Consider the following 51,272-nt stretch of genomic DNA (forward strand, 5'->3'; position numbering starts at 1 on the left):
GACGGCGAGACGCAGCTGGCAGGTGATTAGATTTCGCAGGTGGTACGTGTTAATCTAATCAGCTGTTGTCTTTAACAGTGAGCGGCCATCAGAGGAGAGGGGTGGGGGAAACCGGAGAGACAGACATCTGAAAAGATTGTACTGGAACTAATATACATTGAATCACATGGTGATTAAAGGCTTGGTTAAGATTGTACCGGAACTAATATACATTGAATCACATGGTGATTAAAGGCTTGGTTAAATGGCACAACTGACTCCTGACGTGATATCCGGGGAACGGGTAGGGAACCACCTCTACAACATCTTTCACTAGTTTGTAGTATTTGTTAGTATGTATTTGTATACATGTTTCACTAGTTTGTAGTAATTGTTAGTATGTATTTGTATACATGTTTCACTAGTTTGTAGTATTTGTTAGTATGTATTTGTATACATGTTTCACTAGTTTGTAGTATTTGTTAGTATGTATTTGTATACATGTTTCACTAGTTTGTAGTATTTGTTAGTATATACTTGTATACATGTTTCACTAGTTTGTAGTATTTGTTAGTATATACTTGTATACATGTTTCACTAGTTTGTAGTAATTGTTAGTATGTATTTGTATACATGTTTCACTAGTTTGTAGTAATTGTTAGTATGTATTTGTATACATGTTTCACTAGTTTGTAGTAATTGTTAGTATGTATTTGTATACATGTTTCACTAGTTTGTAGTATTTGTTAGTATGTATTTGTATACATGTTTCACTAGTTTGTAGTATTTGTTAGTATGTATTTGTATACATGTTTCACTAGTTTGTAGTATTTGTTAGTATATACTTGTATACATGTTTCACTAGTTTGTAGTATTTGTTAGTATATACTTGTATACATGTTTCACTAGTTTGTAGTAATTGTTAGTATGTATTTGTATACATGTTTCACTAGTTTGTAGTATTTGTTAGTATATACTTGTATACATGTTTCACTAGTTTGTAGTAATTGTTAGTATGTACTTGTATACACGCCTGACGTACTTTTTGCGTGTACAATGTTTGCGTGAGAGTGTCAAGAAGAAGATGACAACTTCCTGTCCTCAAACGCTCGCTGCTGATGTGACCCCCGCACCATGGCGGGGGTCGGGCGGGGTGGGAAGGGGGGGGATGCCCACATTGTCTGGGAGTTTCCTTTGTTATTGAAAACTCTGCAGGCTGGATAAGAGGCAGCGCTCCTTTGGGAACATCTCAGCTGCACAGCCACCGCACACAGGGGGGCGGGGGGGGGGGGGGGAGAGGAGAGACAGAGACAGAGAGAGAGACAGAGAGAGGAGAGAGAGAAGAGGAGAGAGAGAGAGGAGAAAGAGAGAGAGGAGAGGAGAGAGAGAGAGGAGAGAGAGAGAGGAGAGAGAGGAGAGGAGAGAGAGAGGAGAGGAGAGGAGAGAGAGGAGAGGAGAGAGAGAGAGGAGAGGAGAGAGAGAGAGGAGAGAGAGAGTTTGGCAGCCAAGGAGACGGCGGAAAAAAGTTTTTAAAGAGGAAGAAAAGCATTCTTGCCTTTCACTTTGAGGCAGTAAGACACAAAAGGAGCCTCGTGGTTCTCTTGCAGCTGCGTGAAGGACACTTTCATTGCACTGCATCAACCATATCAACGATATCAACCATAGCAGCGATATCAGCAGTATCGCATCCGGCAGAAGACACGGAACGTCTTTGGAGCTACGATGAAGTTTGCCTGCTTGATGCTCGCAGTCGGTGAGTCAAATACTGCTCAGTACCAGTACTCACTAGTAGTACTCTCAATGAATACTAGTAGTACTCTCAATGAATACTAGTAGTACTCTCAATGAATACTAGTAGTAATCCATGAATACTAGTAGTACTCTCAATGAATACTAGTAGTAATCCATGAATACTAGTAGTACTCATATTGAATAGCAGTAGTACTCATTGAATACTAGTAGTACTCTCAATGAATACTAGTAGTACTCTCATTGAATACTAGTAATACTCTAATTGAATACTAGTAGTACTCTCAATGAATACTAGTAGTACTCTCAATGAATACTAGTAGTACTCTCATTGAATACTAGTAGTACTCTCATTGAATACTAGTAGTACTCTCATTGAATACTATTAGTACTCTCAATGAATAGCAGTAGTACTCTCATTGAATACTAGTAATACTCTCATTGAATACTAGTAGTACTCTCAATGAATAGCAGTAGTACTCTCATTGAATACTATTAGTACTCTCAATGAATAGCAGTAGTACTCTCATTGAATACTAGTAATACTCTCATTGAATACTAGTAGTACTCATATTGAATAGCAGTAGTACTCTCAATGAACAGCAGTAGTACTCTCAATGAACAGCAGTAGTACTCTCAATGAACAGCAGTAGTACTCTCAATGAATAGCAGTAGTACTCTCAATGAATAGCAGTAGTACTCTCAATGAATAGCAGTAGTACTCACAATGAATAGCAGTAGTACTCACAATGAATAGCAGTAGTACTCTCAATGAATAGCAGTAGTACTCTCAATGAATAGCAGTAGTACTCACAATGAATAGCAGTAGTACTCACAATGAATAGCAGTAGTACTCTCAATGAATAGCAGTAGTACTCTCAATGAATAGCAGTAGTACTCTCAATGAATAGCAGTAGTACTCACAATGAATAGTAGTAGTACTCACAAACACTAGCACGGAGTAGTGAGAGGCAGTGACAGGTGCAGAGGAATGAGAAACACAAAGTGCTGAAAGATAGATGACAATTTATGTGTTTGCATGAGAAGAAAGTGACAAAAGAGATGATGTTGATGTCAAAGTTGGAATGAGATGACGTTGATGTCAAAGTTGGAATGAGATGATGTTAATGTCAAAGTTGGAATGAGATGATGTTCATGTCAAAGTTGGAATGAGATGATGTTGATGTCAAAGTTGGAATGAGATGATGTTCATGTCAAAGTTGGAATGAGATGATGTTCATGTCAAAGTTGGAATGAGATGATGTTGATGTCAAAGTTGGAATGAGATGATGTTGATGTCAAAGTTGGAATGAGATGATGTTCATGTCAAAGTTGGAATGAGATGATGTTGATGTCAAAGTTGGAATGAGATGATGTTGATGTCAAAGTTGGAATGAGATGATGTTGATGTCAAAGTTGGAATGAGATGATGTTCATGTCAAAGTTGGAATGAGATGATGTTGATGTCAAAGTTGGAATGAGATGATGTTCATGTCAAAGTTGGAATGAGATGATGTTCATGTCAAAGTTGGAATGAGATGATGTTGATGTCAAAGTTGGAATGAGATGATGTTGATGTCAAAGTTGGAATGAGATGATGTTCATGTCAAAGTTGGAATGAGATGATGTTGATGTCAAAGTTGGAATGAGATGATGTTGGAATGAGATGATGTTCATGTCAAAGTTGGAATGAGATGATGTTCATGTCAAAGTTGGAATGAGATGATGTTGATGTCAAAGTTGGAATGAGATGATGTTGGAATGAGATGATGTTCATGTCAAAGTTGGAATGAGATGATGTTCATGTCAAAGTTGGAATGAGATGATGTTGATGTCAAAGTTGGAATGAGATGATGTTCATGTCAAAGTTGGAATGAGATGATGTTCATGTCAAAGTTGGAATGAGATTATGTTGATGTCAAAGTTGGAATGAGATGATGTTGATGTCAAAGTTGGAATGAGATGATGTTCATGTCAAAGTTGGAATGAGATGATGTTCATGTCAAAGTTGGAATGAGATGATGTTGATGTCAAAGTTGGAATGAGATGATGTTCATGTCAAAGTTGGAATGAGATGATGTTCATGTCAAAGTTGGAATGAGATGATGTTGATGTCAAAGTTGGAATGAGATGATGATGTCAAAGTTGGAATGAGATGATGTTGATGTCAAAGTTGGAATGAGATGATGTTCATGTCAAAGTTGGAATGAGATGATGTTGATGTCAAAGTTGGAATGAGATGATGTTGATGTCAAAGTTGGAATGAGATGATGTTCATGTCAAAGTTGGAATGAGATGATGTTCATGTCAAAGTTGGAATGAGATGATGTTCATGTCAAAGTTGGAATGAGATGATGTTGATGTCAAAGTTGGAATGAGATGATGTTGATGTCAAAGTTGGAATGAGATGATGTTCATGTCAAAGTTGGAATGAGATGATGTTGATGTCAAAGTTGGAATGAGATGATGTTCATGTCAAAGTTGGAATGAGATGATGTTCATGTCAAAGTTGGAATGAGATGATGTTGATGTCAAAGTTGGAATGAGATGATGTTGATGTCAAAGTTGGAATGAGATGATGTTCATGTCAAAGTTGGAATGAGATGATGTTGATGTCAAAGTTGGAATGAGATGATGTTGATGTCAAAGTTGGAATATGATGATGTTCACATGGAAAAGAACCATCCGGATTGTTCTAGGGTGAAAGTGTAAAAGGCAGCATGTGTGATGGTATGGGGGTGTATTAGTGTGTGATGGTATGGGGGTGTATTAGTGGCCAAGACATGGGTAACTTACACATCTGTGAAGGCACCATTAATGCTGAAAGGTACATACAGGACGGCGTGGCGCAGTTGGGAGAGTGGCCGTGCCAGCAACCTGAGGGTTCCTGGTTCAATCCCCACCTTCTACCAACCTCGTCACGTCCGTTGTGTCCTTGAGCAAGACGCTTCACCCTTGCTCCTGATGGGTCGTGGTTAGGGCCTTGCATGGCAGCTCCCGCCATCAGTGTGTGAATGTGTGTGTGAATGGGTGAATGTGGAAATAGTGTCAAAGCGCTTTGAGTACCTTGAAGGTAGAAAAGCGCTATATAAGTATAACCCATTTACCATTTACAGCTTTTGGAGCAACATATGTTGCCATCCAAGCAACGTTACCATGGACGCCCCTGCTTATTTCAGCAAGACAATGCCAAGCCAGGTGTTACATCAACGTGGCTTCATAGTAAAAGAGTGTGGGTACTAGACTGGCCTGCCTGTAGTCCAGACATTGAAAATGTGTGCAGGCTAAAATATGAGAAGGGAGACTGTTGAACAACTTAAGCTGTACATCAAGCAAGAATGGGAAAGAATTCCACTTCAAAAATGTGTCTCCTCACTTCCCAAACCTTTGCTGAGTGTTGTTAAAAGGAAAGGCCATGTAACACAGTGGTGAACATGCCTTTTTTGCCATGTGTTGCTGCCATTACATTCTAACTTCATGATTATTTGCCAAAAAGAAGAAAGTTTCTCAGTGTGAACATGAAATATCTTGCAAGACTGATCCAGTTACTGATGGAGATGTCATGTAGACATGTATCTACGTCTGTGAGCATGAAGTGATGAAGTCTGACTTCTGTGAGCACGAAGTGATGAAGTCTGACTTCTGTGAGCATGAAGTGATGAAGTCTGACTTCTGTGAGCATGAAGTGATGAAGTCTGACTTCTGTGAGCATGAAGTGATGAAGTCTGACTTCTGTGAGCACGAAGTGATGAAGTCTGACTTCTGTGAGCATGAAGTGATGAAGTCTGACTTCTGTGAGCATGAAGTGATGAAGTCTGACTTCTGTGAGCACGAAGTGATGAAGTCTGACTTCTGTGAGCATGAAGTGATGAAGTCTGACTTCTCTGAGCATGAAGTGATGAAGTCTGACTTCTGTGAGCATGAAGTGATGAAGTCTGACTTCTGTGAGCACGAAGTGATGAAGTCTGACTTCTGTGAGCATGAAGTGATGAAGTCTGACTTCTGTGAGCATGAAGTGATGAAGTCTGACTTCTGTGAGCATGAAGTGATGAAGTCTGACTTCTGTGAGCACGAAGTGATGAAGTCTGACTTCTGTGAGCACGAAGTGATGAAGTCTGACTTCTGTGAGCATGAAGTGATGAAGTCTGACTTCTGTGAGCATGAAGTGATGAAGTCTGACTTCTGTGAGCATGAAGTGATGAAGTCTGACTTCTGTGAGCACGAAGTGATGAAGTCTGACGTCTGTGAGCATGAAGTGATGAAGTCTGACTTCTGTGAGCATGAAGTGATGAAGTCTGACGTCTGTGAGCATGAAGTGATGAAGTCTGACATCTGTGAGCATGAAGTGATGAAGTCTGACTTCTGTGAGCATGAAGTGATGAAGTCTGACTTCTGTGAGCATGAAGTGATGAAGTCTGACTTCTGTGAGAATGAAGTGATGAAGTCTGGGGTCTGTGAGCATGAAGTGATGAAGTCTGACTTCTGTGAGCATGAAGTGATGAAGTCTGGGGTCTGTGAGCATGAAGTGATGAAGTCTGACTTCTGTGAGCATGAAGTGATGAAGTCTGACTTCTGTGAGCATGGAGTGATGACGTCTGACTTCTGTGAGCATGAAGTGATGAAGTCTGACTTCTGTGAGCATGAAGTGATGAAGTCTGACTTCTGTGAGCATGAAGTGATGAAGTCTGACGTCTGTGAGCATGAAGTGATGAAGTCTGACTTCTGTGAGCACGAAGTGATGAAGTCTGACGTCTGTGAGCATGAAGTGATGACGTCTGACTTCTGTTAGCATGAAGTGATGAAGTCTGACTTCTGTGAGCATGAAGTGATGAAGTCTGACGTCTGTGAGCATGATGTGATGAAGTCTGACATCTGTGAGCATGAAGTGATGAAGTCTGACTTCTGTGAGCATGAAGTGATGAAGTCTGACTTCTGTGAGCATGAAGTGATGAAGTCTGACTTCTCTGAGCATGAAGTGATGAAGTCTGACTTCTGTGAGCATGAAGTGATGAAGTCTGACTTCTGTGAGCATGAAGTGATGAAGTCTGACTTCTGTGAGCATGAAGTGATGAAGTCTGACTTCTGTGAGCACGAAGTGATGAAGTCTGACGTCTGTGAGCATGAAGTGATGAAGTCTGACTTCTGTTAGCATGAAGTGATGAAGTCTGACTTCTGTGAGCATGAAGTGATGAAGTCTGACGTCTGTGAGCATGATGTGATGAAGTCTGACATCTGTGAGCATGAAGTGATGAAGTCTGACTTCTGTGAGCATGAAGTGATGAAGTCTGACTTCTGTGAGCATGAAGTGATGAAGTCTGACTTCTGTGAGAATGAAGTGATGAAGTCTGGGGTCTGTGAGCATGAAGTGATGAAGTCTGACTTCTGTGAGCATGAAGTGATGAAGTCTGGGGTCTGTGAGCATGAAGTGATGAAGTCTGACTTCTGTGAGCATGAAGTGATGAAGTCTGACTTCTGTGAGCATGAAGTGATGAAGTCTGGGGTCTGTGAGCATGAAGTGATGAAGTCTGACTTCTGTGAGCATGAAGTGATGAAGTCTGACTTCTGTGAGCATGAAGTGATGACGTCTGACTTCTGTGAGCATGAAGTGATGAAGTCTGACTTCTCTGAGCATGAAGTGATGAAGTCTGACTTCTGTGAGCATGAAGTGATGAAGTCTGGGGTCTGTGAGCATGAAGTGATGAAGTCTGACTTCTGTGAGCATGAAGTGATGAAGTCTGACTTCTGTGAGCATGAAGTGATGAAGTCTGACTTCTGTGAGCATGAAGTGATGAAGTCTGACTTCTCTGAGCATGAAGTGATGAAGTCTGACTTCTGTGAGCATGAAGTGATGACGTCTGACTTCTGTGAGCATGAAGTGATGAAGTCTGACTTCTCTGAGCATGAAGTGATGAAGTCTGACGTCTGTGAGCATGAAGTGATGAAGTCTGACTTCTGTGAGCATGAAGTGATGAAGTCTGACTTCTGTGAGCATGAAGTGATGACGTCTGACTTCTGTGAGCATGAAGTGATGAAGTCTGACGTCTGTGAGCATGATGTGATGAAGTCTGACATCTGTGAGCATGAAGTGATGAAGTCTGACTTCTGTGAGCATGAAGTGATGAAGTCTGACTTCTGTGAGCATGAAGTGATGAAGTCTGACTTCTGTGAGCACGAAGTGATGAAGTCTGACGTCTGTGAGCACGAAGTGATGAAGTCTGACTTCTGTTAGCATGAAGTGATGAAGTCTGACTTCTGTGAGCATGAAGTGATGAAGTCTGACGTCTGTGAGCATGATGTGATGAAGTCTGACATCTGTGAGCATGAAGTGATGAAGTCTGACTTCTGTGAGCATGAAGTGATGAAGTCTGACTTCTGTGAGCATGAAGTGATGAAGTCTGACTTCTGTGAGAATGAAGTGATGAAGTCTGGGGTCTGTGAGCATGAAGTGATGAAGTCTGACTTCTGTGAGCATGAAGTGATGAAGTCTGGGGTCTGTGAGCATGAAGTGATGAAGTCTGACTTCTGTGAGCATGAAGTGATGAAGTCTGACTTCTGTGAGCATGAAGTGATGAAGTCTGACTTCTGTGAGCATGAAGTGATGACGTCTGACTTCTGTGAGCATGAAGTGATGAAGTCTGACTTCTCTGAGCATGAAGTGATGAAGTCTGACTTCTGTGAGCATGAAGTGATGAAGTCTGGGGTCTGTGAGCATGAAGTGATGAAGTCTGACTTCTGTGAGCATGAAGTGATGAAGTCTGACTTCTGTGAGCATGAAGGGATGACGTCTGACTTCTGTGAGCATGAAGTGATGAAGTCTGACTTCTCTGAGCATGAAGTGATGAAGTCTGACGTCTGTGAGCATGAAGTGATGAAGTCTGACTTCTGTGAGCATGAAGTGATGAAGTCTGACTTCTGTGAGCATGAAGTGATGACGTCTGACTTCTGTGAGCATGAAGTGATGAAGTCTGACTTCTGTGAGCATGAAGTGATGACGTCTGACTTCTGTGAGCATGAAGTGATGAAGTCTGACTTCTCTGAGCATGAAGTGATGAAGTCTGACGTCTGTGAGCATGAAGTGATGAAGTCTGACTTCTGTGAGCATGAAGTGATGAAGTCTGACTTCTGTGAGCATGAAGTGATGACGTCTGACTTCTGTGAGCATGAAGTGATGAAGTCTGACTTCTGTGAGCATGAAGTGATGAAGTCTGACTTCTGTGAGCATGAAGTGATGAAGTCTGACTTCTGTGAGCATGAAGTGATGACGTCTGACTTCTGTGAGCATGAAGTGATGACTTCTGTGAGCATGAAGTGATGACGTCTGACGTCTGTGAGCATGAAGTGATGAAGTCTGACTTCTCTGAGCATGAAGTGATGAAGTCTGACGTCTGTGAGCATGAAGTGATGAAGTCTGACTTCTGTGAGCATGAAGTGATGACGTCTGACTTCTGTGAGCATGAAGTGATGACGTCTGACTTCTGTGAGCATGAAGTGATGAAGTCTGACTTCTGTGAGCATGAAGTGATGACGTCTGACGTCTGTGAGCATGAAGTGATGACTTCTGTGGGCATGAAGTGATGACTTCTGTGAGCATGAAGTGATGACGTCTGACGTCTGTGAGCATGAAGTGATGACTTCTGTGAGCATGAAGTGATGACGTCTGACGTCTGTGAGCATGAAGTGATGACTTCTGTGAGCATGAAGTGATGACTTCTGTGAGCATGAAGTGATGAAGTCTGACTTCTGTGAGCATGAAGTGATGACGTCTGACGTCTGTGAGCATGAAGTGATGACGTCTGTGAGCATGAAGTGATGACGTCTGTGAGCATGAAGTGATGACGTCTGTGAGCATGAAGTGATGACGTCTGTGAGCATGAAGTGATGACTTCTGTGAGACATATATATATAACTATTAGCCACAACACAACCAGGCTTAAATTTAATATGTCACAAATTAATCCCACACAAGTAAACACGCTGCAGGACTGCTTGTATCGCACATGATATCACACACAAGTAAACACTCTGCAGGACTGCTTGTATCGCACATGATATCACACACAAGTAAACACTCTGCAGGACTGCTTGTATCGCACATTATATCACACACAAGTAAACACGCTGCAGGACTGCTTGTATCGCACATGATATCACACACAAGTAAACACGCTGCAGGACTGCTTGTATCGCACATGATATCACACACAAGTAAACACGCTGCAGGACTGCTTGGATGAATATTGGATGGCACCTCTGAGTAGTTTTTTGAGAACCAATAGTTTATGGAAGAGTCCATAGTGCTGGAACGCACGCGCACGCACACGCACACGCACACGCACACGCACACGCACACGCGCACGCGCACACACACGCACACACACACACACACACACACACACACACACACACACACACACACACACACACACACACACACACACACACACGCAGACTTGCATGCAGTGTGTGTGGTGAGGAATGTGTGGAGCAGACAAGAAGGTGGAGGTCATCAGGAGATAAAGCAGGAGGTGTCATCTTGCTGATCCAACATGGAATGCTGGAGTGAGGAGGAGGCAGAAGAAGAGCTGATAAAGTTGGTACTGCTCTGCACCAGCCTCCACCTCATCTACACCAGCCTCCACCTCATCTACACCAGCCTCCACCTCATCTACACCAGCCTCCACCTCATCTACACCAGCCACCACCTCATCTACACCAGCCTCCACCTCATCTACACCAGCCTCCACCTCATCTACACCAGCCTCCACCTCATCTACACCAGCCTCCACCTCATCTGCACCAGCCTCCACCTCATCTGCACCAACCTCCACCTCATCTGCACCAGCCTCCACCTCATCTGCACCAACCTCCACCTCATCTACACCAGCCTCCACCTCATCTACACCAGCCTCCACCTCATCTACACCAGCCTCCACCTCATCTACACCAGCCTCCACCTCATCTACACCAGCCTCCACCTCATCTACACCAGCCTCCACCTCATCTACACCAGTCTCCACCTCATCTGCACCAGTCTCCACCTCATCTACACCAGTCTCCACCTCATCTGCACCAGCCTCCACCTCATCTGCACCAGTCTCCACCTCATCTGCACCAGCCTCCACCTCATCTACACCAGTCTCCACCTCATCTGCACCAGTCTCCACCTCATCTACACCAGCCTCCACCTCATCTGCACCAGCCTCCACCTCATCTGCACCAGCCTCCACCTCATCTGCACCAACCTCCACCTCATCTGCACCAACCTCCACCTCATCTGTACCAGCCTCCACCTCATCTGCCCCAACCTCCACCTCATCTGCACCAACCTCCACCTCATCTGTACCAGCCTCCACCTCATCTGCACCAACCTCCACCTCATCTGCACCAACCTCCACCTCATCTGTACCAGCCTCCACCTCATCTGCACCAACCTCCACCTCATCTGCACCAGCCTCCACCTCATCTGCACCAACCTCCACCTCATCTGCACCAACCTCCACCTCATCTGCACCAGCCTCCACCTCAGCAGCCTGTCAGGACTCACCTAGTTTGATTGATTGATTGATTGAGACTTGTATTAGTAGGTTGCACAGTACAGTACATATTCCGTACAATTGATCACTAAATGGTAACACCCCAATAAGTTGTTCCACTTGTTTAAGTCGGGGTCCACGTTCATCAATTCATGGTACAAATATATACTATCAGATATATACTATCAGATATATACTATCAGATATATACTATCAGATATATACTATCAGATATATACTATCAGATATATACTATCAGATATATACTATCATCATAATACAGTCATCACACAAGTTCATCATCAGAGTATATACATTGAATTATTTACATTGTTTACAATCCGGGGGGTGGGATGTGTGTGTGTGGGGGGGGGGGGGGTTAGGTTTGGTTGATATCAGCACTTCAGTCATCAACAATTGCATCATCAGAGAAATGGACATTGAAACAGTGTAGGTGTGACTTGGTAGGATATGTACAGTGTTTACTTGGTAGGATATGTACAGTGTTTACTTGGTAGGATATGTACAGGGTTTACTTGGTAGGATATGTACAGTGTTTACTTGGTAGGATATGTACAGTGTTTACTTGGTAGTATATGTAGTATATGTATATGTATGTCGCTCCCACTCTCACCTCATCGGAAGACACAAAAGACTAGTTCTATGGGCAGCTTGATGAACTGATAAAGGGCCTCCCAAAAGATGAGCCCTTATTCCTCCTTGGCGACTTCAATGCCAGAGTAGGTGCAGATCACAAGTCATGGCCCTCCTGCCTTGGACGTCATGGCACAGGGAAGGTAAATGAGAATGGTCAAAGGCTGCTGGAACTGTGCTCCTACCATGACCTCTGCATTACAAACACCTTCTTCGAGTGTAAACCATCACACAGAGTGTCGTGGAGGCATCCGCGGTCCCAACGCTGGCACCAACTCGACCTTGCCATCACCAGGCGCTCTGCCTTAAACAATGTCCTCATCACCAGAAGCTACCATAGTGCAGACTGTGACACTGACCATGCCCTTGTGTGCAGCAAAGTGCGTCTCCAGCCACGCAAGCTACATCACTCCAAACCAAAAGGCCGCCCCCGGATCAACACAGTACACATGTCAGATCCCCTTAAGGTGGACGCATATGTAACCAACCTGGATGAAGCCCTACAGGACCTGCCAGATCATGACGCCACAGGAAAGTGGAATGCCATGAGGGACAAAATTTACAACACGGCCATGTCCTCGTTTGGCAAGAAAGAACATCCCTGCCAGGATTGGTTCAAAGCCCACCTTCCAAGGATGAAACCAGAAATAGAGGCTAAACGTGCAGCCTTCTTAGCACACAAGGAATGCCCAAATGAACAGACACTCACAGCACTCAGAAGGGCTCGGAACACCACCCAGCGTGTTGCTAGACAGTGTGCCAATGAATATTGGCAACAACTGTGTAAGGAAATACAGAGCTGTGCCGAGTCCGGAAACACACGCGGCATGTACAACGGCATCAAAAAGGCCCTTGGCCCTGCAGTAAAAGGAATTGCCCCCTGAAATCTCTGTCAGGGGAGAAGATCACTAACCGGGAGGAACAGATGACCAGATGGGTGGAACACTACTCAGAACTGTACTCCCGTGAAACATCAGTTTCCAATGCTGCCCTTAGTGGTACGAAGGATCTGCCCATCATGGAGGAGCTAGATGAAGTGCCCACTATGGAAGAGCTCAGCAAAGCCATTGATGCCCTCCCAAACGACAAAGCACCAGGTAGCGATAACATCCCACCTGAAGCCATCAAGCACGGGAAACCTGCCCTGCTTCAGCCTCTGTATGAGTTGCTCTGCATGTGCTGGGAGGAAGGTGCAGTCCCACAAGACATGCGTGACGCCACCATTGTGACACTGTATAAAAACAAAGGTGACCGCAGTGACTGCAACAACTACAGAGGGATCTCCCTTCTCAGCATTGTCGGCAAAGTGTATGCACGCATCCTCCTCAACAGGCTGCAGAGACTCGCGGATCGTGTCTATCCAGAATCCCAATGTGGCTTCAGAGCAGGCAGGTCGACAACTGACATGATCTTTTCCCTTCGACAGCTCCAGGAAAAGAGTAGAGAGCAAGGCCAGCCACTCTACATGATGTTCATAGACCTCACCAAGGCCTTCGATCTGGTCAGCAGGGAAGGCCTATTCCAGCTCCTTGAGAAGATTGGCTGCCCCCCAAAGCTCGGCAGCATGGTGACCTCCTTCCATGTCAACATGAAGGGCACAGTCCTGTATGACGGATCATCCTCAGAACCATTCTGTATCAACAGTGGTGTCAAGCAGGGCTGTGTACTTGCACCAACCCTTTTCGGGATTTTCTTTTCCCTGCTCCTGTCTTACGCCTTCGACTACTCCACTGATGGTGTATACCTGCACACCCGGTCTGATGGGAGATTGTTTAACCTGGCGCGACTGCGTTCTAAGACCAAGGTCAGGACAGTTCTCATCAGGGAGATGTTGTTTGCTGATGATGCAGCCCTCATGACTCACACAGAGGATGCCCTTCAGAGTTTGGCTGACCGCTTTGCCGATGCTTGTAAGCAGTTTGGGCTCACAATAAGCCTGAAGAAGACCAACATCAGTGCACAAGACATCAGTACTGCCCCCTCCATCACAGTTGATAACATCAGACTGGACACTGTGGACAAGTTCACCTACTTGGGATCAACAATCAGCAACAACCTCTCACTGGACATCGAACTGGACAGGCGTCTCGGAAAGGCAAATACCATCATGGCTAGACTGACCAAGAGAGTGTGGGAGAACGGAGCGCTGTCAGAACACACCAAGATCCGTGTATATCAGGCCTGCGTTCTCAGCACCCTTCTCTATGGAAGTGAATCCTGGACCACCTATATGAAGCAAGAACGTCGGCTCAACACCTTCCACATGCGGTGCCTCAGGCGCATCCTCAACATCAGCTGGCAGGACCACATCCCATACACCAACATCCTGCAGCGCGCCAAGATCCCCAGCATGTACTCCCTGCTGAGTCAACGCCGTCTCCGCTGGCTCGGCCATGTCCGACGGATGGAGGATGGAAGACTACCTAAGGACATCATGTATGGACAACTGACCATTGGCACCAGACGAGCTGGTCGCCCCCTACTACGCTTCAAGGACGTCTGCAAAAGAGACATGAAAGCATGCAACATCTCTCCTGACAGCTGGGAGGTACAGGCCATGGACAGAAATGCTTGGCGTCAGACTGTCCACAAGGGCAGTGCAGAAGCTGAGGTGGCAAGAGATCGGCTTGCAGCAGAGAAGAGGAGACGCAGGAAGTGCACTGCAGCAACCCCTCAAACCCAGGCCACCTTATTCATTTGCACAAACTGCAATAAAGACTGTCACTCACAGATCGGACTGCGCAGCCATAGCAGACGATGCCAAACAACATGACAAGACTCCAGACGCGCATCAGTATGGTCTCTCGAGACTGAGCTGCCGATGATGATGATGATGATATGTACAGTGTTTACTTGCTAGGATATGTACAGTGTTTACTTGCTAGGATATGTACAGTGTTTACTTGGTAGGATATGTACAGGGTTTACTTGGTAGGATATGTACAGTGTTTACTTGGTAGGATATGTACAGTGTTTACTTGGTAGGATATGTACAGTGTTTACTTGGTAGGATATGTACAGTGTTTACTTGGTAGGATATGTACAGTGTTTACTTGGTAGGATATGTACAGTGTTTACTTGGTAGGATATGTACGGTGTTTACTTGGTAGGATATGTACAGTGTTTACTTGGTAGGATATGTACGGTGTTTACTTGGTAGGATATGTACAGTGTTTACTTGGTAGGATATGTACAGTGTTTACTTGGTAGGATATGTACAGTGTTTACTTGGTAGGATATGTACGGTGTTTACTTGGTAGGATATGTACGGTGTTTACTTGGTAGGATATGTACAGTGTTTACTTGGTAGGATATGTACAGTGTTTACTTGGTAGGATATGTACGGTGTTTACTTGGTAGGATATGTACGGTGTTTACTTGGTAGGATATGTACAGTGTTTACTTGGTAGGATATGTACGGTGTTTACTTGGTAGGATATGTACGGTGTTTACTTGGTAGGATATGTACAGTGTTTACTTGGTAGGATATGTACAGTGTTTACTTGGTAGGATATGTACAGTGTTTACTTGGTAGGATATGTACGGTGTTTACTTGGTAGGATATGTACAGTGTTTACTTGGTAGGATATGTACAGTGTTTACTTGCTAGGATATGTACGGTGTTTACTTGGTAGGATATGTACAGTCTTTACTTGGTAGGATATGTACAGTGTTTACTTGGTAGGATATGTACAGTGTTTACTTGGTAGGATATGTACAGTGTTTACTTGGTAGGATATGTACGGTGTTTACTTGGTAGGATATGTACAGTCTTTACTTGGTAGGATATGTACAGTGTTTACTTGGTAGGATATGTACAGTGTTTACTTGGTAGGATATGTACGGTGTTTACTTGGTAGGATATGTACAGTGTTTACTTGGTAGGATATGTACAGTGTTTACTTGCTAAGATATGTACAGTGTTTACTTGGTAGGATATGTACAGTGTTTACTTGGTAGGATATGTACAGTGTTTACTTGCTAAGATATGTACAGTGTTTACTTGGTAGGATATGTACAGCCAGCAGAGAACATAGTGAGTTCAGAAAGCATAAGAACAAGTATATACATTTGATTATTTACATTTGATTATTTACAATCCGGGGAGGTGGGATGTGGAGGGGGGAGGGGGTTAGTTTAGGGTTGTAGCTGCCTGGAGGTGAACTTTTATTGCGGTTTTGAAGGAGGATAGAGATGCCCTTTCTTTTATACCTGTTGGGAGTGCATTCCACATTGATGTGGCATAGAAGGAGAATGAGTTAAGACCTTTGTTAGTTGGGAATCTGGGTTTAACGTGGTTAGTGGAGCTCCCCCTGGTGTTGTGGTTATGGCGGTCATTTACGTTAAGGAAGTAGTTTGACATGTACTTCGGTATCAGGGAGGTGTAGTGGATTTTATAGACTAGGCTCAGTGCAAGTTGTTTAACTCTGTCCTCCACCTTGAGCCAGCCCACTTTGGTGAAGTGGGTAGGAGTGAGGTGTGATCTGGGGTGGAGGTCTAGAAGTAACCTGACTAGCTTGTTCTGAGATGTTTGGAGTTTAGATTTGAGGGTTTTGGAGGTGCTAGGGTACCAGGAGGTGCATGCATAATAGAAAAAGGGTTGAACGAGAGTTCCCGCCAGAATCCTCAAGGTGCTTTTGTTGACCAGAGAGGAGATTTGAAATCATCGTTGAATACTCCTAGCTTTCTGTAGAAGGCTTTAATGTGTTCTACACCAAAGCGACCCGAGTGGTGGGACAGCTTGTTGACAAGAGTTGTGGCTATGCTGGTGAAAAAGGTGTTAAGTGTGCTAGCTACCCCCATTTTGTCTGTAATGAGGGAGTCACCCTCCTTGATGCTGATGTTGGTGAGTCTGGTTTTAAGTTTCTGGCTGCAGCCAGGAAGCTGCTTGTTGAGGATTTTCCAGAGCTCACGTGGCTTATTTGTGTTTTCCTCTATTTTGTCATTATTGTAATTTTTTTTAAGGATTTAGTCAGGTTGGTTGACTTATTTCTTAATTTATTGCTTTGCTTTTTGAGAGTTGAAAGGAGTGATTTGAGGTTGATATTATTGGGTTGTTTATCTACTTCAGTTTTGCACTTTTGGTATTCAGAGTATTTTCTGTCTCTGTCTTTTATGGCAGCTAATAGGTCCGGATTCATCCATGGTTCCGAGCGGGCTTTGATCCTGACTGTTTTCACGGGAGCCATATCATTTAGTATCTTTAGGAACGCTGTTTTGAAGCGATCCCAAGCATCATGGACCAGGTTGCTCGTGAACACAGGGGACCAGTCCCACTCACCTAGTTTTAGGTTGAAATTATCACCTGAGTATGTTTTAAGGGATCTGTATTCAGCTGTTATGTGGCCGTTGGCTTTGGGTTTAGCTATTTTGCGGGTGCAGAAGGTTAGATAGTGGTCGCTAAGACCACAGATCATGACCCCACTATTTTTTATGTTAGGCCGGTCTGATGTGAGAATGAGATCTATGGTTGATTGGGTGGAATCACACCCTTGTGGGTAGTGTTATTAGTTGGGTGAGACTGTGCAGATTACAAAGCTTGCTGTAAGATTTGAAGACAGGCGCATCTCTGCGTTGAATATCTGTGTTCAGATCTCCAGTTATGATTTTCTCCACGTTGTTTACCTCAGCTAAGCACTCCTCTTGAGCACCATAGAAATCACTCTGATTAGGGGGTCTGTATACAGTCCCTATCAGTACCGGCTGAGCGTTTTTGAATTTGATGAAGGCCTCCTTCCTTCTTGCCTTCACTCGGTGTCAAAAACGATCCATTTTAGAAGGAGTCGCCATTCTTATTTGTAACCATTCTTAATCCACTCACAACAATCTAATATATGTACACTATATTTTTGTAATACATCTGTCCTGTCAAATCATATTGTTGATGTAGATCAGTGGTTCTCAAATGGGGGTACGCGTACCCCTGGGGGTACTTGAAGGTATGCCAAGGGGTACGTGAGATTTTTTTAAATATTCTAAAAATAGCAACAATTCAAAAATCCTTTATAAATATATTTATTGAATAATACTTCAACAAAATATGAATGTAAGTTCATAAACTGAACATCAAATCAAGTAGACTATTCCATTCATTACCATAAACCCAGAGTTTCCCCCATGCCATGATGGTGTGACCCTACCTGGCGGTGCCACACGGCACCAACTGTCAAATAACCACAAGACATGTATAACTATTAGCCACAAGACGACCAGGCTTATATTTAATATGCCACTAATTAATCCCACATAACAAACAACTCCCCCCTCCCGCACAAACAACTCCCCCCTCCCGTCCATATAACCCGCCAATATAAATCAAAAATAAAATCCCATCTGAATTCTAAACAAAATAAACACATTTATTCTGTGTAATTTTGCAATGCAACTCTGAGTAACAGTGACAACAAGCGGCCCTAACGGGTTAGGGTTAGGGCCGCTTATATATATATATATATATATATATATATATATATATATATATCGTTAGCTTTCTCTGTGGTTTAAAGTTAGCAGGTCTTACCCTTCTGCGTGGTGATGGTGGGTTATTCAGGCAATCAGAGGGGGATCCATTGTCCATCAACAGTGGGGCAAAGCTGTTCTTTAGTTGGACACTTGCTTGCTGGGGAGGTTTATTGGTAGTTGTCCTCTTCTCAGCTGTCCGCTGCTTGGTAGTTGTCCTCTTCTCAGCTGTCCGCTGCTGTGTCCTACGTGGCAGTGGAGTTGATGACGCAGTATGCCTGGCTGAAGATGGTAGCGCAGGCCAGAGATATTGGGGCGCTGGGTCCTGCCAGATATCCATTCTCCCTTGTCGCAGGGAGGTGGTCTTTTCCAACATCAGTATTCAAAGATGACTTTAAATCAAATGTGCATATCAGTGGTGAGGGTTCAACTATGGAATTCTCCTTACAATGAGATAAAAGATTGTAAAAATATATTCCAATTGAAAAAATATATAAAGACAGAACAATAAAATCATATGGACAGCCATAAGTGTTTACATTTTGCTTTATATTTATTATTTTACTTATTTTTTGCCTGGTTTTGTATTTGTTTTGTATCATCCCGTGAGGTGTATATTACTTCTTGTGTTTTTTTGTGTGTTTTTTTGTTTGTTTTCGTTATATTTGGATGTAATTGTTGGTTTATATGATATCATTAAGTATGACTACGTATTATGTTGAAGGGGGCAGACAAATATAAGATTTTTCTTCATCCTGCTCCTTCTCAGGCATTGGTGTATAAATGTATAATTGTATAATTGTATAATTGAGGTATAATTGTCTATCGATCAAAGATGCACATCAATGAAGGAGATAAATAAAAATGAAATGAAATAAGACACGTCGGGGTGCCCCTGTGCTCAACAAAGAAATATTGCATCAAAAATCGTCTATGTCTGGAGCCAACGGGAGGGGGGGCGGATGGGGGGGGGGCGTAACACGTTAGTGGTGATGTTAGCCCGTTTGGGGCTAATTGTGCTACCGTGACTGTAAACTCCACGGCGAGCCGCCCCCTCTCCCCGTGGAGTTTACAGTCACGGTAGCACAATTAGCCTCGAACGGGCTAACATCACCACTAACGTGTTACACGTCTGATTCGCCCAGCGACTCTCTGTCGGAGTATCAGCGCTGGGGTCTAGTGCACCACACTTTTGTATTGTCGCTCGCTCCTTCGGTGGAGTGCTTTGGTAGCTACCGGACCGCTCGTCTTCCCCGCCCGGACTGTTTACAACGGGGGCTGGAGCGAGCAGGCGGGCGAGCGAGGGAGGCAGGGAGGGAGGGAGGCAGAGCGTGTGCGGGTGTTGTGGAAAAGCGGCAAAATGTTTCTCTGCTTGCATCACGCAAGTGACGTCAATGCATACTTGCCAACCTTGAGACCTCCGAATTCGGGAGATGGGGGGGGCGGGGGTTGAGGGGTGTGTGTATTTACCCATTATCAGAAGTGCAGGTTGAATTGAGTTGTCCGTGCAGACAGACCACATGTACTCCGGAGCAAACAACACACACACAAGCCAAAATCTCTCTTTAGTCCCGGTCTTCTGCCATTTTTTATATGTCTCTTGTGCGTCACTGTTTTTATCTCGTGCGTCATGATTGTTTTTGCAACATCCTTGGACTCCCCAATCATACCCAAACAACCAAAACATTCTGTAGACAGACTTAATATTCACTTTTGTCCCACACCCGGGGACACAGAATAGAAGAGAAATCAAATGAGCGTACATTCTTGACAGACATGAAATATACAGTAGGTCAAAGGTCAGAAATTCTACTACAATGTTGTTGTGCTTTGTCAAGCCATTTGTGATGAAGATGATTGATCACACCTTGATACAGTGGTGATGCATTCATGATATCATGCCACACAAATATCTTCCTCTTGTGTTCATGATATAGTTGTTCTCATAAATAAATCATAATAATACATTGAATGAGTCAAATGTCATCAGTGGTTGTGCGACTTCACTACTCCCGTGGAGGAGATGGGCGGAGGTCACAATCCACAAAGGTGCTGGAGTCAGAGGCCATTGTTCTCTTCTCTTCTCTTCTCTTCTCTTCTCTTCTCTTCTCTTCTCTTCTCTTCTCTTCTCTTCTCTTCTCTTCTCTTCTCTTCTCTTCTCTTCTGACTCGCTTCCACTTAGCTCAGCCATGGATTGTCCACACACACGCACACACACATGCGCACGCACACACAAGCACACACACACACACACACACACACACACACACACACACACACACACACACACACACACATGCGCACGCACACACAAGCACACACACACACACACACACACACACACACACACACATGCGCACGCACACACAAGCACACGCACACACACACACACACGCACACACACACACACACGCAGGCACAAACACACACACACAAACATACACACACACACCGACACACACACACACCGACACACCCACACACAGAAGGTGTGGTGCTTCCAGGTCGATTGTGTGCGACATCCTGCTACTGTCACTAAATATAGAGATGGATGAAGAAGACGGATGAAGAAGACGGATGAAGAAGACGGATGAAGAAAACGGATGAAGAAGACGGATGAAGAAGATGGATGAAGAAGATGGATGAAGAAGACGGATGAAGAAGACAGATGAAGAAGACGGATGAAGAAGACGGATGAAGAAGACGGATGAAGAAGACAGATGAAGAAGACGGATGAAGAAGATCCCAGTCGCTTCACACTCGGCTGCGAACCGATCCAGTGAGAGCTGAAGATCCTGGCCAGATGAAGCCATCAGGACCACATCATCTGCAAAAAGCAGAGACCTAATCCTGCAGCCACCAAACCAGATCCCCTCAACGCCTTGACTGCACCCAGAAATTCTGTCCATAAAAGTTCAGAACAGAATGGGTGACAAAGGGCAGCCTTGGCGGAGTCCAACCCTCACTGGAAACGTGTCCGACTTACTGCCGGCAATGCGGACCAAGCTCTGGCACTGATCATCCAGGGAGCGGACCGCCACAATCAGACAGTCCGATACCCCATTCTCTCTGAGCACTCCCCACAGGACTTCCCGAGGGACACGGTCCAATGCCTTCTCCATGTCCACAAAGCACATGTAGACTGGTTGGGCAAACTCCCATGCACCCTCAAGGACCCTGCCGAGAGTATAGAGCTGGTCCACAGTTCCACGACCAGGACGAAAACCACACTGTTCCTCCTGAATCCGAGGTTCCACTATCCGGCGTAGCCTCCTCTCCAGTACACCTGAATAAACATTACCGGGAAGGCTGAGGAATGTGATCCAACAATAGTTGGAACACACCCTCCGGTTCCCCTTCTTAAAGAGAGGAACCACCACCCTGGTCTGCCAATCCAGAGGTACCACCCCCGATGTCCGATGGCCGTAAGGAACTCTGGGCGGATCTCATCCACCCCCAGGGCCTTGCCACCGAGGAGCTTTTTAACTACCTCAGCAACCTCAGCCCCAGAAATAGGAGAGCCCACCACAGATTCCCCAGGCACTGCTTCCTCATAGGAAGACGTGTTGGTAGGATTGAGGAGGTCTTCGAAGTATCCCCCCCACCGATCCACAACATCCGCAGTCGAGGTCAGCAGAACACCATCCGCACCATACACGGTGTTGACAGTGCACTGCTTCACCTTCCTGAGGCGGCGGATGGTGATCCAGAATCGCTTCGAAGCCATCCGGAAGTCGTTTTCCATGGCTTCCCCGAACTCCTCCCATGTCCGAGTTTTTGCCTCTGTGACCGCTGAAGCCGCACACCGCTTGGCCTGTCGGTACCTGTCCGCTGCCTCCGGAGTCCTATGAGCCAAAAGGACCCGATAGGACTCCTTCTTCAGCTTGACGGCATCCCTCACCACTGGTGTCCACCAGCGGGTTCTAGGATTACCGCCACGACAGGCACCAACTACCTTGCGGCCACAGCTCCAATCAGCCGCCTCGACAATAGAGGTGCGGAACATGGTCCACTCGGACTCAATGTCCAGCGCCTCCCTTGTGATATGTTCAAAGTTCTTCCTGTGGTGGGAATTGAAACTCTCTCTGACAGGAGACTCTGCCAGACGTTCCCAGCAGACCCTCACAATGCGTTTGGGCCTGCCAGGTCTGTCCGGCATCCTCCCCCACCATCACAGCAAACTCACCACCAGGTGGTGATCGGTAGAAAGCTCTGCCCCTCTTTTCACCCGAGTGTTCAAAACATGAGGCTGCAAATCCGATGACACAACTACAAAGTCGATCATGGAACTGCGGCCTAGGGTGTCCTGGTGCCAAGTGCACATATGGACACCCTTATGTTTGAACATGGTGTTTGTTATGGACAATCTGTGACGAGCACAAAAGTCCAATAACAAAACACCACTCGGGTTCAGATCCGGGCGGCCATTCTTCCCAATCACGCCTCTCCAGGTTTCACTGTCGTTGCCAACATGAGCGTTGAAGTCACCCAGTAGGACAAGGGAATCACCCGGGGGAGCACTTTCCAGTACTCCCTCGAGTGTATCCAAAAAGGGTGGGTACTCTGAACTGCTGTTTTGTGCGTAAGCACAAACAACAGTCAGAACCCGTCACCCCACCCGAAGGCGGAGGGAAGCTACCCTCTCGTCCACTGGGTTGAACTCCAACGTGCAGGCTTTGAGCCGGGGGGCAACAAGAATTGCTAACCCAGCTTGTTGCCTCTCACTGCTTGCAACGCCAGTGTGGAAGAGAGTCCAGCCCCTCTCCAGAGAACTGGTTCCAGAGCCCTTGCTGTGCGTCGAAATGAGTCCGACTATATCCAGCGGGAACTTCTCTACCTCGCGCACAAGCTCAGGTTCCTTCACCCCCAGCGAGGTGACGTTCCACGTCCCAAGAGCTAGCTTATGTAGCCGAGGATCAGACCGCCAAGTGCCCTGCCTTCGGCTGCCGCCCAGCTCACAATGCACCCGACCTCTATGGCCCCTCCCATGAGTGGTGAGCCCATTGGAGGGGTGACCCACGTTGCCTCTTCGGGCTGTGCCCGGCCGGGCCCCATGGGGACAGGCCCGGCCACCAGGCGCTTGCCATCGTGCCCCAACTCCAGGCCTGGCTCCAGAGGGGGGCCCCGGTGACCCGCGTCCGGGCGAGGGAAATCTGAGTCTTTGTTGTTGCATTCCCATAGAAGTCTTCGAGCTGCTCTTTGTCTGATCCCTCACCTAGGACCTGTTTGTCTTGGGAGACCCTACCAGGGCCATGAAAGCCCCCGGACAACATAGCTCCTAGGATCATTGGTACACACAAACTCCTCTACCACGGTAAGGTGGCAGCTCAGAGAGGAGTAGTTGATGCACCTCTGACAGCAATTACACACTTAGCACACCTATCTTTGGACACTTTCAACCATTCCTCTTTGCAGCACCTCTCAAGCTACACCAGGTTGGATGGGAAGCCTTGGTTTTCATTCAGGATGTCTCTGTACATTCATCTTTCCCTCTATCCTGGCTAGTCTCCCAGTTCCTTCCACTGAAAAGCATCCCCACAGCATGATGCTGCCACCACCATGTTGACTATAGGGATGGTATTGACCTAGTGATGATTCCTGGAGACGTCTGGCAAAGACTTGTTGTTGACTTAGTTTCTTGTGGTCTGAGAGTCTTTCAGGTGTATTTTGGCAAACTTTTGACTAAGAAATGGCTTCCGTCTGGCCACTCTACCTTACTGGCCTGATTGGTGGATTGCTGCAGAGATGGTTGTCCTTGAGTGACCATCCGGTTCTTGGTCACCTCCCTGACTAGACTAAGATGAATACAACACTGTACAGAGACATCCTGGATGACAACCAACTCCATCCAACCTGATGTAGCTTGAGAGGTGCTGCAAAGAGGAATGGTTGAAGGTGTGCCAAGTTTGTGGCATGGTGTTCAAAAAGACTTGAGGTGTAGTTGCTGCCAAAGGTGCATCAACTAAGTATTGATCAAAGGCTCTACTTTATTTTTATTACATTTGCAGAATTTGAAAAAAAACAAACTTTTCACATCATAATTATGGGTTATTGTGTGCAGAATTTTGAGGACAAAATGAATTGATTCCATTTTGGAATAAAGCTGGAACAAAACAAAATGTGAAAAATTGAAGAAATACTCTCTCAGGATGCACTTCATAGTAAAGTGCCATATAAATAAAAAACACTTCATAGTAAAGTGCCATATAAATACACTTCATAGTAAAGTGCCATATAAATACACTTCATAGTAAAGTGCCATATAAATACACTTCATAGTAAAGTGCCATATAAATACACTTCATAGTAAAGTGCCATATAAATACACTTCATAGTAAAGTGCCATATAAATACACTTCATAGTAAAGTGCCATATAAATAAAAAAACACTTCATAGTAAAGTGCCATATAAATACACTTCATAGTAAAGTGCCATATAAATACACTTCATAGTAAAGTGCCATATAAATACACTTCATAGTAAAGTGCCATATAAATACACTTCATAGTAAAGTGCCATATAAATACACTTCATAGTAAAGTGCCATATAAACACACTTCATAGTAAAGTGCCATATAAATACACTTCATAGTAAAGTGCCATATAAATACACTTCATAGTAAAGTGCCATATAAATACACTTCATAGTAAAGTGCCATATAAACACACTTCATAGTAAAGTGCCATATAAATACACTTCATAGTAAAGTGCCATATAAATACACTTCATAGTAAAGTGCCATATAAATACAGAGCAATTAAATCAGCTATGAAGCAAACATAAAATAATCTAGTAGTAGTTGATGTTATTATTTAGTCTTCAAATAGCATTAATTAATATCTACAAGATGTATTTGTCAAAATGAGCAATCTCAATATTACATTACATTACAATATTACATTACATTACAATATTACATTACATTACAATATTACATTACATTACAATATTACATTACAATATTACATTACATTACAATATTACATACAGGATTCCAGGAACGTTGTATTGTTACACCACACAATATATATTTACAACATAGTCATATCTAGTCAGACAATATATATTTACAACATAGTCATATCTAGTCAGACAATATTTATTTACAACATAGTCATATCTAGTCAGACAATATTTATTTACAACATAGTCATATCTAGTCAGACAATATATATTTACAACATAGTCATATCTAGTCAGACAATATACATTTACAACATTGTCATATCTAGTCAGACAATATATATTTACAACATAGTCATATCTAGTCAGACAATATTTATTTACAACATAGTCATATCTAGTCAGACAATATTTATTTACTACATAGTCATATCTAGTCAGACAATATTTATTTACTACATAGTCATATCTAGTCAGACAATATTTATTTACTACATAGTCATATCTAGTCAGACAATATTTATTTACAACATAGTCATATCTAGTCAGAAAATATATATTTACAACATAGTCATATCTAGTCAGACAATATTTATTTACTACATAGTCATATCTAGTCAGACAATATTTATTTACAACATAGTCATATCTAGTCAGAAAATATATATTTACAACATAGTCATATCTAGTCAGACAATATTTATTTACAACATACTCATATCTAGTCAGACAATATATATTTACAACATAGTCATATCTAGTCAGACAATATTTATTTACAACATAGTCATATCTAGTCAGACAATATTTATTTACAACATAGTCATATCTAGTCAGACAATATTTATTTACAACATAGTCATATCTAGTCAGAAAATATATATTTACAACATAGTCATATCTAGTCAGACAATATTTATTTACAACATACTCATATCTAGTCAGACAATATATATTTACAACATAGTCATATCTAGTCAGACAATATTTATTTACAACATAGTCATATCTAGTCAGACAATATTTATTTACAACATAGTCATATCTAGTCAGACAATATTTATTTACAACATAGTCATATCTAGTCAGAAAATATATATTTACAACATAGTCATATCTAGTCAGACAATATTTATTTACAACATAGTCATATCTAGTCAGACAATATATATTTACAACATAGTCATATCTAGTCAGACAATATTTATTTACAACATAGTCATATCTAGTCAGACAATATTTATTTACAACATAGTCATATCTAGTCAGACAATATTTATTTACAACATAGTCATATCTAGTCAGACAATATTTATTTACAACATAGTCATATCTAGTCACACAATATTTATTTACAACATAGTCATATCTAGTCACACAATATATATTTACAACATAGTCATATCTAGTCAGACAACATTTATTTACAACATAGTCATATCTAGTCAGACAATATATATTTACAACATAGTCATATCTAGTCACACAATATATATTTACAACATAGTCATATCTAGTCAGATAATATTTATTTACAACATAGTCATATCTAGTCAGACAATATTTATTTACAACATAGTCATATCTAGTCAGACAATATTTATTTACAACATAGTCATATCTAGTCACACAATATTTATTTACAACATAGTCATATCTAGTCACACAATATATATTTACAACATAGTCATATCTAGTCAGACAACATTTATTTACAACATAGTCATATCTAGTCAGACAATATTTATTTACAACATAGTCATATCTAGTCAGACAATATTTATTTACTACATAGTCATATCTAGTCAGACAATATTTATTTACAACATAGTCATATCTAGTCAGAAAATATATATTTACAACATAGTCATATCTAGTCAGACAATATTTATTTACTACATAGTCATATCTAGTCAGACAATATTTATTTACAACATAGTCATATCTAGTCAGAAAATATATATTTACAACATAGTCATATCTAGTCAGACAATATTTATTTACAACATACTCATATCTAGTCAGACAATATATATTTACAACATAGTCATATCTAGTCAGACAATATTTATTTACAACATAGTCATATCTAGTCAGACAATATTTATTTACAACATAGTCATATCTAGTCAGACAATATTTATTTACAACATAGTCATATCTAGTCAGAAAATATATATTTACAACATAGTCATATCTAGTCAGACAATATTTATTTACAACATACTCATATCTAGTCAGACAATATATATTTACAACATAGTCATATCTAGTCAGACAATATTTATTTACAACATAGTCATATCTAGTCAGACAATATTTATTTACAACATAGTCATATCTAGTCAGACAATATTTATTTACAACATAGTCATATCTAGTCAGAAAATATATATTTACAACATAGTCATATCTAGTCAGACAATATTTATTTACAACATAGTCATATCTAGTCAGACAATATATATTTACAACATAGTCATATCTAGTCAGACAATATTTATTTACAACATAGTCATATCTAGTCAGACAATATTTATTTACAACATAGTCATATCTAGTCAGACAATATTTATTTACAACATAGTCATATCTAGTCAGACAATATTTATTTACAACATAGTCATATCTAGTCACACAATATTTATTTACAACATAGTCATATCTAGTCACACAATATATATTTACAACATAGTCATATCTAGTCAGACAACATTTATTTACAACATAGTCATATCTAGTCAGACAATATATATTTACAACATAGTCATATCTAGTCACACAATATATATTTACAACATAGTCATATCTAGTCAGATAATATTTATTTACAACATAGTCATATCTAGTCAGACAATATTTATTTACAACATAGTCATATCTAGTCAGACAATATTTATTTACAACATAGTCATATCTAGTCACACAATATTTATTTACAACATAGTCATATCTAGTCACACAATATATATTTACAACATAGTCATATCTAGTCAGACAACATTTATTTACAACATAGTCATATCTAGTCAGACAATATTTATTTACAACATAGTCATATCTAGTCAGACAATATTTATTTACAACATAGTCATATCTAGTCAGACAATATTTATTTACAACATAGTCATATCTAGTCACACAATATTTATTTACAACATAGTCATATCTAGTCAGACAATATTTATTTACAACATAGTCATATCTAGTCAGACAATATTTATTTACAACATAGTCATATCTAGTCACACAATATTTATTTACAACATAGTCATATCTAGTCAGACAATATATATTTACAACATAGTCATATCTAGTCAGACAATATTTATTTACAACATAGTCATATCTAGTCACACAATATTTATTTACAACATAGTCATATCTAGTCAGACAATATTTATTTACAACATAGTCATATCTAGTCAGACAATATTTATTTACAACATAGTCATATCTAGTCAGACAATATTTATTTACAACATAGTCTTATCTAGTCAGACAATATTTATTTACAACACAGTCATATCTAGTCAGACAATATTTATTTACAACACAGTCATATCTAGTCAGACAATATTTATTTACAACATAGTCATATCTAGTCAGACAATATTTATTTACAACATAGTCTTATCTAGTCAGACAATATTTATTTACAACATAGTCATATCTAGTCAGACAATATTTATTTACAACATAGTCATATCTAGTCAGACAATATTTATTTACAACATAGTCATATCTAGTCACACAATATTTATTTACAACATAGTCATATCTAGTCACACAATATATATTTACAACATAGTCATATCTAGTCAGACAACATTTATTTACAACATAGTCATATCTAGTCAGACAATATATATTTACAACATAGTCATATCTAGTCACACAATATATATTTACAACATAGTCATATCTAGTCAGATAATATTTATTTACAACATAGTCATATCTAGTCAGACAATATTTATTTACAACATAGTCATATCTAGTCAGACAATATTTATTTACAACATAGTCATATCTAGTCAGACAATATATATTTACAACATAGTCATATCTAGTCAGACAATATTTATTTACAACATAGTCATATCTAGTCACACAATATTTATTTACAACATAGTCATATCTAGTCAGACAATATATATTTACAACATAGTCATATCTAGTCAGACAATATTTATTTACAACATAGTCATATCTAGTCAGACAATATTTATTTACAACATAGTCATATCTAGTCAGACAATATTTATTTACAACATAGTCATATCTAGTCAGACAATATTTATTTACAACATAGTCATATCTAGTCGGACAATATTTATTTACAACATAGTCATATCTAGTCAGACAATATTTATTTACAACATAGTCATATCTAGTCAGACAATATTTATTTACAACATAGTCATATCTAGTCAGACAATATTTATTTACAACATAGTCATATCTAGTCAGACAATATTTATTTACAACATACTCATATCTAGTCAGACAATATATATTTACAACATAGTCATATCTAGTCAGACAATATATATTTACAACATAGTCATATCTAGTCAGACAATATTTATTTACAACATAGTCATATCTAGTCAGACAATATTTATTTACAACATAGTCATATCTAGTCAGACAATATTTATTTACAACATAGTCATATCTAGTCAGACAATATTTATTTACAACATAGTCATATCTAGTCAGACAATATTTATTTACAACATAGTCATATCTAGTCGGACAATATTAATTTACAACACAGTCATATCTAGTCAGACAATATATAATATAATAATAATAATGTACATACACGTGTGTTTTGCAGGTCTGACATGTCACAAAGTGTGTTCCGATGGTGAAGGAGATGTTTCCGTGGCCACTCAAGTGCCGGATGCTGCCACGGTCCTGCAAAGAGGATCTCTTCTGACCACCAAAGTGCCAGCTGGTGCTCACATACATGTGAACGCAACAAATCAAGTGGTAGCAGACCCTGCCACCTCAGTGGTAGCAGACCCTGCCACCTCAGTGGTAGCAGACCCTGCCACCTCAGTGGTAGCAGACCCTGCCGCCTCAGGGATAGCAGACCCTGCCGCCTCAGTGGTAGCAGACCCTGCCGCCTCAGTGGTAGCAGACCCTGCCGCCTCAGTGGTAGCAGACCCTGCCGCCTCAGGGGTAGCAGACCCTGCCGCCTCAGTGGTAGCAGACCCTGGCGTCGCAGGACCGGCGGACCCTGGCGTCCCAGGACCGGCGGACCCTGGCGTTGCAGGACCGGCGGACCCTGGCGTCCCAGGACCGGCGGACCCTGGCGTCGCAGGACCGGCGGACCCTGGCGTCCCAGGACCGGCGGACCCTGGCGTCGCAGGACCGGCGGACCCTGGCGTCCCAGGACCGGCGGACCCTGGCGTCGCAGGACCGGCGGACCCTGGCGTCCCAGGACCGGCGGACCCTGGCGCCGCAGGACCGGCGGACCCTTCCGCCTCAGGGGTAGCAGACCCTGCTGCCTCAGGGGTAGCAGACCCTGCTGCCTCAGTGGTAGCAGACCCTTCCGCCTCAGTGGTAGCAGACCCTGCCGCCTCAGTGGTAGAAGACCCTGCCGCCTCAGTGGTAGCAGACCCTGCTGCCTCAGTGGTAGCTGACTCTGGCGTCGCAGGACCGGCGGACCCTGGCGCCACAGGACCGGCGGACCCTGGTGCCGCAGGACCGGCGGACCCTGGCGCCGCAGGACCGGCGGACCCGGCCGCCACAGGACCAGGAGACCCTGCCGCCCCAGGGGTAACAGACCCTGCTGCCTCAGTGGTAGCTGACCCTGGCGTTGCAGGACCGGCGGACCCTGCCGCCTCAGTGGTAGCTGACCCTGGTGTTGCAGGACCGGCGGACCCTGGCGCCGCAGGACCGGCGGACCCTGGCATCGCAGGACCGGCGGACCCTGGCGTCGCAGGACCGGCGGACCCTGGCGCCGCAGGACCGGCGGACCCTGGCGCCGCAGGACCGGCGGACCCTGGCATCGCAGGACCGGCGGACCCTGGCGCCGCAGGACCGGCGGACCCGGCCGCCACAGGACCAGGACACCCTGCCGCCACAGGACTGACAGATGCGCCTACCACTCAAGCATATCCGCCAAGCAACACAAAGGATCCTCAAAGCGCTCTTGTGCCACCTACTGGTGCCCCAACCACCAGCCCAGCAAAATTAAACTCTCCAATGGCAGGATCTTCCAACATGGCCACAACACCAGAAGTTTCTCCCGTGACCACTAGAACCTTAGCTAGCCACACTACGGCCGTGTTGCAAGACAACGTGAGAACACCTGACTTCACGCCAAGTCATCAACTCACAACACCCGGAACCTTCATCTTCAAGACTGACGCCCACACAGGTAAGATGATCCTTCCTGTTTGACATCCGTTCAAAGCAATCCAAGGCATGATTCCAGCATCAATGTGATATAAAAGATGTCAACTATAAAGTCCAGTATCAATAGGATGGTATGAAATATGTCAACTATAGAGTCCAGTATCAATGTGATGGTATGAAAGATGTCAACTATAGATTCCAGTATCAATGTGATGGTATGAAAGCTGTCAACTACATAGTCCAGTGTCAATGTGATGGTATGAAAGATGTCAACTATAGATTCCAGTATCAATGTGATGGTATGAAAGATGTCAACTATAGATTCCAGTATCAATGTGATGGTATGAAAGATGTCAACTATAGATTCCAGTATCAATGTGATGGTATGAAAGATGTCAACTATAGATTCCAGTATCAATGTGATGGTATGAAAGATGTCAACTATATAGTCCAGTATCAATGTGATGGTATGAAAGATGTCAACTATAGAGTCCAGTATCAATGTGATGGTATGAAAGATATCAACTATAGAGTCCAGTATCAATGTGATGGTATGAAAGATGTCAACTATAGAGTCCAGTATCAATGTGATGGTATGGAAGATGTCAACTATAGAGTCCAGTATCAATGTGATGGTATGAAAGATGTCAACTATAGAGTCCAGTATCAATGTGATGGTATGAAAGGGTGTGAGGCTTTTATTCATTTATTATTTTATTTTATTTATTTATTATTTTTATTATTTACTTATTTTATTTTATTATTAGTTTTTTAATTATTTTTAAAATCTTATCATTTATTTGTGTGTGGCGTCGCGCGGAATCTCGCTTCCTGTTGGGCGGTGTCCGTGCTCTGGTGGCCCGACCTTGCGCTGTGGGGTCTCTGTTGGTGACCTGATGCGGTGGCGGTGCGGCCCCCATGTCTGGTCTAGATGCTGTGTCTCGGTTGTTTGGGCGGTGGTGTGTGTGTGTGTGTGGGTTTGGGTTGGGGTGGTGGGGTCTTCTGGTGGGGGAGGTGTTAGTGTCTCTTGTTTGCATGTTGGCTGGTCTCCGTGATCCTGTTGGCGTGTGGTTGCCGGTCACAGTTTTTTCCATCGCTTTGATGTGATTGGGTGGTGCTGGCTGTCTGGGGGTATTGCAGCTGCTGTTTCTGCTGCCGTTTGTTGTGGTGTGGGCGCCCGTGGCTGCTGGGTCTGGTGCAGAGGGGTGGCTGAGGTTGTGACTGGTGGCAGCGCGCACCCGTGGTGGTTGTCGGGGCTGACGAACTTGCCGGCTTCATACTCGTTCATCGTTGTGTTGGATCGGCTGGTTCTCAGTGGTCAGTGGGTGCCGGGACTTGATGTGTATATATATATATATATACACAGAGATATATATATATGTGTGTATGTGTATGTATATATGTGTATATATATGTATGTATATATACATGCATATATGTATATATATATATGTGTATATATATATATATATGTATATGTGTATATGTATGTATGTATATATGTATGTGTATGTATGTATATGTATATATGTATATGTGTGTGTATGTGTATATATATGTGTGTGTATATATGTATGTATGTATATTTCTGGGGGTACGCTCTGGGCCTGCTTGTCAGGCGGGGGTCTGCCCCTCAGGCTACTGCATCCGGACTGCGTGTCTGGAGCTCCTGGGTCCCACCGTCCATCTCCTCCGGGTGCCCGTCTTGGTTGGGGCCTGCTGGGTCTAGTCCCCGCGTCTATTGTGGTAGCTTGGTGCTGCAAAGTATTCCGAGGTGCTGCGAGTCGGCCAGCTGCTGGGGTAGTGACCTTGTGTGTCAGCATGTCTGTGATCTTGTTTTAATACCTTTTTTTTAAATGTTTTTAATTTTTTTTTTAGATATATTATTATCATTATTACTATTTATTAATTTATTTATTTATTTTTTAATATTTTTGATTAATATTATTTTTTATTTTTCCCCTCCCTCAGGGGGGGAACTCGACAGGGCGGTTGCTGGTTGTTCCATCTCCATCGTTGGGGTCCCTGCGGGTGGGGTGGGTGGTTCCCGTGGCCCTGTGCTGGACAGTCCTGCGGCGGCCAGCTTGGGTGGGGTTGCCGGGGGCGGGCCACGCCGCGCTCTCCGGGGTTGGGGGGTGGGCTCGTGGGGGCCCGGTTGCTGGTGGGGCGGGGCGGTCTTCCCGTCCGGTTGCAGGGAGTCTCTGGGCCCCCCGGGCGAGGCGCCCCGCCTTTCTACCCGTGTGGGGTGTGGTCTCTCGCTGGCTTGAGGTCTGGCTGTCCCGTTTCTCTCGTGCCTTGTCCTCTGCCGGGTGCGTCTGTCTGCGGCCTGCTGCTGGCTCTTACGGGCGGCACGGTGGGCCTGGCTCTAGGGTTCCCGTCGCTGGCCGGCCTGGTTGCGTGGGGCCGGTGGTCCCTGGTTCCCTGGGCGCCACACCTGCTGTTTGTGGGTTGGGCTCTCTGGGTGGCTGGGGCCGTACTCTGGCTCCCACGCACACATGGAGTCAAATATATTGTACATACAAATACACATATACTCACATACATACATACATAAATACATACATACATACATACTTAGGTACCTACGCTCCCACATACATACACAAATACAGTACATACCTACATACTCAAAGTTCGTACATCCACACGCACATTCACTGTACAAACATACACATACTGTACATATACATTCACTGTACAAACACATACACACATACTGTACATATACATTCACTATACAAATACATACACATAATGTACATAAACAAGTACATATGCACACATACACTCATGCACATAATCACGTTTCATCAAACATACATTAATTAACGTTGTTGCCCTAGGGTAAACTGGGTATAACACATGGCACACTGACAAAGCTTAACCTATTGTTACTATAACAATCTACAAGGTTAATATAGGTTGCTTCTCTTTCTTCACCTCCATTTTTCGGCATTCTTTCGTATCTCTAGTTATCATTACGTATATGTATTGTTGCATTTGAACAATTGTATTGTTGATAATAGAGGTCAATTATTGGTATTATTCATTATCAATAGCGCTATTTCTATTGGTATTTGTATTGATGCATTTGTAGTGTATAATGTTCATTGTCATTTCTGTATTTTTTTAATTTTCGCTAACTACTTATTTGCTATCACTTTTACTATCATATTTGTACATGTCGTACTTGCTGATGTTGCTCTATTGTTGTTGTTGTTGTTATTATTGTTGTGTCTGCTGTTGTTGTTTTTGTCTCTCTGTCTAATCCCCCTCTTGTCCCCACAATTCCCCCCTCTGTCTTCCTTTTTCTCTCTTTCTATCCCCTCCTGCTCCGGCCCGGCTGCACCAAATGATAATATAAATACATTTAATAAAGTCAAATACAAATAAGGCAACAATCAGAATCAGAATCAGAATCAGAATAGTTTTATTGCCATTGTTTGAGAACGGGTTCACAAACTGGGGATTTTTCTTGGTGCAATGGTGCAACATAAAAGACATATAACACATATTTGGTAATAACAAGAGCTCTAACTGAGCTATCAGATCTTGTTATAGACTTAGAAGGAATTCAAAGGAGCTACTTTTAGGAGTTATTGTTCATGTGTCTGATGGCCGAGGGGATAAAACTGTTCAGGTGGCGGGAGGTGTGGGTCTGGATGGAGCGTAGTCTCCTGCCTGAGGGGAGAGGGGAGAATAGTGTGTGTCCAGGGTGAGAAGAGTCAGCTGTGATCCGACCCACACGCCTCCTGGTCCTGGAGGAGAACAAGTCCTGGAGGGATGGGAGCTTGCAGCCAATCACCTTCTCAGCAGCACGTACCATGCGCTGCAGTCCATGCTTATCCTGGACTGTGGCGCCGGGGAACCACACGGTGATGGAGGAGGTGAGGATGGACTCTATGATGGCTGAGTAAAACTGCACCAGCATCTCGGTCGGCACCTTAAGTTTCCTCAGCTGCCGCAGGAAGTACATCCTCTGCTGGGCCTTCTTGATGAGGGAGCTGATGGTCGGCTCCCACTTGAGGTCCTGGGTGATGGTGGTGCCCAAGAAACGGAAGGAGTCCACAATGGAGACGGGGGTGAGAGAGTCAATCAGGGTGAGGGGGGATGGAGGGGCTGTGACTTTCCTGAAGTCCATGATCATCTCCACTGTTTTCTGGGCGTTCAGCTCCAGGTTGTTGAGGCTGCACCAGAACGCCAGCCGGTCCACCTCTCTCCTGTAGGCGGTCTCATCGCCATCCGAGATGAGCCCTGGCTCGCTGACAACAAGCTATCCATACACTTGGGTAAAACGGAATCCATCCTGTTTGGGTCCCACATCAACCTTAAGAAAGTCAATGACTTCACCATAAAAGTGGGTGACATTGTTATCACCAGGAAAGATGAGGTCACCTACCTAGGTTCCATTCTAGAGGCTAACCTTTCCTGTGATAAAATGGCAACCAAGGTAATCAAAAAGTTTAACCAACGAACGAGATTTCTCTACAGAATCTCCTCTCTGGTCAACAAAAGCACCATGAAGATTCTGGCGGGAACTCTCGTTCAACCCTTTTTCGATTACACATGCACCTCCTGGTACCCTAGCACCTCCAAAACCCTCAAATCTAAACTCCAAACATCCCAGAACAAGCTAGTCAGGTTACTTCTAGACCTCCACCCCAGATCCCACCTCACTCCTACCCACTTCTCCAAAGTGGGCTGGCTCAAGGTGGAGGACAGAGTTAAACAACTTGCACTGAGCCTAGTCTATAAAATCCGCTACACCTCCCTGATACCGAAGTACATGTCAAACTACTTCCTTAACGTAAATGACCGCCATAACCACAACACCAGGGGGAGCTCCACAAACCACGTTAAACACAGATTCCGAACTAACAAAGGTCTTAACTCATTTTCTTTCTATGCCACATCAATGTGGAATGCGCTCCCAACAGGTATAAAAGAAAGGGCATCTCTATCCTCCTTCAAAACCGCAATAAAAGTTCACCTCCAGGCAGCTACAACCCTAAACTAACACCCTCCCCGGATTGCTAATAATCAAATGTAAACAATCAAATGCAGATACTTTTTCTTATGCCTTCGGATCTCTCTCTCTCTCTCTCTCTCTCTCTCTCTCTCTCTCTCTCTCTCTCTCTCTCTCTCTCTCTCTCTCTCTCTCTCTCTCTCTCTCTCTCTCTCTCTCTCTCTCTCTCTCTCTCTCTCTCTCTCTCTCTCTCTCTCTCTCTCTCTCTCTCTCTCTCTCTATGTCCACTACTTGCTGTCCATATCCTCCCCCTCCTCCCCCTCCACACCCCTGATTGTAAATAATGTAAATAATTCAATGTGATTATCTTGTGTGATGACTGTATTACGATGATAGTATATATCTGATAGTATATATCTGGATCATGAGTCAATTTAAGTGGACCCCGACTTAAACAAGTTGAAAAACTTATTTGGGTGTTACCAATTAGTGGTCAATTGTACGGAATATGTACTTCACTGTGCAACCTACTAATAAAAGTCTCAATCAATCAATCAAAGCCCGATGAGGGTGGTGTCATCCGCAAACTTGAGCAGTTTTACAGACTGGTGACTGGAGGTGCAGCAGTTTGTATACAGGGAGAAGAGCCAGGGGGAGAGTACACAGCCCTGAGGAGTACCAATGTTTGTGGTTCCACTGTCCGAGACAATCTTCCCCAGCCGCACGTGCTGTCTTCGGTCTGTCAGGAAGTCATTGATCCAACTGCAGAGGGAGTCGGGCACACTGACCTGGTAGAGCTTGTCTCGTAGCAGTCCAGGGAGGATGGTGTTGAAGGCAGAGCTGAAGTCCACAAACAGGATCCTAGCGTAGGTTCCTGGGGAGTCCAGATGCTCCAGGATGAAGTGGAGGGCCAGGTTCACTGCATCATCCACAGACCTGTTGGCTCTGTAGGCGAACTGCAGTGGAAACAGGAGGGGGGCGGCGATGTCCTTGAGGTGGGGCAGGACCAAGCGCTCAAAGGACTTCATGACCACAGACGTCAGCGCAACCGGCCTGTAGTCATTAAGTCCTGTGATCCGTGCTTTCTTGGGGACAGGGACAATGGTGGAGGTCTTAAAGCAGGACGGCACGCGGCATTGCTCCAGAGAGGTGTTAAAAATGTCAGTGAAGACAGGAGCCAGCTGATCCGCACAGTGTCTGAGAGTGGAGGGGGAGACACCATCCGGCCCGGGGGCCTTCCGCGTATTCAGCTTCAAGAACTGCCGGTATACATCATCCTCTTGGATGGAGAGGGCCTTTACAGTCCTATGATGTTCCTGGAGTCCTGTGATGTCCTTGGCGTCCTTTAAATCCTTTAATGAAGTGCTGGCGTTGGTGGGGAGGGTGATGGTGGGGGGAGCAGAGCTTTGATGAGATGAAGGTCGTTCATGACGACAGTAATGTGTGTTGAGGCCTCGCTCAGGGGCCTGGGGGGTTTTGGGCTTATAGTTTGTAAGGGCCCTTAGCCCTCTCCAAACGGCCGCAGAATCATTGGAGCAGAACTGTTCCTGTAGACGGTTAGAGTACACAAGAGAAGTATCCTACACTTCTCTTTTGTAAAGTAAATGTGAACAGCCGATATGGGCATCTACATCTACTATATGATTTGCCTGAGAAGCTGGACAGGACCAAAAAAAAAAGAATATGTCAACAATGGATGATATCAAATATGTCAACAATGAATTTCAGTATCAATGTGACTATATCAAATATGTAAACTATAGATTCCAGTGTTAATGTGATGTTATCAAATAGGTCAACAATAGATTCCAGTAACAATGTGATGTCTTACAACACAGAGGAAAGCACTAGAAGCCTGAGACAGACAACAGAAACAAGGACTTTTCAGCCAGCGGAGAGGATGGGGACCCACACTGTGGCCCCCACTGGGGCCCCAACAACACCTTCTGCTGTGGAAGCCTTCAACTCCAACCCGAAGAAGTATTGGGTAAGACACCCGGTCATGTGACTCGTGCATGAGTTGCAGTCTTTGTTTGTGACTAACCACACTTCATTTCTTTCTTTATATGTAGTACTCTCTCAACAGTGGACACCAGGTACTGTACTCTCTCATATTATATATATTACATACTGTACTTACATCTACACCAGGTACTGTACTCTCTCATATCATATATATTACATACTGTACTTACATCTACACCAGGTACTGTACTCTCTCATATTATATATATTACATACTGTACTTACATCTACACCAGGTACTGTACTCTCTCATATTATATATATTACATACTGTACTTACATCTACACCGGGTGCTGTACTCTCTCATATTATATATATTACATACTGTACTTACATCTACACCAGGTACTGTACTCTCTCATATTATATATATTACATACTGTACTTACATCTACACCAGGTACTGTACTCTCTCATATTATATATATTACATACTGTACTTACATCTACACCAGGTACTGTACTCTCTCATATTATATATATATATATATATATATATATATATATATATATATATATATATATATATATATATATATATATATATATATATATATATATATATATATATATATATATATATATATATATATATACTGTACATACAAACCCCGTTTCCATATGAGTTGGGAAATGGTGTTAGATGTAAATATAAACAGAATACAATGATTTGCAAATCCTTTTCAAGCCATATTCAGTTGAATATGCTACAAAGACAACATATTTCATGTTCAAATTCATAAACTTTTGTTTTTTTGCAAATAATCATTAACTTTATAATTTGATGGCAGCAACACGTGACAAAGAAGTTGGGAAAGGTGGCAATAAATACTGATAAAGTTGAGGAATGCTCATCAAACACTTATTTGGAACATCCCACAGGTGAACAGGCTAATTGGGAACAGGTGGGTGCCATGATTGGGTATAAAAGTAGATTCCATGAAATGCTCAGTCATTCACAAACAAGGATGGGGCGAGGGTCACCACTTTGTCAACAAATGCGTGAGCAAATTGTTGAACAGTTTAAGAACAACCTTTCTCAAGCAGCTATTGCAAGGAATTTAGGGATTTCACCATCTACGCTCCGTAATATCATCAAAGGGTTCAGAGAATGTGGAGAAATCACTGCAGGTAAGCAGCTAAGCCCGTGACCTTCCATCCCTCAGGCTGTACTGCATCAACAAGCCACATCAGTGTGTAAAGGATATCACCACATGGGCTCAGGAACACTTCAGGAACCCACTGTGAGTAACTACAGTTGGTCGCTACATCTGTAAGTGCAAGTTAAAACTCTCCTATGCAAGGCCAAAACCGTTTATCAACAACACCCAGAAACACCGTCAGCTTTGCTGGGCCTGAGCTCAACTAAGATGGACTGATACAAAGTGGAAAAGTGTTCTGTGGTCTGACGAGTCCACATTTCAAATTGTTTTTGGAAACTGGGGACGTCGTGTCCTCCGGACCAAAGAGGAAAATAACTATCCGGATTGTTCTAGGCGCAAAGTGTAAAAGACAGCATGTGTGATGGTATGGGGGTGTATTAGTGTGTGATGGTATGGGGGTGTATTAGTGGCCAAGACATGGGTAACTTACACATCTGTGAAGGCACCATTAATGCTGAAAGGTACATACAGCTTTTGGAGCAACATATGTTGCCATCCAAGCAACGTTACCATGGACACCCCTGCTTATTTCAGCAAGACAATGCCAAGCCACGTGTTACATCAACGTGGCTTCATAGTAAAAGAGTGTGGGTACTAGACTGGCCTGCCTGTAGTCCAGACATTGAAAATGTGTGGTGCATTATGAAGCCTAAAATAGCAGAAGGGAGACCCCCGGACTGTTGAACAACTTAAGCTGTACATCAAGCAAGAATGGGAAAGAATTCCACCTGAAAAGCTTCAAAAATGTGTCTCCTCACTTCCCAAACCTTTACTGAGTGTTGTTAAAAGGAAAGGCCATGTAACACAGTGGTGAACATGCCCTTTCCCAACTACTTTGGCACGTGTTGCAGCCATGAAACTCTAAGTTAATTATTGTATGCAAAAAAATAAATAAAGTTTACGAGTTTGAACATGAAATATGTTGTCTTTGTAGCATATTCAACTGAATATGGCTTGAAAATGATTTGCAAATCATTGTATTCCGTTCATATTTACATCTAACACAATTTCCCAACTCATATGGAAACAGGGTTTGTATATATACTCTATGACCACATATAAATATATATAGACTATAACCACATATAAATATATATAGACTATAACCACATATAAATATATATAGACTATAACCACAAATAAATATATATAGACTATAACCACATATAAATATATATACACTATAACCACATATAAATATATATAGACTATAACCACATATAAATATATATAGACTATAACCACATATAAATATATATACACTATAACCACATATAAATATATATAGACTATAACCACATATAAATATATATAGACTATAACCACATATAAATATATATAGACTATAACCACATATAAATATATATACACTATAACCACATATAAATATATATAGACTATAACCACAAATAAATATATATACACTATAACGACGGCGTGGCGAAGTTGATAGAGTGGCTGTGCCAGCAATCGGAGTGTTGCTGGTTACTGGGGTTCAATTCCCACCTTCTACCTTCCTAGTCACGTCCGTTGTGTCCTTGGGCAAGACACTTCACCCTTTGCCTCTGATGGCTGCTGGTTAGCGCCTTGCATGGCAGCTCCCGCCATCAGTGTGTGAATGTGTGTGTGAATGGGTGAATGTGGAAATACTGTCAAAGCGCTTTGAGTACCTTGAAGGTAGAAAAGCGCTATACAAGTATAACCCATTTATCATTTATCATATAAATATATATAGACTATAACCACATATAAATATATATAGACTATAACCACATATAAATATATATACACTATAACCACATATAAATATATATACACTATAACCACATATAAATATATATAGACTATAACCACATATAAATATATATACACTATAACCACATATAAATATATATAGACTATAACCACATATAAATATATATACACTATAACCACATATAAATATATATACACTATAACCACATATAAATATATATAGACTATAACCACATATAAATATATATACACTATAACCACATATAAATATATATACACTATAACCACATATAAATATATATACACTATAACCACATATAAATATATATAGACTATAACCACATATAAATATATATAGACTATAACCACATATAAATATATATAGACTATAACCACATATAAATATATATAGACTATAACCACATATAAATATATATACACTATAACCACATATAAATATATATAGACTATAACCACATATAAATATATATAGACTATAACCACATATAAATATATATACACTATAACCACATATAAATATATATACACTATAACCACATATAAATATATACACACTATAACCACATATAAATATATATAGACTATAACCACATATAAATATATATACACTATAACCACATATAAATATATATAGACTATAACCACATATAAATATATATACACTATAACCACATATAAATATATATACACTATAACCACATATAAATATATATAGACTATAACCACATATAAATATATATAGACTATAACCACATATAAATATATATACACTATAACCACATATAAATATATATACACTATAACCACATATAAATATATATAGACTATAACCACATATAAATATATATAGACTATAACCACATAAAAATATATATAGACTATAACCACATATAAATATATATACACTATAACCACATATAAATATATATACACTATAACCACATATAAATATATATACACTATAACCACATATAAACAGAGGTGGGTAGTAACGCGCTACATTTACTCCGTTACATCTACTTGAGTAACTTTTGGGATAAATTGTACTTCTAAGAGTAGTTTTAATGCAACATACTTTTACTTTTACTTGAGTATATTTATAGAGAAGAAACGCTACTTTTACTCCGCTCCATTTATCTACATTCAGCTCACTACTGATTTTTATCCATCTGTTAATGCACGCTTTGTTTGTTTTGCTTTGTCAGACCGACCTTCAAAGTAGGATCTATCGCATGCCTGCGTTACACCAATCAAATGCAGTCACTGGTGACGTTTGACTGCGTTTCACCAATCAAATGCAGTCACTGGTGACGTTTGACTCCGTTTCACCAATCAAATGCAGTCACTGGTGACGTTTGACTCCGTTTCACCAATCAAATGCAGTCACTGGTGACGTTTGACTCTGTTTCACCAATCAAATGCAGTCACTGGTGACGTTTGACTCCGTTTCACCAATCAAATGCAGTCACTGGTGACGTTTGACTCCGTTTCACCAATCAAATGCAGTCACTGGTGACGTTTGACTCCGTTTCACCAATCAAATGCAGTCACTGGTGACGTTTGACTCTGTTTCACCAATCAAATGCAGTCACTGGTGACGTTTGACTCCGTTTCACCAATCAAATGCAGTCACTGGTGACGTTTGACTCCGTTTCACCAATCAAATGCAGTCACTGGTGACGTTTGACTCCGTTTCACCAATCAAATGCAGTCACTGGTGACGTTTGACTCCGTTTCACCAATCAAATGCAGTCACTGGTGACGTTTGACTCCGTTTCACCAATCAAATGCAGTCACTGGTGACGTTTGACTCCGTTTCACCAATCAAATGCAGTCACTGGTGACGTTTGACTCCGTTTCACCAATCAAATGCAGTCACTGGTGACGTTTGACTCCGTTTCACCAATCAAATGCAGTCACTGGTGACGTTTGACTCCGTTTCACCAATCAAATGCAGTCACTGGTGACGTTTGACTCCGTTTCACCAATCAAATGCAGTCACTGGTGACGTTTGACTCTGTTTCACCAATCAAATGCAGTCACTGGTGACGTTTGACTCCGTTTCACCAATCAAATGCAGTCACTGGTGACGTTTGACTCTGTTTCACCAATCAAATGCAGTCACTGGTGACGTTTGACTCTGTTTCACCAATCAAACAGAGCCAGGCGGTCACGTGATTAACTGCACATAAAGTTTCAGCGGCAAACAACAAGCTTAAGCTTACATGAACTCAACGTCAAATTTGAGGAAGCACATGGCGGTAAGTAACCTTAGTAGATATTTTGGCTGTCACCGTAGGCTGATGTTAGCTTCTCTGCTATGAATCACTGTCACATGTACATCGTGTGGGGACATTTATTAACGCACTGCAGCCTCATAGACACACACACACACACACACACACACACACACACACACACACACACGCACACGCACAGTCGCACGCACACACACGTATGCATAGAAACACCAATCAATGTGTTCCCAGGTGCAGCCCACACCTATCAGTTTATGGTTTGCTTAAAGGCTAACTTGTTATTTTCCTTTGTAATCTCTGCCTACTGAGCCTATGGTGCTGTTAAGTTATTGTGGCTCAATTTGCCTTCATTTTTTTATGTGAATGTATTATTATTTAATATATATTATTGTTTTAGTTGCTTAAGAGATATTCCTGGCTCTGAATTTGCTCATTGCTATTTTTATGTTTTTGTGCATTATTTGTTGCCGTCATCATTAAACGAACAGGTTACTCATCAGTTACTCAGTACTTGAGTAGTTTTTTCACAACATACTTTTTACTTTTACTCAAGTAAATATTTGGGTGACTACTCCTTAATTTTACTTGAGTAATAAATCTCTAAAGTAACAGTACTCTTACTTGAGTACAATTTCTGGCTACTCTACCCACCTCTGCATATAAATATATATGGACTATAACCACATATAAATACATATGGACTATAACCACATATAAATATATATGGACTGTAACCACATATAAATATATATGGACTATAACCACATATAAATATATATGGACTGTAACCACATATAAATATATATGGACTATAACCACATATAAATATATATAAAGCACATATAACTATATATATAGACTATAACCACATATAAATATATATGGACTACAACAACATATAAATGTATGTAGACTATAACCACATATAAAGCTGTTTGATGTTGTGAGCGTGTACTTACCTGTTGTAGGAGGAGGAAGACAAAGACCTGATGGAGGTGTGCAGGCGCCTGATGGCTCATTTGAAGGATGGAAACTGCACGCTGACATGGCGCCACCACCAGGGCAAACTGCTCTTTGACTGTGTGGAGATCAACGGCAAAGGTAGCAGCGCCTCATCAAGTACACACACACAATAATGTGTCACCTTCATGGTCTCACAGCCGTGCAGCAAGTGCAAACCTAGTTGACAAAAGAAGTTATTAAATACAATAAATTATCATGTTTTGGATGAGCTCAAATGAAGATTTAGAAATATGCTTTACTTCTTTTTAGCCTCGAAAGTACACTCCAATACTAGCTGGGCTGTGTACTACTACAAACCCCGTTTCCATATGAGTTGGGAAATGGTGTTAGATGTAAATATAAACGAAATACAATGATTTGCAAATCCTTTTCAAGCCATATTCAGTTGAATATGCTACAAAGACAACATATTTAAATATGTTGTACATTGGATATAGATCATCTACATGTACATAGAAGTGTACATCAGCTATAGATCATCTACATGTACATAGAAGTGTACATCAGCTATAGATCATCTACATGTACATAGAAGTGTACATCAGATATAGATCATCTACATGTACATAGAAGTGTACATCAGATATAGATCATCTACATGTACATAGAAGTGTACATCAGATATAGATCATCTACATGTACATAGAAGTGTACATCAGCTATAGATCATCTACATGTACATAGAAGTGTACATCAGATATAGATCATCTACATGTACATAGAAGTGTACATCAGCTATAGATCATCTACATGTACATAGAAGTGTACATCAGCTATAGATCATCTACATGTACATAGAAGTGTACATCAGATATAGATCATCTACATGTACATAGAAGTGTACATCAGATATAGATCATCTACATGTACATAGAAGTGTACATCAGCTATAGATCATCTACATGTACATAGAAGTGTACATCAGCTATAGATCTACACGTACATAGAAGTGTACATCAGATATAGATCATCTACATAGAAGTGTACATCAGATATAGATCTACACGTACATAGAAGTGTACATCAGATATAGATCATCTACATAGAAGTGTACATCAGCTATAGATCTACATGTACATAGAAGTGTACATCAGATATAGATCATCTACATAGAAGTGTACATCAGCTATAGATCTACATGTACATAGAAGTGTACATCAGATATAGATCATCTACATAGAAGTGTACATCAGCTATAGATCTACATGTACATAGAAGTGTACATCAGATATAGAAGTGTACATCAGCTATAGATCTACATGTACATAGAAGTGTACATCAGATATAGATCATCTACATAGAAGTGTACATCAGCTATAGATCTACATGTACATAGAAGTGTACATCAGATATAGAAGTGTACATCAGATATAGATGATGTACATGTACATAGAAGTGGAGCAAGTAGATGAACAGGAAGTAGAATACTGATGTAGTTGTTGTGTGTGACAGTGAAGACTGCGCTGGCTACTCAGTACTATGAAGACATCAGCAAGGTGAGTTATGATGATGTCACTCAGTACTGTGATGACATCAGCAAGGTGAGTTGTGATGATGCTGCTGGACAACACCTGCACTGACCTTTGACCTCTGCTTGTGCCACCTGAAGAAAGCCACAGACAACAAAACGCTGATCGCCATCTTGGCGTCGTGTGGCGCTCTGCTCATCATGATCATCATCCTGGCCGTCTGTGCCTCACACCACCGCAAACCCTACTCTGACAACCAGGTGTGTCTTATGCTGCCATCATACTGTATGCTGCCATCTTACTGTATGCTGCCATCTTACCATCATACTGTATGCTGCCATCTTACCATCATATGCTGCCATCTTACTGTATACTGCCATCTTACCATCATACTGTATGCTGCCATCTTACTGTATACTGCCATCTTACCATCATACTGTATGCTGCCATCTTACCATCATATGCTGCCATCTTACTGTATACTGCCATCTTACCATCATACTGTATGCTGCCATCTTACCATCATATGCTGCCATCATACTGTATGCTGCCATCTTACCATCATACTGTATGCTGCCATCTTACCATCATACTGTATGCTGCCATCTTACCATCATATGCTGCCATCTTACTGTATACTGCCATCTTACCATCATACTGTATGCTGCCATCTTACTGTATACTGCCATCTTACCATCATACTGTATGCTGCCATCTTACTGTATACTGCCATCTTACCATCATACTGTATGCTGCCATCTTACCATCATATGCTGCCATCTTACTGTATACTGCCATCTTACCATCATACTGTATGCTGCCATCTTACCATCATATGCTGCCATCTTACCATCATATGCTGCCATCTTACCATCATATGCTGCCATCTTACTGTATACTGCCATCTTACCATCATACTGTATGCTGCCATCTTACCATCATATGCTGCCATCTTACTGTATACTGCCATCTTACCATCATACTGTATGCTGCCATCTTACCATCATATGCTGCCATCTTACCATCATATGCTGCCATCTTGCTGGTCAAGGTAACAACTTGAAAACAATCACCACAAAGTCACCACATCTGATTATTAGAAGGCACAGCTCTCTAACTCAAGGCCCCGAGGCCAAATCTGGCCCGCCCTATCATTTCATGTGGTCTTGCAACTTCATTTAAAGTGGCTTGCCAAGTCATTTAAAGTGGTCTTGCAACTTCATTTAAAGTGGCTTGCCAAGTCATTTCATGTGGTCTTGCAACTTCATTTAAAGTGGCTTGCCAAGTCATTTCATGTGGTCTTGCAACTTCATTTAAAGTGGCTTGCAAAGTCATTTAAAGTGGTCTTGCAACTTCATTTAAAGTGGCTTGCCAAGTCATTTCATGTGGTCTTGCAACTTCATTTAAAGTGGCTTGCCAAGTCATTTTATGTGGTCTTGCAACTTCATTTAAAGTGGCTTGCCAAGTCATTTAAAGTGGTCTTGCAACTTCATTTAAAGTGGCTTGCCAAGTCATTTCATGTGGTCTTGCAACTTCATTTAAAGTGGCTTGCAAAGTCATTTAAAGTGGTCTTGCAACTTCATTTAAAGTGGCTTGCCAAGTCATTTCATGTGGTCTTGCAACTTCATTTAAAGTGGCTTGCCAAGTCATTTCATGTGGTCTTGCAACTTCATTTAAAGTGGCTTGCCAAGTCATTTCATGTGGTCTTGCAACTTCATTTAAAGTGGCTTGCCAAGTCATTTTATGTGGTCTTGCAACTTCATTTAAAGTGGCTTGCCAAGTCATTTCATGTGGTCTTGCAACTTCATTTAAAGTGGCTTGCCAAGTCATTTCATGTGGTCTTGCAACTTCATTTAAAGTGCCTTGCAAAGTCATTTAAAGTGGTCTTGCAACTTCATTTAAAGTGGCTTGCCAAGTCATTTCATGTGGTCTTGCAACTTCATTTAAAGTGGCTTGCCAAGTCATTTTATGTGGTCTTGCAACTTCATTTAAATTGGCTTGCCAAGTCATTTTATGTGGTCTTGCAACTTCATTTAAAGTGGCTTGCCAAGTCATTTCATGTGGTCTTGCAACTTCATTTAAAGTGCCTTGCCAAGTCATTTAAAGTGGTCTTGCAACTTCATTTAAAGTGGCTTGCCAAGTCATTTCATGTGGTCTTGCAACTTCATTTAAAGTGGCTTGCCAAGTCATTTTATGTGGTCTTGCAACTTCATTTAAAGTGGCTTGCCAAGTCATTTTATGTGGTCTTGCAACTTCATTTAAAGTGGCTTGCCAAGTCATTTCATGTGGTCTTGCAACTTCATTTAAAGTGGCTTGCCAAGTCATTTTATGTGGTCTTGCAACTTCATTTAAAGTGGCTTGCCAAGTCATTTCATGTGGTCTTGCAACTTCATTTAAAGTGGCTTGCAAAGTAATTTCATGTGGTCTTGCAACTTCATTTAAAGTGGCTTGCAAAGTAATTTCATGTGGTCTTGCAACTTCATTTAAAGTGGCTTGCCAAGTCATTTTATGTGGTCTTGCAAATTCATTTAAAGTGGCTTGCCAAGTCATTTCATGTGGTCTTGCAACTTCATTTAAAGTGGCTTGCCAAGTCATTTTATGTGGTCTTGCCACTTCATTTAATGCGGCCTGTCACATCATTTCATGTGGTCTTGAATCTTGAAATCATCATTTCATGTGGTCTTGAGATCACATGACTTCCATTTCCAGGTGTATTACCAAAGAAGACTTATACAGTTTAGTTTTACTGTCAATATTATTGATGTCAAGTGCTACAAACTAACAATGTGAGGAACTCTTCAATCCTATTAGACTTGATTCATGCCTAGAAAATGTTCTTACAAAAACAATGCACAATCTGTCATTTGACCTGAAATGCATCATGGGTAATGTAGGTGGTGTGTTTCTCTATTGAATGTTATTTTAATAACATCATTATTATCCATACTTTGATGAAAGATGTACATAAAATGAGCAGGTTGTTTATGTGACTTGATGTTTGCTTACCAGCAACACCTGACGGAGGAGCTTCACACAGTGGAAAACGGTTACCACGACAACCCCACGCTGGAGGTGATGGAGGTGCAGCCAGAGATGCAGGAGAAGAAGGTGGCTTTGAACGGCGACTTTGGCGACAGCTGGATCGTGCCCATGGACAACCTGCTGAAGGAGGACGTCCCTGACGAGGAAGACACACACCTGTGAGAGGGAGGAGCCACCTGGCACACCTGTGGAAGTGTGATGAGGAGGACACACATTTACCCTGAACATTGAATGACTCCTTTCTTCACACCATCATATTTCATCCTGTATGCCCAACTATCAAAGATGGCCTCTTGAAATGAACACTGTCAATAGCACAGTTCAATCCACAGTATACTGTACCTGTCCCAGGTGTATTGGACTGGTGGTATGTGATACATGTACACACACTGTATATATGCTGTATGTACACACTGTATATATGCTGTATGTGATGCATGTACACACACTGTATATATGCTGTATGTACACACTGTATATATGCTGTATGTGATACATGTACACACTGTATATATGCTGTATGTGATACATGTACACACACTGTATATATGCTGTATGTGATGCATGTACACACACTGTATATATGCTGTATGTACACACTGTATATATGCTGTATGTGATACATGTACACACTGTATATATGCTGTATGTACACACTGTATATATGCTGTATGTGATGCATGTACACACACTGTATATATGCTGTATGTGATGCATGTACACACACTGTATATATGCTGTATGTGATGCATGTACACGCACTGTATATATGCTGTATGTGATGCATGTACACACACTGTATATATGCTGTATGTGATACACGTACACACACTGTATATATGCTGTGTGATGCATGTACACACACTGTATATATGCTGTATGTGATGCATGTACACACTGTATATATGCTGTATGTACACACTGTATATATGCTGTATGTGATACATGTACACACTGTATATATGCTGTATGTGATGCATGTACACACACTGTATATATGCTGTATGTGATGCATGTACACACTGTATATATGCTGTATGTACACACTGTATATATGCTGTATGTGATACATGTACACACTGTATATATGCTGTATGTGATGCATGTACACACACTGTATATATGCTGTATGTGATGCATGTACACACTGTATATATGCTGTATGTGATGCATGTACACACACTGTATATATGCTGTATGTGATACATGTACACACTGTATATATGCTGTATGTGATGCATGTACACACTGTATATATGCTGTATGTGATGCATGTACACACACTGTATATATGCTGTATGTGATACATGTACACACACTGTATATATGCTGTATGTGATGCATGTACACACTGTATATATGCTGTATGTGATGCATGTACACACACTGTATATATGCTGTATGTGATACATGTACACACTGTATATATGCTGTATGTGATGCATGTACACACTGTATATATGCTGTATGTGATGCATGTACACACACTGTATATATGCTGTATGTGATGCATGTACACACTGTATATATGCTGTATGTGATGCATGTACACACACTGTATATATGCTGTATGTGATGCATGTACACACACTGTATATATGCTGTATGTGATGCATGTACACACTGTATATATGCTGTATGTGATGCATGTACACACTGTATATATGCTGTATGTGATGCATGTACACACTGTATATATGCTGTATGTGATGCATGTACACACTGTATATATGCTGTATGTGATGCATGTACACACTGTATATATGCTGTATGTGATGCATGTACACACTGTATATATGCTGTATGTGATGCATGTACACACTGTATATATGCTGTATGTGATGCATGTACACACTGTATATATGCTGTATGTGATGCATGTACACACACTGTAT

At 41.7% G+C, this 51,272-nt stretch overlaps 1 protein-coding gene across 1 annotated transcript; it reads left to right on the forward strand.

Moving 5' to 3' along the window:
* The first annotated feature begins 1,443 nt into the window (after positions 1 to 1,443).
* LOC133661325 (basic proline-rich protein-like) lies at positions 1,444 to 49,890 on the forward strand. Its single transcript, XM_062064452.1, has 8 exons — positions 1,444 to 1,732; positions 30,126 to 31,676; positions 38,459 to 38,607; positions 38,693 to 38,716; positions 44,812 to 44,944; positions 46,319 to 46,362; positions 46,476 to 46,595; positions 49,345 to 49,890. Exons 1-8 carry the CDS (start codon positions 1,702 to 1,704, stop codon positions 49,537 to 49,539), a joined length of 2,247 nt encoding a protein of 748 aa, XP_061920436.1. The 5' UTR covers positions 1,444 to 1,701; the 3' UTR covers positions 49,540 to 49,890.
* The last annotated feature ends 1,382 nt before the right edge of the window (positions 49,891 to 51,272 follow it).

The sequence above is a fragment of the Entelurus aequoreus genome, linkage group LG12 (genome assembly GCF_033978785.1).
Source record: "Entelurus aequoreus isolate RoL-2023_Sb linkage group LG12, RoL_Eaeq_v1.1, whole genome shotgun sequence".
In the NCBI taxonomy this organism is placed as follows: Eukaryota; Metazoa; Chordata; class Actinopteri; order Syngnathiformes; family Syngnathidae; genus Entelurus; species Entelurus aequoreus.

What these genes read in the sequence shown, in the direction of transcription:
- LOC133661325 (XM_062064452.1), top strand. Translation starts at nt 1,702, where the DNA reads ATGAAGTTTGCCTGCTTGATGCTCGCAGTCG. An exon ending in CAAGACTGACGCCCACACAG is followed by an intron (nt 31,677 to 38,458) that starts GTAAGATGATCC and finishes CTTACAACACAG; the next exon opens with AGGAAAGCACTAGAAGCCTG. An exon ending in CCAACCCGAAGAAGTATTGG is followed by an intron (nt 38,608 to 38,692) that starts GTAAGACACCCG and finishes CTTTATATGTAG; the next exon opens with TACTCTCTCAACAGTGGACA.